The 71,001-nt window shown below is 49.7% G+C and overlaps 1 protein-coding gene across 3 annotated transcripts; it reads right to left on the bottom strand.

Moving 5' to 3' along the window:
- Window positions 1-40,614: 40,614 nt before the first annotated feature.
- Window positions 40,615-58,133, bottom strand: Lhx2 (LIM homeobox 2). 3 transcript variants are annotated; one of them, XM_052181121.1, is made up of 6 exons: window positions 58,023-58,133; window positions 57,840-57,866; window positions 56,444-56,646; window positions 55,103-55,510; window positions 49,742-49,940; window positions 40,615-40,902 (listed from the first exon to the last, which is right to left on the bottom strand). In XM_052181121.1, exons 1-6 carry the CDS (start codon window positions 58,113-58,115, stop codon window positions 40,615-40,617), a joined length of 1,218 nt encoding a protein of 405 aa, XP_052037081.1. In that variant the 5' UTR covers window positions 58,116-58,133. The 3 variants fall into 3 exon arrangements, with proteins under 3 accessions (XP_052037081.1, XP_052037082.1, XP_052037079.1); XM_052181122.1 differs by lacking the exon at window positions 57,840-57,866 and having other exon boundaries at window positions 57,996-58,118; XM_052181119.1 differs by lacking the exon at window positions 57,840-57,866 and having other exon boundaries at window positions 49,742-49,947; window positions 55,107-55,510; window positions 57,996-58,115.
- Window positions 58,134-71,001: the final 12,868 nt, after the last annotated feature.

The raw sequence follows: 71,001 nt of genomic DNA, 5'->3' as shown, positions 1-71,001 counted from the left end.
CCACCGCTGCTGAGGCTGAACGTGGCAGCAGCTGGGGTGTGTGTACTGAGGTCCCCCATGCTCTCCCCTTCTTTCGCAGCCGCTCACACCTGTATCGTCTGAATTCGCGTGCAGAGAGCCTGCTATTCCTTCTGTGCTGCAGCTTAATAAGAAGCCTCCGCTTTCTGTAGTTTCTTTGACATCCACTCTCCACGGGGGTATAAGCAATGGGGTCTGGCTGCTGTGGGGTGGTGGGCGCTGCAGTGTGGGAGATGTGCAGGAAGCTATTGACACAAGGACTTACCAGGCCTCCTGGGATGCAGCCTGGTAATGAACACTGAAACTGCCTGCTGGGCCCTGGCCAACCAGGACTCACTTTTGGATTAAAAATACAGAGGCTGCCTGTCTTCTACCCTGAGGAAGAAGTGATGCACAGCCCCTGGCTCTGGGACTGGGGAATGATGGCAGTGAGTCAGGAGGGAAGATCCACGGTCGTAGAAGGACTACACAGTAGACATTTTAAGCTTCAGAGGCAAAGCGATCCATGGGTCTGGTATTCAAACAAAGCCACATGCACAAGCCAGGTGGAGCTTGGTCATTTCACAAAATTGGGTCACACGCTGCCCATTGTGACCATGTGTGAATGTGAGTGAGTTTCAGACCCTCCCCTCTTCAGGCACCTGGGAAAGGGAAGCAGTCAAGCCACATGTGTGTCTTCTCTGGGGTCCCCACTCATCACACTCCACAACAACGACTCCCAGGTAAGGAACAGGACTTGTCTAGACGGTTCTGTTCCCCGTCATCCTCCTCCTCTTGTCTCACCTCCGCTGCCTGCCTTCTTCAGGATCGGTCCCCATACTTGTTGTCTGACTCTGCAGTGGCTTCTCCTGCTCTCCAATCTTCTCGGCATTACCATGGGAACCACCTTTCCTAAATCCTACCACACCATGCTTCCAGAACCCTCCACGGCTCTGCGGAGCCTGGAAATCCACACTCCTTGGTTAAGTGTAGCTGATGCTACTTTGTTGCTGACACCTCTCATTCCTGGAGCTCCTGTTTTCCTTCTGGGGAACTTCTTCCTCCTCCCAGGACAGACACATGATATGTGCACACTCAAGCATTCCATCCACAGGATTACATCATGCCCCCACCATACACCACTGTGTATTGGTCCAGAGATGGTTAGATGCTTAAGCTGGGTTAGTCAGAGGCTATGCTGGTTAACTTTTGCCAACTTGATACAAACTAAAGTCACCTGGGAAGAGGAAGCCTCCATTAGATGGGCTGTGAGTGTGTCTGCGGGGCATTTGATTGATTAATGATTAATATAGGAGGGTGCAGCCCACTGTGGGTGGTGTCACACTTGGGCAGGTGGTCCTGAGTTGTATTAGTCAGCAAACTGAGCAAGCCATGGAGAGCAAGCCAGTTCTAGCTACGCTCCTATCACCATGACCAAAAGCAGAATGTTGGAAAGAGCTTATTTCATCCTATGGTTACAAGCCAACATCAAGGGAAGCAAGGGCAGGAACTCAAGCTAAAACCCAGAGGTGGGGATTAAAGCAGAGACAAGGGAGGGAAGAACGCAGCTTACTGGCTTGCTCTGTAAGAGGTCTTCATAGTCAGTCTGGTCATCCTGATTTAGGGGAAGGAAGAAACAGGTGACAGATAGACAAATGTGGCAGACCTGAAGCCCAAAGAAAAGTGTAGGGTGCAGGACACAGAACACCTACTGGGATAGCTGAGGGGTGAGCCCTATTCCATCACATAAGCACCCACGTTTCACCACCACCATCAGCCAGCCAACCTTTGATACCCTGACACCTGTCATTTCCCAGACTGGCAGTCAGTGGCTTTGCCCTCAGTAGTCAGAACATTAACCCTTTAATAACTGGAGGATAGAGAGGCACGGATGTCCCAGAGGCAGACCAAGCTGTCCTAGCATCAGAGGCAGCGGTGAGTGGAGTCAGCTACTATTTGCCAATTGAACGGAAGTGTCTTAGTAGCCCGTGAAGCCACCTGAAGTAAGCCCAGTTGACGGCAGGGCCACCTGTGCATCCAGAACCTGTTTCCCCTAAACCACATGCATACGAGTCTGTTGTGTTGCCCTAACACAAGGCCACAGGCTAGCTAGCTCCACATTTGAAACTTTACATCCTCTGTTCCGGAGGCTGAGGCATTTGTGGTCAAGGTATTAGTCATCTGAGTCCCCGGGGAGGGCTCCTTTCCTGGGGTGTAGACAGATGCCTTTTGGCTATTTTTATATGCCCTCGAATCATGCTAAAAAGGGAAGCAGAGAACAGGGTGGTAGTGGTGGTGCACACCTTTGATCCCAGTGCTGGGGGAGGCAGGCAGAGGCAGGCAAATCTGTGAGTTCAAGACCAGCCTAGTCTACTGAGCAAGTTCCAGGACAGCCAGAGCTATACAAAACCAAAACAAAACAAAACAAGACAAGACACTACAAAAAAAAAAAAAAAAAAAAAAAAAAAAAAAAACCTGTCTCCAAACAAAACAAGAGAGGGAATCCTTCTCTTCTACCCTATGACTTGTTTTTTCCCAATGGTTCGTTCTCCATATAGGATCAAACAGGGCATAAGAGCTTCAATACATGAACTGGGGAGGACATAATATCAATGTAGCATCAACACTTATTAAACTAACAGTGCCAGCTTTGTGCCAGGCACCGGGGAGGGGTCAGTGATGTCAGCGGCAGAGCCACTCCCTGACCCCTTCACGCAGCCTTAATGGCTGACCACCATTCTCTTGGCACACTGTCCTCTCCTCTGTCTTCTCCGACAGGTTGAAGTCACTACATCAGCCTTTGAACTGCCCCTGGCAGAGCCTCCCACACCTCCAGTCTGTGGACACACCGCCACCCTCCTCGTCCCACATATTTCTATCTCATTCTGCTCACAGTCGCCTTATTCAGGTCTTTCAGAACCTACCCAGACCCACTATAGATCTGTCTGTCTGTCTGCCCCCCTTTCACCCAGCCACACATAGGTCAGAGGCTTGACAAGCTGGGATGGCGGCAGGGTTAGCTCCATGTTTCCAAGCACCAGGGGCCTTCGGTGCTCCACACATCAGGGGCATTACCCACCCTCTTCACTGGTTATGGGAGAGTAGTGGGATACGTGGTGAAATGTGTGATGGTCCATGGGGCAGTCAACTGCACCTCCCCAATCGCAGAATGCTTCTCCGTCTCCCGCATCCACTCCCGACTCAACCCCGCTCAAGCTTCTGTCTTCACTCGGAATCTCCGGTCACGCTGATGTGTCTGCCAGCTCTACTGCCTCTGGACCTTTGCACAGGCCATTCCCTCTGCCTGCAGCACTCTCTCCTGCACCCCTCCTTTGACTAAAGCTTAGCCTGTTCCAGGAAGGCTGCCCTAAATCCCCAAAGTCTGGTGCTTTTGTTCCCTGCACCCCTCTGTAGCTTCCATAGGTCCCTGTACTTCTCGATGGTATTTATCATTGTCACCATCTGCTTAATTGTCTGTGCCTCTCATAAGAGCTGCCCAGACAGCAGCTGCCACCAACGGGTGTGACATGGTGCCCCCAGGAACTCTCCCAGTACCCAGATGCTGGGCTCTAGTGTGGTCCATACACCAGCAACAGCATCACCCAAGGGCTTGTTAGAGATTCGGGTGCTTAGCAACCCTGCTCTTCCACCTACTTCGTGTGATATTCTTTAACAAATCCCAGGGGACCGCTCTGCACATAAAAGTCTGGGAGCCGCTTATCTAGGTCAGTGGTTCTCAGACTCGATTTCACATTGAAGTCACCTGGGAGATTTCAAAATCTCCCCATTTCTGGATCCTGGGCGAACAGAGCCTGGGGTGCTTAAAATGACTGAACTGTTGAAAATACTCCGCCCAAATAACGTGAATCAGGCTTTATAAAACAGAACAAAACAAGAAAGCAAGCAAAAACCCTAGCCTTAGTAATTGTGTATTGAAAGGATGAGGCAGCTTTATTAAACATTTTACAATGTGAATGAGAGCTGTTCCCATTACTCAGATGAGGCAAGGTGAGGCTTGAGGTTGGGTTAAGAATCTCTGAACATAAACAGCAGAGCTCAAATCACTTTCCTGGACAGGGGCAGAGTCCTTAGGAATCAAGCCAGGCTCTACCCTGGCTCCCCCTCCTTCAACAGAGAGAAGCCCTTGCAGACACAAGGGAAAACAAGTCCCTTGGGGCCCTCAGAGGCAAAAACACACAGAAATAAAACTTGAACCCCAGCGCCCGCTGTGAAGATTAGGCATATATTTATAAAAACCCTCTGAGCCACGGTTCCTCAGTTTCACGTTTCATTTACGGAGAACGCAAATAGCTTGGGCAGGAGTCTCTGGAATCCAGACAGCCTCAGGTTCCGCAGCATCTGTGCCACAGGCAGCGCAGGAGGCACCGGGATAATTTTAGCAGAATGTGTTATAAACAAGATCTGCAGAACAGCGCGGCGGGCTGAGTTTTGAAAACTTAGGATTCTAAATGTATAAATTGTTTGGAACACTTAACATCTAGTCATTAAGCAGTCACCCTCTTGCCCTCCGCTTCCAGCGCCATGCTTGCCACCCACCCGCCCGCCCGCCCGTCAGCTTCCAGCGGACACTCCCTCCCCAACTATGAAAGAGGGACCGACCACTAGGCTGTGATACACACACGTGCACACACTCACCTTGCACGCTCACAGGCATCCATGCTTGCACACAAGCACACACATGACACATGTGCCATTACAGGCAACCTATGTGTATACACGCCATGCTCACAGGTACCTCTATGTGCAGACAAGTGTGAACACGCACTCTTGCTAACAGGTATATACACACATACAACAGATGTCCATGTGCACACAGTGTGTTCACAGGCACCCTTGTGACTCATGCACTCACACACACGCTCACGGACATCTATGAGCATACACACATATTCTCACACATTTGTAAAAAGGAGCCTACATGCTCAGAGGCACCCCACACTCACATACTCACGCACTCACACTTACTCACACATTTCTTCACACTCACACATTATTCCTCAGAAGACAGAGCCACACAGAGGCAAAACACCCCCTCACTGATGTCCTGTAAAGAATGTTTCTCAGGAGCTGAGGAATTTTTCTTTTCCAACTGAATTTTTTTAAAACCAGTCTTACACCTCAGATCCCACTTTTTTGCTTAGGACTGAGGAAAAGAAGTCGGGTGGGGCGGCAGGCCCTGGAGCCACAACACAAGCTAGCAGGGTAAAAACAGTGCCCACCCTCTTGACAGGAGATAAAACCGAGGCTGAGGGAGGTGATGGTTCCACGGCAGCGCCCAGGCGACCAGGAATCATGGTGGCCTTACAAGGCTTCCATGGCTATGCTCGAGTCCTTCTTCCTGTCAGTTATCATCTTTGATTCTTGTTTCTGAAGATGGAATCTGAATGCAGCCCAGGTTGCCTGAATGCAGCTCACTATGTGACTGAGACTGAATTCGAACTCACGACAGTTCTCCTGCCTCAGCCCCCTGAGTTCTGGATCACAGGCTCAAGCTCCCACCCCGGCTAAATAATCCCTTTTGAATGGTGTGCGTGCCCATGTGTGTGTGTGTGTGTGTGTGTGTGTGTGTTCCAGTACAGGCACTGAGGCTAGAGGACATTTTGCCTGAGTTATTCTTTCCTTTCAGCGTGTGGGTCCCAGATCAGACTCAGTCATCACTGAGCTGTCTTTAGTGCACATTTACTATATTTTCAGTTTTTTTAAAATGTCTCATCCCTCCTCCAGTCAAACTACCAGATCCGCAGAAATTTCCCTCCCACCTCCTTTCTCTCTGTAGACAGACTGTTCACTAGCCTGTAATCCCGGGACTTTAAAGGCACTTCAGCCTTGGACTGGATCTGGCTGGATCTGACGCTCCAGGTCCAGTTTTACTCTTTCTTGGTTGACTTATTTTGCTAGCATGGATCTTAATTTACCATCCGTGTGTGTGTGTGTGTGTGTGTGTGTGCGCGCGCGCGCGTGTGCTTGTGTGTGTGCATGTGTGTGTGTGTGTGTGTGTGTATGTATACATGCGTGTGTGCATGTATGAGAGCACGCGTGCCCAGGGTGTGGGGGGGCCATGTATTACTTACATGTAATACTCATCATTGTGAGCAAAACACCTGGCGGGCACAACTGCGAGTCCTAGTTTCGGAGATTGTTGTTTTGTCACAGTATGGCAGGCATGGTTGAGCCACACCCGTCATGTTGGCTGGAACAGCAGAGGCTCTTTATACCTGGAGACAGAAGACAGAGAGGAGGCTGGGAATAACCTCTAAGATGTAGGCCCACCCCTTATGACCTCTTTCTGCTGTGCAGACCCTGCTAAAGGTCCACAGCATCCCCATACAGCATTCAAAATAAGGGCCTGTAGGGAACATTGCAGAAGCTAACCATCATCGGGCAGTTGGAAATCAGGTTCCACAAACTGTTGAATCTTTAAAAATACCCTCCGTTGGGTGTGATAGGGCACACCTTTAACCCCAGCACTGGGGACGCAGAAGCAGGCAGATCTCTGTGAGCTTGAGACCAGCCTGGTCTCCAGAGTGAGTTCCAGGACAGGCGAGGCTACACAGAGAAGCCCTATCTCAAAAACATAAAAAACAAAAACAAAACCCCCAAACAATACTCTCTTCTTTGCATTTGAATGATGGTAAAGGCAAGAGAATTCAAGCTGGAAATCGCTTTTCTTCTGTGTGTTAATTTTCTTTTAGAAGCTGGTGTTGTGGGCGGGAAGGCTGAGGTAGCTGATTCTGGCTGTGTTCGTAGACTGAGCTTTCTCTCTGAGCAGCATTCAGATCTCTTTACCTGGATGTTTCAGGGCGTGTCTGACTGTGGATGTGCCAGGTCCTTACAAAGCCTCTCTGTAAGCATCCAGCAAGACTTCTCTGCTGCTGATGTTGTTTTGTTTCTGCCTGTCCCCTCCTTCCCTTTAACCCCTCGTCTGTTCCAGGACTTGGGATGGTGCATAAAGATCTCAACCTTCAGTAGTTCTTTTTTATCTAGCTCTGTGTTCCAGAAGATATGTTCCAGGCTTTGCGGCAAATGTTTTTACAATGCTGGGTATCATTTTTTCTTCCGTTCCTCTGTGTGTGTGTGTGTGTGTGTGTGTGATATTGCTTGCTGTGTTTGTGTTTGCATGTTTGGGGCACACAAATATGTGCATGTGATAGACTGAGGTCAATGTTGAGATTTTTCCTTGCTCTCTCCTCTACCTTATTCTGAGTCGGGGTTTTTCATTCAAACACACATCTTCCCAGTTTAGCGCATTTAATAGCTACTTTACCCAGAGCCCTTGTCTTTCACGTCTGGGATTCAGGCAGGCCATCACATCTTCTCATCGTTCGTGGAGGTGCTGAAGATCCGAACTCAGGTCTGCTTGCTCCCGCTGTAAGTGCTTTAGCCACGGAGCCATCTCTGCAGCCTCCAATGCTAATTTTAACCCTTCAGTGTTATCTCTGTTCCGCTAATTACTTATCTCTGTGGAAAGCTATCTTTATTCTTTGCTGCCCTCGTATTAGCTCTGTCCTCTCCCAGGTCAGTTTCCACTTGGCTTCATTGTCAGCTCTTGTCTCTGATCCTCCTCAGATGCTTGCTGCTCCAGAAGCATCATCAAGTGTTACTAAAGACGCTTGGCCTGATGGTGGAAGTGGCCTTGCGGCTGGGGAGCCTGTATTCACATTCTATGTTGAAGATCTTCCAAAGGCCAGGAGAAGACGCCTTCGGGACAGTTTACCAGAAGGCATGGCCTCAGCTCTCCCTGACAACTCTTGCTGTGGTAAGAGACAGGTTGGGTTTTTTTTCCCCTTTGGCATGGACAGTGCCACAGCTTGCTTCCCACATTAGGTAAGGCTGGAGGGACAAGTGTCAGTGATCACGTACAGCCTCTCCTGGTCTCCAGCTCTTCTTCCAGGGCAGAATCCCTCAGAGGCCCGCCCTCCATCTTCTCTGCAGGAGTGTGCTCCAGGCTGGGCCTGTTCTACCCACTGGGCCATCCAGCGCACTCTCACCTCTTTAGCATTCTCTGAAATCCTCATTACAAGAGGAATAGAAATCTCCACTTTCCACTTTTGCTATTGTCAACTGTGGACTCATTCCTTTCTTTTCTTTTCTTTTCTTTTCTTTTCTTTTTTTTTAAACACCTTTACTTTTATTTTGGTGATGTATTGAGATCCATAGGGACAGAAGCTGAGCCCGTGGCCCATCTAAACTGAATGCCTGGGTTTCAACAGGAGTGATGGCTACATCCTATAGGTTCTAAATGACAATAGCTTTATATGAACAGTCATTTGGCATAAGGTAATTCAGTGTCATATAGCTTACATTAGACAACCTTAGCCACCTGTGTGTATGTGTGTATGTGCATGTGTGTGTGTGCATGTGTGCATGTGTGTGTGCATGTGTGTGTGTGCATGTGTATGCGCGCGCGTGTGTGTGTGCATGTGTGTGTGTGTGTGCGCGTGCGCGCTCATACTGTGTGCACATCTGCAGACATGTGCACGGTGGAGTCCAGGGGTGCACAGTACTTGCTCTCCAGCTTATTGTTTGAGCGAGCCTCTTTCATTGGACCTTTGGGACTGATTTGACTAAGCTAGATGGCAGTGAACCCCAGGAATCCTCCCATCCTCTCTTCCTCAGGGCTGAGACTACAGATGTGGACATCCAAACCCAGCTTTTTTACATGGGTCCCAGTAATCCAAACTCAGGTCTCGATGTTTCGCATGGCAAGTGCTTTACCAAGTAAACCAATTCACGCTCCAACAGTTTTACGTATCTTTAAGGAAGATCCCGACTACAGTCTTGTTGGAAACTGTGTTTAGAAGATGACTTTCTTTGCTGGCTGTGGTCATGTCTCCTTTGAACAAGGTGGAATGAGCGCCGTTGCTTCTTCTTCATGTCAGAACGACCTGAATGATTCTCAGAGAGGTTGAGTTTCTTGCTCAAGGATGCACAGTTGGGACCTGGCATCTTCCAGGGAAATTTTAAGTACTAAGCAGGGCTAAGGTTATGATGAAATCCAAACAGGCTTAGGAGACACAGTGCTCTGAATAGACGCTTCTTAGGAGAGGGAACACAGATGGTCAACAGTTTACGAAAACCTGCTTGCCATCACAGAAGTGTAAGTCAAACCACAATGAGATGCCACCCCAGTTAGAACAGCCATTATTAAAAAATGCTGCCAAGTTGCAGTGGCACATGCCACCACACTCAGGAGGCAGGGTAGGGCAGATCTCCATGAGTTTGAGGCCAGCCTGGTCTATATAGCAAGTTTCCACCTAGCCAGAGCTAGCAAAGGCTATGTAATGGGACACTGTCTCAGAGAAAAAATAATAACTTTGGTGGGGATCTGAGGGGGAGAACAGTTTGTACACCTCTGAGGACATTGGTACGGATATACTATGGACGATACTACAAAAATGTCTCAAAGACCAAAAATAGAACTACCATGTGACCCGGCCACCCAGCTACTGACTTTAGTGCCAGCAGATCGGAGACACGCCAGCACACCTGTGTTCAGTATTGCTCTGTTCACAATGGCAAAGATCCAGAATCCGTCTAGATGCCATCAATGGATAGGTGACTAAAGAAAACATGCATATGTTATGAAATATCATTAGGTATTACAAAAAAATGATGTTCCTGCCGGGCAGTGGTGGCGCACGCCTGTAATCCCAGCACTCTGGGAGGCAGAGGCAGCTGGATTTCTGAGTTTGAGGCCAGCCTGGTCTACAGAGTGAGTTCCAAGACAGCCAGGGCTATACAGAGAAACCCTGTCTCGAAAAACAAACAAACAAACAAACAAATGATGTTCCATTGTGTGCAGCAAATATAAAACTAGAGGACATTCTGTTGCATGAAGAAAGTCAGTAAGTCAGACACAGAAGGCAAATGAAGTGTGCTCTCCCTCAGACGTGGAGGCAGAAAAAGCACCATCGGGAGTGGTGGTCCCTGGTGCTGGGAAGACCAGGGAGGTAGAGATTGGTCAGACAACAGGTCACAAAGCACAGGCAGGAAGCTTAGGTTCTAGCCCCTGTGGCACAGTGGGGCAATCACAGTCCACAATGACCTGCTGCTGACTTCATAAAGAAGTAGAAGCAAGGAGTTCTGACGAGTCATGCTGGAGACAGACGCGTCCAAGTCCCTGATGTGATGATGACACAGCCATTGTTGGATTATCACACTTTCCCCATAACCAGAACACTTAAAAAATCATTACTAGTAGCAATTGAAATGTAAAACTTTAAGGAAATGTGACCGAAGAAAGTATTTGCCATCTTATACTTCATAAAGGGTATGTTTCCAAAATGTATTTTTAAAAAACGCAACACTCAAAAATGGAAAGTCAAAGATTGGGTAAACAATTTGAATAGACATATTTTCATGGAAGACTCATATGCCAGGTGTGGTAGAACACACCTGTCACCCAGCGCTGGAGACGCTGAAGCGTGAGGACCAGCAACTTGAGACCAGCCTACGCCGCAGAGCAAGTTTCAGGCCAGCCTGAGCAAGTCCTTGGTTTTGTTTGTTTGTTTGCTTTTGTTTTGTTTTTAAAAGCAAACAATAACAAAAAACAATGCAAAAGTGGGACTTGAGCCTGCATGCTTGTCATGCTATTACTTAGAAGGTAGAGGTGGGAAGATCAGGAATTCCAGGTCATCCTCATCTACATAGTCAGTTTAGGCCAGCCTGGGATACAAAACAAAAAACAAAACAAAACTGATTTAAGAAAAAAACCAGAAAGGGCCAATGGATAATAATTCAAAAGGATTTTTTTCCCTCAAAAGAAAGAGAAAAATTGGACAGAAATTAAAACAAGGCAATGAAACTTTCCTTCATGCCGCCCCTTTATTGTGGTACAGTGGGATGGGAGGAGCCAGCCTGGTGAGAAGAGTGACCTCACCGGAGAGGACAGTGGTCTAAGGAAGAGAGCAGAGCGAGGAACAAGTTGTGAGTTGTCCCAGCAGCTGCTGGGTCTTTAAGGTCTTTAGAGCGGCAGAAGTCTTAAGGAGACCCTGGGCCTCCTCCAGGCTGAGGAGGACACCATGGGCTCTGGAGAAGCCCCACCCCTTGCCCACTCCCACCCACCGCAACCTCCCAAGAGCAGGCCCTACTTATAATCATAGCTAAGTTTCATGAAAGGCAGCGCGGGGAAAAATTATCATAAAAAACCTTAAAGAGACACAAAAATAGGATAGCGTAATGAGCCCCTGTGCCCTAGTTTTCGCCGTGGTGGTGGTTTTGTCAGCTTTGCTTCCTTTGTGCACCCCCACATCGTGTGCTTACAGTGCAGCACTTAACCTCACAGCAAGCCTGTGCAGTATACCACTCTTCCATTTAGCTCCAGTTTTTAGAGGAGAAAACCGAGACATTCAGTCATTTGCCTGAGGAAGTCCAGCATTGTTAGCCGTCAAACACGGGTCTGCCTGGTTCCCGGTCCCGTGCTTTCTGTACCATCCTCAGCAAAAGAAGAGTTGGGAAAGATCAGGGCCCACACCTGGAAGCGCCAGACCCTGCCCCCCCTCACTGCCCCCACCCCCCCACCCCCGCAGCAGTGAGAGGCGGGGCGAGGCAGCCATCTTGGAATGTGTATTGATCCAGGGAGACCGGATATAGTGAAGCCTGGAGGGCTACCACCTCAGACTTGACCTTGAGGGAGCCTTCTTTCATCACGTGGGCATGAGACTGTACCTCAGGGGGTCAATGGAGAGCTTCAGTGACTTAAGTGAGGAAGGGGCCTGGCACCCAGTGGTGCTCCAGAAATGGCAGCCACGAATTCTTTGTTTAAGCTCAGGAGTGTCACGTTGACTTTTGGGGGATACATTGTGGAATCTGGGGGCAAATCCAGGCTGAGGAGCTGGGCAGAGGAGAGACAGCAAAACCCAATGGCCTGGCTATAGTAGAGCTACCTAGAAGCCCAGAGCTGGACAGAGGATGGTAGAATGTTTGCCTAGCACACCAAGACGCTGGCTTCAGGTCCCAGAACTTGAGAGAGACAGAGAGACAGAGAGAGAGAGACAGACAGAGAGAGAGAGACAGAGAGATAAAGAGACAGAGAGATAGAGACAGAGAGAGACACAGAGAGACAGAGACAGACAGAGACCCATACACATGCAGAGAGAGACAGAGACAGACAGAGAGACAGAGACAGACAGAGAGATACAGAGAGACAGACAGAGAGACACAGAGACAGAGAGAGGGACACAGAGACAGACCAAGAGACAGAGAAACAGAGACAGACAGAGACCCATACACATGCAGAGAGACAGAGACAGACACACAGACAGAGACACAGAAAGAAGACTTTCTCCTCCTTCTCTGTAGTGTCTCAGTAGCTATAGAATCCCAGGGAGAGACTGGGTGTTTCCGTGGGGCTCCACAGCAGGATGGAACAGTGCCTGCCACAAACCCAGCACGGGCTGGCCTTAGGACCTGCTCTGACAAACAAGAGACAGCAGAGGAGACAGGCAGCTCAGGCATAAGTCATCTTCAGCTTCTAGTGCTTCGTCCCCACAGTGTTCAGTGCTATAGCTGGACCTGTGCTACGGAGACCTGAGGACTGTGCTCATGCGCAGCCAGGCCCAGCCCACAGCATACTCACAGACATCCTCATGCAGGCCCACGGGCCTCGATGCGCAGCAGAGGCCACACCTGGCTAGCCCACGGGAGCCACTAGGTATCTAAGACTTCTTGTTTGAGTGACATGGAAACTAACCACATACCTAGATAGTGGCAGGGTGTCACCTCTACCATTCAATCTTCAAGTAAGCCAAGACTGAAGGGGTAGTTCAATAGGCATCTCTGGGGGGGGGGGTAGGGAGAGAGACAGAGAGAGACAGAGAGAGACAGAGAGAGAGAAGGGGGTAGGGAGAGAGGGAGAGAGAGATTGACAGAAACTGATACCTTCGGACTTTCAGGACTAGAGTTTCTCTCCATCCTGTGCAGAACCCCCAGCTGAATGTGGTTGTAACATGGTTCTAAATGCTTGATGTGAGTGACCTCAATAATCTGTGTGTGTCACCTGGTTGTGTATGTGTCTGGGAGTTTATGGCATACTATTATGGAGCCTATGGAGATCTATGTTTGGTGGGGGTGTGTGTGTGTGAAGTACTTGGCTCATGTACATGTCAGCATGTGTTTATGTGAGAAGTATGTATTGTGTGTCAGGGATATGTGTGTGAGGTATAGGCCTGTTCTGGTCTGTACCAGGGGTATGGTATATGTGGAGGTCTAGGGTGTTGAGTATATGTTGCCATACACCGTATGTATGAAGTATATGGTTCACATTGCGTGTTTGTGTAAGGGTGTATTGTGTGAGATCTGTGACTCATGTGTGTGTATCTGTGTATGTGTGAGGTATGGGGGGCAGGCTATGTATGTGGAGGTCTGAAGGTGTTGAGTGTGGGGGAGATGTGTTGTGTGTTGTGTTACTGTGTGTGGTGTGTGTATGTGGCTTGGAATGATATGTGTTTGTGCAAGGGATATGGTGAATGTGGAGGTCCTCGAGTGTTGAATGCGGGGGTTGGGTGGTGGTTTGAACTGTGTGTATATGTGCGCTATGCATGTGTGGGGTGTGGGGCTCACGCTGGTGTGTGTGACGGGTGTTGTACACGTGGAAGTCTCCAAGTAATGAATGTAAGGGGGTGGAGCGTGCATGGTTCACGTTGGTGTGTGAGGTGTTTATGGCTTGAAGCACGTACGGCGTGTGCAACAGGAGAGGAGCCCCACTGACTGACGGTCTCGGGCGAGTGTTCGTTCCTTGCATCCCAGAATCTTGCTGACACTGATCTGGGCCTGGGAACGTCTTTCCTGAATAAACATGATGTCATTTCCATTCCATTCAGCCTGCGCCGGGACAGCTGCTGTCAGCATCACTGAGGGAAATGCCACCTCGGCCCTGACAGCTGCCACTTGGCACACTTTGTAGAAAGCTTCTCTGGGAAGAAAAAAAAAAGCCTCAGCCAGTCATGCAGATGCTATTTAAAGTATGTTGCAGCCTGATGAGCCTCGTGGAAGAAGCTAAGTAAGCTGGGGACGTGGAACCGGGGCTGGGCAGGGAGGCTAGGGGAACAATGCGCATGCTCCGTGGGTCAGGCTAAGAGCCGTCCCTGCCTCCCATTTTACAGGTGAGCAGTCTAGAGTCTAGAGAGGGCAGGGGCTTGCCCGGGACCAGAGAGGAGGTTGCTGACAGAGCACATGGGCAGAGTGTGATAAACAAGACCTTTAAGTCTACCAGAACTGGCTACCAATGGAGAAACTTAGACCCAAAAGAGAGAAAAGATTGGCTCAAGGCCACGCAGAAGATCGCCTTGAAGCTGGGATGAGAGCTGTTCCGTCGTCTTAGACACGTGGCCATCCCCTGTCTTGTATAAAACAGGAGCTAAGCAAGTGCACATGGTGTGATGGTTCATCTTCATGGCCAGCATACTGGATTTGGAATCGCTTAGGAGACACACTTCTGTGTATGTCTCTGAGGGGTTTTTCTAAGGGTTTGACTGAGGAGGGAAGACCCGTGCGGGTGGCTCCATTCTTTGGACCAGAGTCCTGGACTGAATAGAAAGGAAGCCAACGAAGAATACAGCTCAGTATCTGCATGCAACTCTGGACTCCCAGTGTGACCAGCCCCCTCATGCCTACCGGCCACGATAGACAGTACCCTCAACCGTGCAACAAAGCAAACCCTTCTTCTGGGAAGGTGCTGTTGCCCAGTAGTTTGTCTCAGCAGTGAGAATGGTTACTGACCCAGATGGCTCTTTAGGGTGGCTGACCCCCCACCATGACACCAGAGTGCATCCCTGCCATCAAACTCAGTGCGGCACTCAGTGCGGTTAATGAGATAAAGAGCACCTCCTTCTAAAACGGGCTACCTGTGAGATAGCTTCGAACCGCGGGCTAGTATAGGTGTCTGGCTGTGTGAGTGTTTCAAGTGAACCCAGCTAACTTGTCAAGTCTCTTTGGCAAAGTACCTCAGAAAGTAGTGTGGGGGAGGGAGGATTTATCTCGGCTCAGTTACAGTCCTCCAGTTACCCTGCTCCACTGATTCATGAGGAAAGCGCATAGCTGTGCACGCCCCTGCTTCCTCCCCTAGGGCACTGGCCTGTGTCTCAAAGGGAGTGTGACTACAACATTGGGGAGGGGCCTGTGTGTCTTATAAATTTCAGCTGATTTACAACTTCTTGAATCTGACTAGCCTGCCGCCTCCCTTGGAATGGGGGTGGGGATAGGGGTGGGGGTGGGGGTGAGGGTGGAATGTTTCAATTCAGAGAAAATTTCTACCAGATGAACATCATGGCAGAAGGTCCCGAGTGGGGGAAGGCTGCTTGCATCCTGGACACCAGGTACAGAGAGACATAAAGAGAAGGCCCATGAGCACAATATGTCCTTCAAAGGCAGGGCACCAATGACCCTACTCCCACCAGTGCCTCCCAACCTCAATCATCTGTTCAGTGTAGATCCGTCTGTCCATGGGATTAGATGATCCGGTCACCTGTTGGTAAAGCTGTTTCCACCTTAGTGTTTAACTAAACCTCCCAAGTTAGCTGCATTCCTTCCTTACACTTGCTTTTCGTTGAAGGTCCATTCTCTGCCTGTCAAACTCCTATTCATCCTTCAAGACCCCACTTCAGTATCAGCTCGTCAGTAGAATGTAGCAGATAATTTAGGGCTCTGGACATTCCTTGGTCATGCACTTTACCAAAGGAAGTTAAAGTGGATGGTCTTATCTGCCTGTAAATTCATAAAGGGCCCGAATAGTGTCTGCCCCCAGTGCCAAGCTCTCTGCCCCCAGCCAAGCTCCAAGCTGAAAGAAAAACAGCTCTGACGTGTTGATTGAATGCAGGCCCTGTGTGTGGACTCAGTAGTGGGTTCTAGTTCCAGGGGAGCCAAACAGAGGAACATTCCTGGTATGGTTCTGAGTTTTGGGTCTAATTAAGAAGGCCAGCCTCTTTGGATTTACAGACTTCAGCCCTGTTATCCTGTAAGCTTCTCTTGACTCTGTGGACCTTGGCCTGCTTGCATATGTCAGATACCAAAAGCACACATCATGGGTCCCAGGTTGTCAGGCTTGGATTAGTCCCTTTACCTGCCGAGGCATTTGCCAGCTCTTTGTACACTTTTCTTAACAGGCTGGGTGACCCAGGGGACATGGACACAGAGTTCTTCTGCTACAAGAGACAACACAAAGGCTGTCTCCAACAAAAATGTACATATGTGTACACACACACACACACACCACACACACACACACACACACACACGCAAGCTGGGGCTGGTGTCTTTCTCAGCAGTAGTAGACTTGTCTGGCATATATAAGGCCCTGGACTTCATTTCCAGCACCAAAATTTTGGATGGTCTGGTCTGGAATCTCCATCTAACCTGCCTCTTCAAGAGTTTCCTGCTTGTCATGTTGTGATGGAGGATCAAGAAATAATACAATTATCTTGTTTAAAACGATGAGAATGCTCCCCCTTCTTCCAGCTGTGTATTTGCATGAGACCAGATGTTCTGCACAGAGTTCAATCAACACAGTTTATCACAACAGACTAAAGACCAAAGCCAGTAGGTGACTCTAGCTTTCTTCCAGGAAGAAAGCTTCCACAAGCTTCAAAAATGCAATGAAAACATGTTTCTCTTTAAGCTTTTCTTTTGGAAAAACATTGCTTTTTTAAAATAAGGATCATGTTGGGCTTTTAAAATATTTATTTAATTTCATGGTTATGTGTGTGCCTATGGTTTATGTGTGCACCATGTGTGTGCAGGAGCCCTCAGAAGTAAAAGCAGGGTGCCGAATCCCCCAGACCTGGAGTCTCAGGTGGTTGTGAGTTGCCATGTGGGCGCTGGGAACCGAACCTGGGTCTTCTGCAAGGGCAGCCAGTGCTCTTAACCGTTGAGCTATCTCTCCAGCCCCAAGTCCTTGTTTTTAAATTTACTTTCCTTTATCTACTATTACTAGAAGGTGCTGGCCATGACACAGCACATGTGTGAAGGTCAGAAAACAACTACATGGCGTTAGCGTCTCCTTTCACCTCTCGAAGGACAGGTCAGGCTTATGTGGCAAGCGCTCATTCCAGACCAAGATTATGTTTTTATGTGAACAGCTAATGGGTTCTTTGTCTTTTTAAAAAATAACTCAGTAAATGCTTTAAGTTTTAACTTTCACTTTCAGTTTTATAGTAAATATCACTTAGCTAATAATGACTCCACTAAGCTTCCTCGTAGCTGTGTGAGGCTGGCAAACTGTCTGACCAAGACCCCACGGGGCTCAGGGAAGGGCAACTGGTCCCCAAGGTCCACCTGAAACAAGCAAAGCAGATCCGAGATAGGCTGGTCTGAGTGTAGAATCTGCCTCTTCCCATCATTCTCTGAGGAACCTGTGTATGTCTGAGCCACCACTTCTTAGGATGACAGCTGCAGGCTGTCCTATAATAACTACTCCATCTGTATTTTGTGATATGAAGTCAGTTGGCTTCTGGGTCTTATATGGAGCTGGGAGCACGTCCTGTATCCCTGGAGTGGACACTGTCTCTAATGTTAGAACTACAGGTTGCTGCGTAACTATTTAAACAAAAGAATTCATTTACGCTTGGTGATTGATTCTTTGGGGAGATGATAACGAGAAGAGAGACAGAGAATAGACAGGTCCGGGGGGGGGGGGGAGAGGAAGCTGGTGAAGGCACCCGCTCAGGGGTGACCCTGCAGGCAACTGAGGCAAGACTTCATTTGTAGTCTGTGGTGGGGCTGCTTGGAGCATGCTTCAGAGAAGCTGATGAACGAGGAGATACCAAGTTTACCCATTCTTACCTTCCAAGGCTTGATGTTTCTGGGAATCCACAGCTTCCTACCCTCCACATGGGACCGAGCGTGCTTTGAGATACCACCATAGGGGAAGAAACACAGGAAGTTCCTTCCTGGGAGGAACTTTTCTGAAGGTGACCTCAGGAGAGGGAGGTGAGTTGGGAGCTCAAAGCTCACGCTGCAGCCCTCAGCCACACCTTCCATAGATGACAAACCCTTGATGGCACTCACCTCAGAGCCAAGATTCTGTCCTGGGCACTGGAGCCTCAGAAGCAAGAGAAAGCGGTGTTGCAGGGACCTCATAACAAAAGGGGACTTCATAACTATTACCTCAGCCATATGGCAGGCAGCCCTCGAGTCTGATGACAGGTGACAAGCACTGCCTCTGGACTCAGCACACTGTGGCTAGGCTGGGCTGTCCTAGGCTCCTCTGGGACTGCTTGGATCTGGCTCAGGTTTTAGGTCACGTCCACATCTGCTCTACATGACTCTCATTTTGAGAGTGTTGGGTACCCAGGGCTGTTGCAGTGAAGGACGGTAGATGCTCAACTGATCCAGGTAAAACAACCTCTGCTTTCTTCATGGAGAAGTTATCATTGGCCAAAATGAGCCCCCTCTAGTGGCAATGGATGCCCTGTGGCATCCGGGAGTGAAGGATCTGGCGCTATTATAGAGAAAATGAAGAGCCAGAGCCCACGATCCTACCTTCTAGAAACTAGGAACAAGATCAACTCTTGGCCCAGGGAATGTGACTGGTTCTCAAAAGTGGAGGTGGGGCAACTGGATGCGGTGGCACATGCTTTTAATCCTAGCATAAAAAGAGACAGAAGCCAGCCTGGTCTACATACTAAATCCCAGGCCAGCCTGGTCTACATAGTAAGAACCTGTCTTATAAAACACATGAAAAGTAGGGATGGGAAAATCCTGCTTTCTGCCCATCGCCCCCATCACGGAGATGAGAGACCATCTGTGACACCATTACAAAGACAATCACAATCATGGGCCTCCTGACTGAGCGTGAATCCTGATGGCCACTCTCTGAGCCTCCACCGTCCCCACTGGACGGGCAGACATGGAATAGCGTCACTCTGCCTGTCTCCTGCCATCCATCACTCTGTAGCCTTGGGCCAGTCCTTTAACGTCTCCATGCATCTCACATGTATGGATCTAACTTATCAACCTTGATGTGGCTGCCTCCTGGGCCAGCTGGCTCCTTAGTGTGGTGCCTGGCCTGCGGTAAGCGCTCCATGTATGGTGATGTGTGCGCGCACAGCTGTGTGAGGTTGGCACTTTTATTAACCATGCACATTTCATCTTTCCAAAAAAAGCCTCACTGAAGTATATTTTACACATTGTAAAATTCACACACTTTGAGTATAGAAGTTAGTGAATTTTAGTAATTTTTCCCAGTAGCATCACCTTAGTTTTAGAAGACCTCAACATCCTTAAGATTTCTCAGACCTATTTATCATTGATCCCTTTTTTCACCTTCTTCAGCCCCAGGTGACCACTAATATGTTGTCTCAATATCTACGTCTTTTCTGGAAACTTCTTACAAATGCAATGAAATATCAACCAGCACCTTTTACTTAGCATGACACTGTTACAGCTAAGCCATCAAGCCATGGGGATCTTAGGTCCTCTTCATGGGTAAGTAATATTCCACTGTGTGGATATACCATCATATTTTGTCTATCCATTCATAGTGATGAGTATTTCCAGGTTTAGGAATTACAAACAATGCTGTTGATAATCACCATAGGAACATTTGTGTAAAAAAAATGCTTTCTTTTATCTTGGGTGAGGATGCTAAGGAGTGGCTGAATCATACGGTAGTTTTTTGTTAAACTTTTCTTTTTGGTTTTGGGTTTTTTTTTTTTTTTTTTTTTTGGATTTTGTTTTTTCGAGACAGAGTTTCTCTGTGTAGCCCTGGCTGTCCTGGAACTCACTCTGTAGACCAGGCTGGCCTCGAACTAAGAAATCCGCCTGCCTCTGCCTCCCAGAGTGCTGGGATTACAGGTGTGCGCCACCACCGCCCAGCTATTGTTAAACTTTTCTAAAAAAAAATATTTTGTCTATTATTGTTGTTGCTAGTAGTAGTAATAGTAATGTGTGTAGTATGACACACACACACACACAGAGAGAGAGAGAGAGAGGATCATGTATGCCTGAGAGACCATGGTTGCGTGCATGCCACATACTTGTGGAGGTCAAAGGACAACTCTAGGGGTTTGGTGCTCTCCTTTTATTTCAGGTTCCAGGATTTGAACTCAGGTCATGAGACTTGTAGAGCAAGTGCATTTACTTGCTGGGTCATACTCTCAGCCCTGTGTTGGACTTTTGGAGAAACTGCTTTCCAGAGTGGCTTGCACTAGTTTGCAGTCTTCCGAAGAGTCTGAGGTTCCTGTCTTCCCTTGTGCCAACACCCAAAGTGCTTCTCCAAAGTGCTGTCTCATCTCAGGTTTGTTTGTGCTAGAGACTGATGACTAGATGACAAGCCTTTCACATGTCTATCAAGAGTCTCTTACTTTAAGAGATGAGGAAAGAGCCAAAAGCACGCTATCTTGAAGGTTGCAAGAAGGGAAAACACCTCAGGGATGAACTTTGGGGTGCCTAGATGGAGGGAACCAATTAGGCGCAGTTAGTCATGTATAGCTGTGGGTGTGAGGCACACTTAACCCATGTACTGGCTGGTATTGTGTGTCAACTTGACATAGGCTGGAGTTATCACAGAGAAAGAAGCTTCAGTTGGGAAAGTGCCTCCATGAGATCCAGCTGTGGGGCATTTTCTCAATTAGTGATCAAGGGGGGGGAGGCCCTTGTAGGTGGAGCCATCCCTAAACTGGTAGTTTTGGGTTCTATAAGAGAGCAGTCTGAGCAAGCCAGGGGAAGCAAGCCAGTAAGGAACATCCCTCCATGGCCTCTGCATCAGCTCCTGCTTCTTGAGCTGCTTGAGTTCCAGTCCTGACTTCCTTTAGTGATGAACAGCAGCATGGAAGTATAAGCTGAATAAACCCTTTCCTCCCCAACTTGCTTCTTGATCATGATGTTTTGTTCAGGAATAGAAACCCTGACTAAGACAACCCACCACTATCTGAACCCAGTCTAGGCTGTAAGACCCACCTCTCGGGCCTCTGCAGGAACCAGAGGCTCCTCCCATAGTCTCCAGAAGGCCCCCTGACCCTGGTTAGAACGGCCCCATCCCTGCAGTTATGTGCCATATGCTATGTAGTTAGTAATCAAGAGTGCTGGATTAGTTAGACACCATACAAATCAGTCACTGGGACCCAAGGGCACAGAGGAGGGAGATTTGTCTCTACTTATAAGAACCCCCTATAGCACAGGGACTCAACCCTTGTAGGCCAGAGCTATGACAGTATATAGAGGACTTGGGTGTGTGTTCATGGTAGAACTCTTAGTTGGGATGGCTACTGCTCTAAGTTCAATCCCCAACATTTCAAAAACAACCAACCAAACAGCAAGTAGTTGGTGGGTACAAAGGTCTTGGGGTGCAAGGCAGCATGGAAGACCCTTATGTATCGAGGAGAGACCTAAGTGGTTTCTGATGGTCTCAGCAGCCTTGTGACCTAAATCCAGCAGGAGATATTGACATTGTCCTGCTGGACTCACAGCTGTCCTCTAGTCACAAGCCCAAACACTCTGACCCTGCCCACAAATACCTATGGTTAGAGCTTCTAGAACCTTCCCCACTCAGCCCAACCTTTCTTCCCACCGACTGAGCTGCGCTACCACAATCAGTGAAGTCTGTACCCAAACAGTGCTGGCTGTGTTGTACGAATTGTTGTAATTACATCATTTAGCTAGATAAAACACAAAGAAATGAACCCTGTATAACAAAAGGAATGTGTGGAGAAGAACTAAATCGAGTGCTTTGGAAAATATGCAATAAGGACGGATTGCTAAAAATAAATCTGTTCGCTTGGGTTCGGGAGAGATTTGGGGAGGGAGGGAAGGATAACTTTTCAGGATTCCAAATTCCAATTGTTGCAACATATCCTTGCATGAAGCTCACAGGAGGAAGGATTGCCACACTGTGTGGTGCAGTCCACACACACAGACAGAGCCAGACCCCAGCCAAAACCCTTTATCCTACAGTGGTGGCTTTGGCCTGTGCACTGGCGGATCATTAAAATAAGCATTCTGGGCCCCTGTGAGTCTGGGGTTTTTTTTGTTGTTGTTGTTATTTGTTTGTTTCATCATTTGTGGGGTTTTTTTGTTTGTTTGTTTTGTTTTGTTTCGAGACAGGGTTTCTCTGTGTAGCCTTGGCTGTCCTGGGACTCACTTTGTAGACCAGGCTGGCCTCGAACTCAGAAATCTGCCTCCCTCTGCCTCTGGATTAAAGGTGTGTGCCAGCACCACCCGGCTTTTAACATTTTTTTTTTGTTGTTTTTTGTTTTTTGTATTTTTTTTTTTTTTTTTTGTCATTTGTTTTTAAAGACTAGGCTGGCCCTGAATTCAGAGATCTGCCTGCCTCTGCCAGTGCTGGAGTTAAAGGCATGCCATGCCAGTGCCTGGCTCCTTTCCCTGAGCCCTTCCTTACTACTCCTGATTCCCTAGACAAGTGCCCAGACCTGTCAGGCAGCTGATGAGCTCCGTCGGGCTACAATGGCCAACATGAATGATGATAATCTGTGGGTTGAATACATGATAGTGAGTCTGGGCGGGGAGAACGTGTGTGAGGTGGTGTCCAGAAGCCTCCCTGGTCTCTCTGTGGCATTGCCACAGAGCTCTGTGCTCTGAGGAAGAGGCTGAACATGGCCATGAGACCCGTCTCAGGCTAACCCTGCTCACCTTTCAACTTCTAAAGGCCCTGGTCCCAGGCTCTGCTCTGCTTTTCCTTTGTTTTTGTTGCTGTTTTGGAGGCGGAGTCTCCCTAAGAAACGCTGGTAGAACTCCCTGTGTAGTCCAGGCTGGCCTTGAACTCACAGAGATCTGCCTGCCTCTGGTCCCTGAACACTGGGATTAAAGGTGCTTACCTCCACACCTAGTTGGTCTGCTTTTTCAAATCTAGAAACAATGTAGGTATTTTCTGTGTGTGTGTTTAATTTTGGGATCAATAATGTGATTTTATACTTATCATCTTTCATCTCAAAGTTCTTTCCTAAGGAGGTGCTAACAACGAATACTAAATTGAAAGGCTTCAACTCCAGCACTGAGTTCTTTCACAGTTCAGGAGTTTAGAGGTCACCTGCCAAGGTCAGTGATGAGCAGGGTTGGGCTCCCTCTGAGGCTCAAGGCAGAATCCTTCCTGGCCTCGTCTACCATCCAGCAGCTATCAGGACCGTGTCCCTTGACTCTCTCTGTCTTTGGTGCAATGTGGCATCTCCACTGTCAGTGTCTGTGTCCAGTCAGACTGCTTCTTATAAGGACAGCAGTCGTGATGACCAACTCCTCTCCTCATGGCCTCTCACCTGAAAGGAGGCAATTTCCAAATACAGCCACATCTACAGATACCTATAGTTAGAACTTCAACATATTGAGTAGTGTGTGTGTGTGTGTGTGTGTGTTGTGCACTGTCAGGCACACCCTCTCAGAGGCCAGAGTATGTTGTCAAGCATCGTTTTCTATTACTCTTACTGCCTCAAGACAAGTCTCTCACTAACAGGAAACTTGCCCTTTCAGCCAGGCTGAGCTCTTAGGGTCTGCCACCTTCACACTCTGATGCTGGGGTTCTATAGTTTTGTGCAGCCATGCCTGGCTTTTCTGTTGGTACTGAGGATTTGAACTCAGGTTCTCCTCATACTTTCCAAGCAGGCACTCTTACCAACCCCAGCACACAACTTTTTTTTTTTTTTTTGGTTTTTTGGATTTGGTTTTTTCAAGACAGGGTTTCTCTGTGTAGCCCTGGTTGTTCTGGAACTCACTCTGTAGACCAGACTGGCCTCGAACTCAGAAATCCACCTGTCTCTGCCTCCCAGAGTGCTGGGATTACAGGCGTGCGCCACCACCGCCCAGCTTAACATTTTTTAAAATTCAAACTTAAGAGCCAGGTGTCAGGCAGTGAGATGGCTCAGTGTGATGGCTGCACAATCTTGATGACCTGAGTTCCAGCCCCAGAACCTGTGTAAAGCTGAGAGGTGAACCAATTCCTGACCTCTGATCTCCACACATTAATCAAGGCACGTGTGTACCACTCCCCACCACACACACTGAATTTTAAAAGAAAATAAGAGTTTGTTTGGTGGCACACACCTGTAATCCAAATATTTGAGAGGTGGAGACAGGAGGATTAGAAGTTCAAGACCAGCCTCGGCTACCTAGTGAATCAGAGGCCAACTGGGCTACATAAGTCTCTGTCTCAAACTAAAAACAAAACAAACAAAAACACTAAGTGTGGTGGTGCATGCCTATGATTCTAGCACTCAGAGGGCAGAAGGAGTTGTTGGGTCTCCATCATCTCCAAGTCACCCTAGACACTTGTGTGAAGCTCAGAAGACACCCTGTGAAGTTAGTTCTTGTCATGGTGTATGGTGTAACACAGGGACTGATTTTAGTTCCTGTAGAGAAAGCTTGTCAAAATGTTGTTTTTCAATAGTCCATCCCCCCACAAAGGCTTTTTTTTTTAAGGCAAAAAATTATTGGTTTCCAAGTTACTCTCAAATTTCTGAATTCAGGAGATTCTTCTGCCTCAGTCTTCTAAGTACTGGAATGTCCCCTAAAGATACATAATGCTGCATCATCTCCCATGGGCACCCTGGGTAACCTGGTCTACATTCTAGTGGTTCATATGAACACTAACGGTGTGACCAGGCTAGGCTCTGCATATGAGCCAGTCTAATTCCCAGGCCAGATCCCATCCCTGTTCTATCTTAAATTGTTCCTAACCGTCTTACATCGTTATTAATTTTTAGATTTTTAAAATCAGATTAGCAGATTTAATGAGCAACCTCATTGGAAGCAAATTGTATTGATTTTATGAGTATGTGGCTGAGGATGGTCTTGAATTTGTGATCCTTCTGCCTCGCCTCCCACAGCTCTGTGATTTCAGCTTTACCACCATGCCTGGTTTTATCCAGTGTTAAGGATTGAACCCAGGACCTTATGCATGGAGCTATCAACTGAGCTGTATCCCCAGTCCTGCCCTTATTGATTTCACACACACACACACACACACACACACACACACACACACGAGTGTGTATGTGTCTGTGTGTTTTGTGATGTATATGTGCATATCTGTAAGTATCTGTGCTTGTGTGTCTATGTGTATGTGTGATTGTATATGTTTGCATGGTGTGTAAGTGTATGTGGTATATGTGTGTGTGTTTTTATGTCAATGTATATCTATGTGTGTATGTGAGTGTGCAAGTGTGTATCTATGTGATGTATATGTGTTTGTGTGTCTCCGTGTGTGTGGTGTATGTTTGTGTGTATATCTGGGATATATGTGTATATGTTTTTATATCTATGTGTGTATGTGAGTGTGTATATGTGTGTGTTTATCACTTGTATTTACATTTTCTCCACTGCGTGAGCACACAGCTTTGGTCAGTTGACTACTAAGCGCTGACGGTTTTCTCATCCCATCTTATTTTAGTAGGGTGACATTTTCCGATCAGTCACTGCTGGAAAACAAGCGTGCTGTGGATTTTCTATGTTGTAGCCCCACTTCCAGAGGATTTCCTCACTCCCCAGTCACCAAGAGGAGCTTTGAATGTGGCCTTTGCGGGGTCTAAGGAAAAGATGCAATGAACGCTAGATACATAGAATATAAGCTAGGCAGCTGGCAGGCCAGTCTGCTTTCAAATACACTGCCTGTGTCATGTCTAGCGGGGGAAGTTACTCAACCTCTCTAAGATCGTGCTCATGCCCAGCCTGCCCTGCGCTGCTGCAAGAGTCTCTCAGGAGGAGATGACTCAGTCAAGCCCACTATGGAGTCTTTGATGCCATGTGAGTGCTCCCCTGATGCTGCCTCTTATACTGAAACTGGGCGTGGTGTGGCCTCAAGGTAGAAGCAGGAGGTTTAGATGGTCAGGATCATCCTGGGCTATATAGTGAGCTCAAGGCCATCTAGAGATACAAGTGACTTTATCTCCATACAAAATAAAACACAGGACATGAACAAACCCAAACTATCATTTCTCTGTTGTTGTTAACAAGTCACATGGCTCCCAGCCAGCAAACTGTGAATGTTGTCTGTTCATTTGAACCCACGGTAGGGGCATCTGCCTGTGCCTGTGACACTGCCCTCTGTTCCTGTGACCTGAACATTCTAAGGATTCCCTGGTCCCTAAGATAGACCACACCAAACATACTTTCCAAACTGCTCATACAGCTTCTTGCCCCTGGTGGGGAAACAAAGGGACAGGTAGAAACCTAATAATGTTTATCTGATGAGTCACTCCCTTACACTCAAGTCACCTGTGTACACAGGGCCCAGTTCAGAGCCTAGAGTCCGCAGTGGCTGGTTGATTAAGAGGAGGGTGGGAAGGCAGGGGATGAAATCAGGGCTTCTGACCTACATGGGAAGGGGACCAGAAATGCCCTGGAGAACGCTCTTTAGGGCTCATGTGTTGTCATATGCATATTTAGTCACGTTGATTTTTACAAATGTGTAGCAAAAGTAGCAAGCACCTGCTCTTTCTAAACATATACATGACCCAGCAATTCAAAGTTGAATATAGGCCCAAGGTATGGATGGATGAAACCACCATAAGACCTGATACACATGCTCACTGAAGCCTTGCTCAAAGGGATCTTTTGCTCTGAATGACAAAGGCCCCTATAGGTTCATATATTTAAGTTTTGTTTGTCAGTTGGCTGACAGTTTAGGAAGGATTAGGAGTTGCAGGCTTCCCTGTTGAAGGAGGTATGTCACTAGGATAGGTTTTAGAAGCCCATGTCACTCTCCAGAATTGCTGCCTGTGTATCAGGATTATAAATTCTTAGCTACTGCTCCAGCACCATGTCTGCCTGCCTGGTACCATGCCCCTTGTCATGGTGATCATGAATTAACCCTCTGAAACTGAAAGCAAGCCAACATCTAGATACTTTCTTTTATAAGTTGTCTTGGTCATGGTGTCTCTTCACAGCAATAGAAAAGTAACTAGCACAGGTCCCGAACTGGAAGCAACTTCAAAACCCACAGGAAAAGACTAGATAAAGGACTTGTAGTAGACTTCTATACGGAAGTAGTATTTAGCAATGAAAGATCTACCACAGCAGCAAGAGCAAGTGTGCAAGGGACCACATCATTCCTAGTTCCTTAGGTGTATTCACTGTGCAATCCCACAAATACAGAGTGCAAGAACGGGTGTGCTGGTGCCACCTGTAATCTCTGTTTGGGAAGTATAGAGGCAGGTTTATGAATCTGCAATCTCAGGCATGTGCACGTGTGTGTGTGTGTGTGTGTGTGTGTGTCCACTTATTTGCACCACTAAAAAGAAAAAAATGATATATATGGTTGGGGGGGGGGGAGAAGCCAGATAGCCACCCACAGAGAAATAGCCAAATCCCAGCCTCACACCTTACCCCAAAACAAACTCTGGAATAAAGACAATGAGAACTTGCTTTCAAAGCCATTCCTATGGCGAAGTCTTCTTCCTTTATTTGGTTTTTCCAGACAGGTTTACTCTGTGTGGCCACTGGTTAACCATGGAACTCGCTCTGTAGACCAGGTTGGCCTCGAACTCTAGTGATCCTCCTGCCTCTGCCTCCTGAATGCTAGGATTAAAAGCTTACGCCACATCGGCATTTTTGTTGTTTTTTGTTTTTGTTTTTTTCTGAAGTCCCTTGAAAAATGAGTTTCAAACAAAACTCTGAATCTGTAATTGAAAAGATGGATACATTTAACCACATAAAGTTATTTTTATTTCCACAAGAGAAAATGACATAAACAAAGTCAAAAGGCACATACATTACAGACATATCATATGGTATCGACAAAAGGCTGCTACCTCTGTTATTTCAAGAGCTCCTACGTATTAGGAAGAAGGGGGGAATGACAACCTAATTAAAAAGATAGGCAGAGGAGATAGACAAACAGTTCCCAGGAAAGGAAACATAAATGATTCTTAGTCAGATGAAAACACGGTCAACCTCCCTTGTAGCAGGAGAGAAGAGATTACAGCTCTGCGATACCATTTTCTATCTAACAGATTGACAAAGATCAGAAAGTTTGATAACACGCTGTGTTGGCACGGGTGTGGGAAACAAGCATTTCCATTCATTGTAAGTGGGAGGGAACACTGGGGCACCCTCCCTGAGGAGAGATTTGGCAATATCTGAGTATATTAAAAATCTGCATACCCTTTAACCCACAATTTTCATCTCTAGGAATCCACCATGCAAATATCCTCACACATGTGCAGTCCGGTGTCTAACACGACTCATCTGCCACAGCTCTGCTCATGCCGATAGGTTGGAAGCGGCCTGGTTCCTCACCCACAGGGAGCTAGTGAAGTCACGTTCAAGTTCAAGTGTCTGTTCAGTGGAATCATAGACACTGGTTTAAAAGAATGGAGTAGTTTTTAATTTCGTATATGGAAAAATCGCTATGGCAAAGCCCAGAGTTGTGCACACTGAACAAAAGCCCTTGTGTGAAATGGCTTCTGGACCGGCTTTCACAGGCAGAGGATGTCTGTGGAAAGATAAGCATCTCCTCCGCATCTCCTCCTTAAGGAGCTGGTAGGGTGTCTGAGTAGACTATATGTATAGGGTAGGCATGGGGGAAGGAGGGGAATATAACTTTAAAAATGCAAAGTGTGAGTGGGGGCATGGGCGTGTGGAGAGTTGAGGGGTGGGGGTGGGGGCGGGGGTGGGAAGGATTGAGTTGTCTCAGCAGATAAAGGCCCTTGCCACCTTAGCCCCACCTGATGGGGGTAGGAATAGACTCTGGAAGGTTGTCCTCTGACCACCCTATGCACCTAGAGGGCAGAGGGTCTCTCTCTCTCTCTCTCTCTCTCTCTCTCTCTCTCACACACACACACACATAATTCTAAAAGTTAAGAAAACAGAGTAAACTGTTTTTCAGCTGAGATGTGAGTCTAAATTCCAGCTCCCCTGGGTCTCTTGGAGAAGTTACTTCAACATCACCATCTGTAAAATGGGAAGAATAATATGCCCTTGATTCAAAGATACTTTGGAGGAGGGGATGGAAAGGCACATAGGTTTAAAAACTGGGGACCCTAGGGAGGGCTTGTGGGGAGTTCATGGGTCTATGATGACTTTTCTATGATTCTGAAATTTTTTCTAAATAAAACATGGCTTTGGTTTTTGCTTTGCTTATGGGTTTCTTTTCTGTCGCTGCTCTAATCTTCACGATCAGATGCCAGTCTCCCCCCCACCCCCACGCCCCGCTGAGAAGGAGCGCGGAACAGGTGAGCTGGTGGCTGGCCATCTGGCCATCTCTCTAGGACACTCTCTTCACTGCGGGCAGGTGAAGGGGTTTTCCTTGCAGGACAGGACACTGGAATCGCAAGGTGAAGGTGGGGTCCCTCAGGTGGGTGTGTGTGGGGGGGCAGACCTCGCGTTCTCTCTCTCCTGAGTGCTGGTGGCCTGTGCCCGGGCACGCAGGATACCCATGCACTGGCTGAGACCCGATCAGATAGGGCGCCTCCCCCGCTCTGGCAGCTCTGGGAGGCGGCGGGGAGTTTACGTAAGCCGCTTGTTGATGGAAAAACAGCGCACTGGCTCAGTGGCGGGCGGTTCCTGGCTTGCTCTGAGGAAGCCCCAGGGGGTACCCAGCAGGCCACAGCATCCCCACCCCCTCCCTGGTTCTGCCCGTCCGGAGTAGGGGCTACGTCCAGGCTGCAAGAGCGGCTCTCGGGGTTCATCTAAATCCAGGCCACCCTGCAGGTGTCCTCCGATATTTCACCCTGGACCTACCTGCCGGACCCAGTTAGCTTGCTGCAAGCCCAGCCCTGCTTGGGGGAGCGGGGGTGCGAGTTGTGGGAACCGGAGTGAGCCAAGAGGAAAGTGGGGGGCCGTCATAGCTACACCTGGAGCCTCCTTTCCTGGTTCTAGAAGCCAAGGAGAGCTGGGTCAGGCCTGCAATTTTTGCAGAGGCACTCCTCAGTTTCCCTCCTGGCTTTGACAGAAGGCATGTGGATGACCAGAGTTCCGGTCCTGCTCAGCTGGCTGCGTAGTCCTGTGGGCTCCGACCCAAAGTTCTTTATCTGGAAAACCAGGTTGACGGTTACTTGTATTAAACAAGTTTTTAGAATTACATGAGACATTCTGGGGATTAAAAGAGATGACTACAAAGCCCTTAAATCACGCCCAACTGTCTCTAGCACACTAGCACACTAGCACGTGCGCCTGTAGATATAGATTGTGTGTGTGTGTGTGGGGGGGGTGGTCACACCTGCCCCTCCCTTCCACTCCGACACAGACTTCTGCTTCCCAGGTGGCTCCTCTCAAATCCTCGGCTCTAGCTCGGCCGTCCAGTGTCCTTCACTCCCAAGTCCACATTAGTTCACTTTGGTATGGAGCCACTGAGTCCCAATAGGATCCTGTCCTGAGTACCCAGAAGTGAGGAGTTTTCTGATACTGTACTCTAGGGGGCGCTAGCCAGGAAGGGAGGGAGAACAGCGTGCGGGTAATGTTAAATACCCCTCTTAAGGATCTGGACAGAATCAAACAAGTGATTCATGGGGAAACCCTTTCTTGGCTCAGAGGGCTGTCCCAACCAGTTAGGAACTGCCCGGTCAATGCTACAAACAGGAACCATTTGGGACCAAACTTCGTATCAGGCTAGCGTCAACACTCAGCTTGGACAGTCCTTTATAAAAGTCTGTTTCAAATAGATCTGTTTCTTCATCATCGAGTGAAGATAACAAGACCTACCATCCGGTGGCCACAGAGCACCAAGGAGATCCCCAAACAGGAGCTACTGCTATGTATATTTTTTTATTTTAAAGATTTTTTAAAATTTGATATGCGTGGTTCTTTTTGCCTGCATATGTAAACCACACGTGTGCAGTGCCCAGGAGCCCAGGAGAGGGCCTTAGATCTTCTGGACCTGGAGTTACAGAAAGTTATTAGTCTCCATGTGGGTACTGGGAAATGAACCTTAAACTCTAGAAGAATAATAGCCTGGGCTTTTAACTGCTGAGCCGTCTCTCCAGCCCTACTACCCACACCTCCATTTTGAGACAGGGTCTTGCCATGTAACCAAGGCTGGCCTGGAATTCACGAGGTAAACCAGGCTGACCTCAGAGTACTGCCTGCCTTTGCCTCCTACGTGCTGGGATTAGAGCCATGAGCACCACACCTGGCTTGAATATTTTTTTTTATATAATAAATCGTTGTTTTAGAGCAGAGGAAACTGAGGCAAAGCAATGTTATGCGACTTGCCCAATTGGGTCTCCTAGCCTTCACGAACTTGTACAAAGCGCCCAGCAAGGGCTCCGAGTCAGGCCTCAGCAAACAGTAGCCGTGAACACGCTCCTATTAGTACATTCTGTTGGTATCATCCTGATCTCAATTACTCATCTATCCTTCCACAGAACAGGACAAGCTGAAGCACCCTGGGTCTGGGCGAGCGCCAGCTGAGAGCTGGCGCCGGAGCCCCAGATCCAGGCGAAGCTTTTCTTCCTCATCCCACCCATTGAGAGTCACCCGAGGGCTGGTGTGGGCAAGTGGGTCAGGTACCCAGGCTGGCCCCTTGGGGAGCAGGATCGTCACATGCTCTGCGCCCGGCTTGCTGATGGGCATTCCTTCACCTCCCTGAGAGGAGGGCCAGGAGGGGAGGCAGGGCAGACACTGGGCCTTTGTGTACTTCTCTCCCCACAGCCCAGCCCTGAAACCTGTCCCCACCCCTTCTCCAGACTGGGCAGAGGGTGCCCAGGGCCCTCCCGGGAGAGGAAAGAATTCAGGCTAAGGCCTGGAGGCTGAGCAGGGCTCTGCTCCGTGACCTCTGCTCAAGGGTCCTTAAACTGAGCCCTTTAAACTCTGATTACTCATCTCTCAAAGGAAACTTGAAGTGCTAGACATGGAGGGTGGCCCTGGCCGAGGCTGGGGGGCGGGCAAAGAGGTTGACCCTCCGTCAGGATGGAGGACCAGCTAGCTATCTGCTGTGTGGAAGGGGATAAGGGTGGTCACCCCTCCTTAACGTCAACACGCTCACCCCACCCACTATGCCGTGAACAGGTAGTACCCTGTGGCCCCTACAGACCTGAGTACTCAGGCACAGTCAACACAGACTTGATGGATGATAAGCCCGGATTCAGGGACACACTAGACCCAAACACACACACACACCCATGCTGTCATGTGCTTTGTCACAAACATGCTCCTACATATGGGAACACACACCTGACACACACACATCATATGTATATGCATATGCATCTCTGCAAATGTAAGCAGCCCTGCACACTAAGCAACACACACACACACACACACACACACACACACCGCTCAGCCCGGAAACCACTAATAGCAGAGTGAGTCCCACAGGCCAAGGATAATAACTTGAAACTCTCCATCCCTCCCATTCTTGCGGTGTCCCTCACGCTGGAGTCCAGAAAAGCTCTGCCCCAAAGCTTGAAGAAGGGGTCTAAAAGTTAGGCAGACGTGTGGACATGTGTGCCAGCCAGTCCAGAGGCCTCGAACTTCGGCACTCTCTCATCTCTCCACCTATTGCAGAAGTTGGTACACTCAGGGACTTAACCATGATCACTCTGGCTTTGCCGACGACAGTACCCTCAACCTGGAAAGGGTCTCCCGTTTCTGATGTCTCTGGGGTATTTCACCCTGAGACCTTCCTTAGGGTATCAAGGAGAGGAGAAACTGGAGAGTCGGGGGCAATGCCTAGGTGCACCGCCAGGGGGCGCTCTCCGCCCGGCTGCGACGCTCCCAGGCAGGACCCCAGGTCCCACCTCCGATGCCTGAGGCTCTTGTCTCCCTAGGGAGCTGGCCTGTCTGATAGCAGTCGCCCCCGCAGGATGTCTGCGCTCCTCACTCCACCGGATCCCACCTCGGCTCCGGCTTCCGCCCCCTCCCCAGTCCCTAGGGCCTTGCCTCCTGGGACAGCTCCAAGACTGGCAGCCACCCTCTCTGCCGGAACCATCCCAAAGCCCCACCCTAGCCCTCCACCCCACCCCCACCCTCACCCCCAGGCTCTGTCTGAGAACCACCAAGGCCATGCCCCTGCGGGACTGCCTCCTACACCTCTCTCTCCGTGGAGCAAAGACACATAAAGGCGTACTAGCTGACAGATGGCAAACAAAACAGCCTCTGCTCCAAAGCAAGAACCTGTCCAGGCTACAGGCTCTCGGCAAAATGCTGCTGCTGCTGCGAGTTACACTCTACAGAGGCAACAAACTATGAAGCAGGTGTTATTACCTGGGTTAAACACCAAACTATTAGAGATTCTAGAAGCTCCGAGGGGTGGGTGTTTGTCCAGAATCTGCAGTAGTTTCTGACTCCAGCGCTGTAAGGACTGCTCTCTGACCCTGGGTGCCAGAGCTCTTTAGGACATGTCTGTTAAGGATCTGCCGTGTGCCAGGCATTGTGCTGGGGGCAAAGAAGAGGGATGTGGAGTTTTGAACCTTTCAGCAGCTGGAAGGAGAGTGGCCTTGTCCTCACATGTCTTTTCAATAAGATGCTCCTGGCTGCACTATGCTGACTACAGGGCTGGTGGACATTGGTTGACCTGAAGTGGAGGAGATGGACAGTCAAGTCAGAAACCAGTCACTGTGTTTAGAGGCAGACAGATATGCTAAACAGGGAAGTCTCCTGTGGTGTGTGTGTGTGTGTGTGCATATTTGGGCTGGAGTTTGGAAGGGGAGATAAAGAACAGGACCCCAGGGCAGAGCCCACCCAGTGTGCAGCAGTCTGGCACACCTGGCTGGCTTCGTGCCCAGAGACTGGTGCAGGTCCCAAGTCCTGCATCAGAGAGATGGGCAGGGACTGACTGTCAAGGAACCACACATGCCAGCCTATGACCACCTCACTCAGGAGGGGTAGGAGACACAGAAGAGATACCAAGCCAGGTACCTTCCACGCCTCCCACATCGGCCTGGGAGTCTCTGGGGTGGGGGTGGGGGACTCAAGGATTAGGATGGAATGGACCTGTCCTTGATGTACTTAAAGGTACTGAAACTTCAAGTCCCAAGCCTGTGGACCCTGTTTCCACCTGCCTGCCCTCTCCAAGCTTTCTCCCACTGGATGGGGGTGGGTGGGTGGGTGAGAGATCCTATTACCTCATCGGCCCAGGCGATTACCTATTAAGAAGAGGCCTATTACCTCTTCTTAGCTAAATAATTTCCTCCTACCTCTACTGTGCTGGATAGTTTTAGGTCAACTTGACACAAAGTATAGTAATCAGCGAGGAGGGAGCCTCATTTGAGAAAATGCCTCCACAAGATGAGGCTGTAGGCAGGCCTATAAGGGCATCTTCTTAATGAATGACTGATAAAAGGAGAGCCCAGCCCACGGCAGGTGGAGCCACCCCTGGGCTGGTGGTCCTGGGCTCTATAAGAAAGCAGACTGAGCAAGCCATAGGGAACAAGCCAGTAAGCAGCACCCCTCCATGACCTCTGCGTCAGCTCCTGCCTCCAGGTTCCTGCCCTGTTTGAGTTCCTGTCCTGACTTCCTTCAGTGATGGGTATGATGTATAAACCAAATAAACCCATTCCTCCCCACTTGCTTTTCTTTTATCATGTGTTTCATCACAGCAATAGTAACCCTAACTAGGACATCTACCTGACTCTGAAAGACCCCTTTGAATCCCCACCTCCACCAACCCCTCCTGCCCTGACTCAGTATTTACACTTTCTTGGTACTCTTGAAATAATGACCCAAGCATGACGCCTTGTTTCCTGCCTCACCTCCCACCATCCTGGCCTCCATATGAAAACTCCAGCCCTGCAGTGCCTTGAACCCTCTGGACCTCAGGGCCTTTGCACATGCAGTTGGTTCTTTCTTCTACTTGCAGAGTCAGTTCCTACTCTTTTATCCAATGTGTGAGTGGGCCTTTCCTCCAAGATGTTATCCCTTGTCTGGCCTGCGTGTTGCCGTGGTTACTCGTGGGCGTCAGCATAGACATTGGTCAATAGATGCTTTGGGGGTCCTTTCACCCAGGTTTGCTTTGCAGATGTGAAAAGACTCCTTCCTCGGGGTCTGTGAGCTATCCTCGGCTAGGCTCCTCCACAGGAAGTGACGAAGAGCCAGTTAGGACACTTATTCGTTGTTTTCTTGTTTCCAGGACTGGCTTCGAACTCACTATGGAGAGTGACCTTTGGCTCCAGACCCTCTTGGCTCTTCCTCATGAATTCTGTGCTTACGGGCATCCACCCACATCTGGGGATTGAACCCAGGGCTTGGTACATGCTAGACCAACTGAGTTGCATTCCCACTTTGGCCATCAGGGAAAGCTGCAAGAGTGGAAGTAGCTGGACCCCTTCTGTGCAGCCATGTCCATGCTGGTGCCTCTGCACCCTCCTCCAGCCCCCAAGCCCCCTTAACACTGCAGTCTGCTCCCTGATCTTGCAACTCAAAATGTCCTCCACTCCCCCTGGGAAGGCAGCCTCTTACAGCTCTCCACTTTCTCAAAACCCCATCTCCTACTCCTCTGGTACATCCTCCACGTCTGCAAGATGCCAGAGGGGGCTTGAACCGCCCATGTACCCCAGCCACGGTAGCTGATATGGTGGAGGATATATTCCTCTGAGCTGTGAGTATTCCACGGAGCCTACGCTGGGTGGCTGGGTGGCTGGGTGGCTGGGTGTCTGGGTGGCTGGGTGGCTGGGTGGCTGGGTGTCTGGGTGGCTGGGTGGCTGGGTGGCTGGGTGGCTGGGTGGCTGGGTGGCTGGCTAGTGGTGCTCAGCTGGTCAGGTCATCACTGGCTATTGCTTCATTTGTGTCCCAGAGAACCCAGGAGCCCAAAGGAGACACTAAGTCAGATCATCTCTATGTCTGGGTCCCCAGTCACGGAGCCAAGGGGAGAACGAAGACAGAGTGAGATGGAAGAAAAGCTCTGAAGGCCTGCTTGCCTCTAGGGTTCTGGTGGCCTGGTAGCACAGGGAGGCCCTTGGTGAGCCCTCAGCTGATACAGGAGCCTAGAGAAGCTCAGTTATACCTGCAGGCCACATCAGGGACTCCAGCAAGAAACTGGGAGGGGCAGGACCTATTGATGGGACCCAGCATTTTAGCCTAGAAGGGGTAGGCTTTGAAGCTGGACCACTCCCCAGGGTACTGCCCTAGCTTCCTGCGTTCTCCTTCGCTTGCCCTCCATCCCCACTGTCACTAAAGCTTCCCAGCATGCTTCAGGGTGGTACTGTCCATGAGTGAGCAACGCACCACTTAATGTCTTTATCATCCATCTGCTTCCACTCTGAGCTGGACTCCCATCTCCACTGTGACCTCTCTAGGACCTAGAGGACCATTGACAGAGAGGGTTCATATCCCCTCACAGAGAACTTCTTTAGAAATATTGCGACTACAGAGTAGCTAAGTGCCTTCCTTATTCATGGTACTCAAGGCTAAGACTGCAGAAGACTCCTGATGGAGAGGCCCGTGCTGAGCCTCTGTGTAGATCTCAGGACAAGGGGGACCCCATCTTCACCAAGTGTGTGATCAGCAGTGGAGCACCTCCTGCTTTTCCTGGCTCTTCCTTGCTCTGACCTGGGTTTCACTTCCTGATTCTCCGGGCAGCTCTTCAGCAGCCCTAGGGGACTCACGTCTCCCTTTTCATTCCTCAGAATGGCCTCCTTCAGCCTCTGAGCCTGTGTCAGGATCTCCTTCCATTCCCAAGTCTGCCCTTTTCTGTCCCAATCTTTTTGTCTCCCTGTCTTTTTCTGTCGCTCCAGCTCGGTCTCTTCAGGGTGGTGTCATTTCCCTGCCCACTGCCCACGTGTGGTGTCTCTTTCCCTCCTTCTGCTCGGCATCTCTGGCTCTATGTCTGTCTGTCATTGTCTTTCTGTCCTAGTATCCCTGCTGGTCACCCTCTGCCCCCCTTTGATTCTGGATCTCAAGAGAGGAGCTCCTCCCACACCTCACTCCAGGGTCTCCCAGCTCTGGCCCAGTAGCAGACCTGTCTTCTAACCCTGCTCCTGTAGCAGGGCGGGGACCCCGGGGCACCGTTCCCGGGCCCTCTCCATCTGGGCGGCAGTGCTGACAGATGAGATAGTAATCACGCTCGCTCGGCTCTGCCCAGGCCTGAGCAAGGGGCACAACAGGGTTCTGCGGGGGTGTCTGGGTACTGCTCCCATTCACGTGTGTGCACGTCTGAGGCTGGGTGCATGTCCCCCCATGTGGGGTGGTCTGATGTCTGGCTGAGTCTACACAGGAGCGTCTGGGCCTGTTTGTGTCTGTCTACAGGCATCTGGCCTGAGTCTTCATGAGGTGCTGTCTGGGTAGAAACATCTTAGCTGGTGGGTCTGTCCCTCTAGGGTCCCCTGACAATGTGCTTGGGTATGTATGTGTTCCTGGGGTTGATCGGAGTCCTTGTGTTTGTGTGGCCATCTATTAGCCAGGCCCTCTGTTGGCATCCTCATGTGGTCCTCGTAGAGAATGCATAGGTGAGAAAAGGTGATGCCCCCTGCTGCCCTCCCCTCTTGCTTGCTTGTGTAACCATGGATGCAGTGTCTGCTTAAGTCTGAAGCTTGGAGTCTGGGACTGGTTATGGGACCCCAAGCAAGTGAACTAATCTTGCTGAGTCTCCTTTGTTGATCAAAACCACATAATGTTAATCTCAGGGGTCTGGAGAGATGGCTGTTCTTCCAGGGCTCAGTTCCCAGCACCTGCGGGGCAGCTCTCGGCTCTCTTAACTGCAGCCCCAGGGGATCCTATGCCTCTTCTGACCTTTGTGGACATCAAACATGCACATGTAGCACAAACATATATGCAGGCAAACTACACATGCACATACTATAGATAGATAGGTATTTTTAATAATTTTTTTAAAAAAAACTTAAGTGTAAGCTGTGGGAATGGGTACTACCAGGGTGCTTCCCTAGCAGGTCAGGGGAGGAACCAACAGAGACTCAGGGTACAACAACATCCCATGTTCTGGCATAGGTGGCAGCGTCATGGGTGTGTTCCGCGTGGAAATCGTTAACCAACTTCTTTTATTCAGGTACGTATCTGTTATATTTCTAGAATTTTCCCCAAACTTTACCAGGTTCCTATTTCTGGATCTTAAATGATGGTAACGATGGTGATATGTGTGCACTTGGTTTTTAAAAGATATGTTAAAGGCAGGCGAGAGATGGCTCAGCGGTTAAGAGCACTGACTGCTCTTCCAGAGGTCCTGAGTTCAAATCCCAGCAACCACATAGTGGCTCACAACCATCTGTAATGGGATCTGATGCCCTCTTCCACTGTGTCTGAAGACAGCTATAGTGCACTCATATACATAAAATAAATAAATAATTAAAAAATATGTTCAGCCTGGTGGAGGTGGTGCATGCCTGTAATCCCAGCACTCTGGGAGTCAGAGGCGGGTGGATTTCTGAGTTCGAGGCCAGCCTGGTCTACAGAGTAAGTTCCAGAACAGCCAGGGCTACACAGAGAAACCCTGTCTTGTAAAAAAAACAAAAAAAACAAAAAAAACAAAAACAAAAACAAAAACAAAAACAAAAACAAATCCAACCCCCCCAAATAATAATAATTGTGTGTGTGTGTGTGTGTGTGTGTGTGTGTGTTCAAATAGTTCAGGCCAGGCTTCTAGTGCTCAGTCCAGGCCTGCCTCACTGCCTCCTCCCTGTGCTCCTTTTTACAACAGCCAAAGGAGGAAAGAGAGAGACCCAAGACCTGCTCAGTCTTCCTCAACCACAATGTCCCTCTGGGTCTTCCAATCCGTGGGCCACTGAGGACATGTCAGGGGTGACTGCTGGCATCCAGAGAGTCAGCAAGAGGAACGATCCTCAGGGGCACTCATCTGGCCCACCTGCAGGTATTCTGAGGTCTCTGGCAAGCAGTGCCTAGATACACAGTGTCTCCTCCTCTGCCATCAGCTACATTCAGTGAAAGGCACTGGGAACTCACACACACACACACACACACACACACACACAGCACCTTGAATATCCTTTCCTTGTCCCCACCCCACTGCCATCTGAGAGTTCTAACTGTATCTTACAGCAAAAGAAACCAAGGTAGGAAAAGGCAGACTAGCCTCCCTCGGTTTACATGACTCAGTGGTTCAGATTCAGGCTTGCTTGGTCTGGTTCCAGAGCTCCGTCCTTTTGGGTGTCTCTTCTCTGGATTCTTAGTAGAGAAACTAAACTCACTTGCTTTTTTCCTTCCTGAAGAAATTTTGTAAAGATGTTATTTTTTTTAATCTTTATTAGATTCAGTTTGAGTTTTGTGTGCATCTGAATTACGTATGTGCCTGGCGCTGGTCCAAGGTCAGAAGCGAGCATCAGATCCTCTGGAACTAGAGTTATGTATGGATGGTTGTGATCCACCATGTGGGTGCTGGGAATCAAATCCAGGTCCTCCAAACCAGGGATCCATCTCTCAATGCCCTTCACTGTTTTAAAGACATGCGTGCGCGCACGCACGTGTGTGTGTGTGTGTGTGTGTGTGTGTGTGTGTGTGTGTAAATGTTCACATGAGTGCAGGTTCCCAGGAAGGGCAGAAGCATTGGATTTCTCGGAACTGGAGTTACAGGTGTTTGCAAACTGTGTGGAGTGGATGCTGGGAATTGAACTCAGGTCCTCCTCAAGGACAGCAAGTGCTTTTAACCACTGAACCATCACCTCTCCATCTCTTAGAGAAATTTAAAAAAAACTGTGTGTGTGTGTGTGTGTGTGTGTGAGAGAGAGAGAGAGAGAGAGAGAGAGAGAGAGAGAGAGAGAGATTAGGAAAACTGGGGCTTAGGTTGCTCTTGAATGAGAGCAAGAAGCAGCATAGATTTCTTTCCAGGGAAAAGCTGCACATTTTCAAGAGGCCTCTCAGCACAGAGTGTATCCTCGGCCCTGCCAGAGGCAGAAGAGATGGGTGTGAGGACCTCTGACCTCCACATATCCAACATGCACCCCAGAATGGACAATGGATGCATGACTCGATGAACAAAAGGCAGTTAACACACACACACACACCTCAGCGTGTCACACATGTCTCTTTCTGCTGTCAATTCTTTAAGCACAAGACCTGGACGTCTTTGGATTGCCATCAACCACCCCTAACTCTGACAGAGAGAAATGACCTCAAGAATATTTGGTAGGTGGGTGAATACCCTGGAACTGGTCTCTGAGCTTCAGAAAACACTCATCCTCATCCACTAGAGAGTACTAGCACAGAGTCTTTTCGATAAGTGATTTTATTACTGGTTAGGTTTTACAAATTCTGATATCCGAACAGACTTCCACCTTAAAATTCTAAAACAAGAAAGCGACCGTTGGAGGGGATTTGATTTTTTTTCCTTATTTTTCTGTTTTCTTTTTAGGACTATTCAAAGTAACAAACTTTTTTTGTTTTTTTTGTTTTTTCCTTTTTTACATTTTGCTCTGGTCATAAATATACAGAGAGAAAAAGAGGGAGAGGAAAAAAAACGAACAATTCATCCAAAGTATGAAGATAAAACAGTATTCCTAAGGCACGTGGCAGTCTTTGAAAATACGGAAGCTCTCAGCCAACTTAAATTATTTGTTGTTTTCCTTGCTCAGTCCACAAAACTGTACAGGGACACAAATGTTGTGTTGCAGATATATCTCCCAAGTAATTCCTCAGCACACACCGCTGCGTTAGCCCGACGCACAATTCTTTTTTTCCCTCTGTTTCCAGGCGAGATCCTAAAACGTGGTTAGTTAGTTGCTCAAACCTCTATTTTTAAAATACACTTGGAATTCAACTAAAGATAATTTCTTTTTTAAAGAAATCGTGGGGGCTCGGGGAGAAGGGGGTGGCGAGTCATTAGAAAAGGTTGGTAAGAGTCGTTTGTGAAGGGCTGTGGGGCTCGTGGCCCTCCAGGTTGCCAGGCACAGAAGTTAAGACTGACGTCACAGTCGGCAGGGTGGGGCTAGTCAAGTCTGTGAGGGTTGTAGGAGTGCTGGAGGGGCTGAGCGAGGCGTTGGACAGCTCCGAGGCGGGCCCTGACGGTGTCCCTGTCTGCAGCGTGGCATCGGACGTCTTGTCCACGCCCGTGTTTTCCTGCCGTAGAAGATTGCGCCTGAACTTGGCCCGGGCATTCTGAAACCAGACCTGTGTGGAACAACAGGGGAGGACTGGTTACAGGAAGGAGGGGAAATCTGCAGCTCAACCTGGCCTGGCCCGTGGTCTAGAAAACCCATGTCACATTTTCTCTTTACAAAAATAAAATAAAATTTTATTTCCTCTGGTGGCTATGACCTGGTCGCCTTCCTGCCAGGACACGTCAGATCTGAGCTCCTTGCTGTGGTGCCGAGACTGAGACCTGGAAATGTCACTACATTGTGGCCAATGTAGAGACTTGAATGTAAGAGACTTGAAGATTTAGCAAGCAAGAAAGAAAAGGGAAGAAAATATTAATGATTGAGATCATAGCGAGAAAAAATATTTCGGAATGTTGGATTAAATGATAAATATTAAAATTCTTTTATTAGTTCCCGTGTGCTTTTTTTTCCATTATAACCACTAAAACTGTTGACATATGTGGCTCTTGTCACATCTGTCATTGAAAACAAAAACTGGACAAATTTGGGCCACAGGCAATTGAAAGCGTGGGGCAGACAGTATGCCCCATAAGTTCTTCTGAGTACGATTTTTCTTCATCTTTTTAATGTTTGATGGTCAGTGTCTACAAACACTAGAATGTCATGAAGAACATGTGAATGAATGAAGCGGTTATGAATAAGGAGTGGTCAGGACCCCCACTTTTTGTGCTAAGCTGAAGAAGCACTGAAGTGCAGAGTACGAGAGAGACAGTCTGAAGGATTACTTTCACTTTTTCTGGGGTACATCACACACACACACAGATACATCACATAACTACACACACACACACACACACCTGTTCATATCAGTAAAGATGTGCACAGAACTCAGCCACATTCCCCCGAGCCCTCTCTCCACAGCAGAGACTGTGGTACTGTAGGAGGCCATGCAGTGCTAAAGGAAAGCCAGGGCACTACTGGGGACTGGGTAGTTATTCCTCCCAAAGGAAAAAAGTCCAAAAGGCAGGGCCCCTCCACTTCCTTCTGAGTAAGAGAGCCCCTGGCCAGACGCTTCCCCATAAAACAGAGTGCCTTGGGGATTCTGAAGACTCCAGGCTGTCCAGCTGCTTGTTTCCAGATGTGTCTACATCTGCCTGTCTTCCTGGTGTCTCTGGCAGGGGTGGGATGGGCCAGCTCTTCACTTCACCCTCCCCTCAGGACCACCCCAGCTGCAAGAAGCCTGTGGCCTCAAGCCCCCCTTCAGATGTCCTGACACAATTTGGGCTCAATTAGCAGTTTAGTCTGGCAGGAAGGAAAGAGATGTTCCCCATGAAGTAGGGAACAAAGCTCACTCCCTAGAACACTGATCCCCTCAAGGAGAAAGCACATTTCTCCAGCTCTCTGCCTAAAGGAGGCTTATCAATCCTTTGCTGGGCTAGCAGATGGCTGTGAAGCTTCAAAGAGGCCCTCAGCACTGCCCATCCAGGACAGTCAGGTCCTCCCCGGCTGGCTCTAGAGTCTGCAGTAGGGGGCTGTGTTCATCTGGCCTGGGGGATAGCTGGGGAATGGATGCAGTCCGGCCTAAGGAGGAGGAGGATATGACTTCCTCTCACGAAGGTCACCAGAGCCTTCCTGCTGCTCCCCAGCCTCTGTCCTGGCCAGCACATGTGGGCGGGAGCCAGAGTGGAGGAGCCCTTTGGGTCCTGGGAGTGGGTTCACTGTGCATCCACAGGGACCCCGGGACCTCAAGAAGGCTCGAAGCCCCAAGCTGCTGCCTGTCAGCTATTTCCCAGGCGTTGCCCCAACAGCTCATGTGTAAACAATGACACCATCTTCACAGCTGCGGTTCTCGGCTTCACAGGATCCCAGGCACCCGGAATCTGCTCAGTGGAAATCTAAAGTCAACCCTAAAGCTGGCTATCGGTGCAGCCCCTCTGTGTGAGGTTTTACCAAAATCATAAGCACTTCAAAAAATCCTCTCCCTAAAGAATATCGGGGGGAGTGGGGGTAGGCAGGGACCCTGTGTAACCCTAGGCATATGACAGAGAAGGTAAAAATTAAATGTTGGTAATATGCATAATGCTGCAGCTGGGGGGGTCACACTCTAGAAATGGTGACATGCTAACATGTGACCTGTTGTGTCAGGTACCTTGCCACCCTGTACCATCCCTGGTTAATGCCCGTGGTGAGCCAGTCACATGCTCACTATTATTAGCTCCATTTTATAGATTTAAATTTTACATAGCCATGGTCATACAGAGGCTGAGCTGATTGAAAGCAGGGTTGTTTTAGGAATGCCCATGCCTGCCATACGGCCCCGAGTAGGTCAGCAAGGAAACGGGTGAACAAATGGATAAGCAAGTGATCGAAGCAGCTTGGGCAGTAGAAAGAGCGCTGAGCACATCTCCCAGGCCTGCCTCTGCCCCTGACCAGCCAAGTGAACTCTGGCTAGTCCCGTTCCTCGGAGCCTGTTTCCTGTTTGTACAAAAAGAAGGCTGGAGCACACGGCTCTGTGGCTTCTTGGGGCTCACGTGGGCTGGGATCCCAGGGCAGCAGTGAGAAGCATATAAATGATCGGCCCTACCTACCCGTCCTCCTAAAGCCAGAGCGCTGGCTGGTCAGCTGCCTCAGGCTTCACTCCACACAGAGTTCCGGGGTTGTGCTTTGGGGACAGCAAGGACAAGTTCAGATATAGAATCATCAGGACACAACTGATACCGGCCGGGCCTTGCAGAGTCAGTGCCTCAGCCTGGCACAGAATGGATCCTGGTAAGTCCCGGGAGAGTGAAGATACACCATCATGGTGTGGCCCTTGCCTAGGCTCCAACAGTCTGAGGAACTGTTTTCTTAGGCTGGCAAACCTCTTTCCCTTGACTGCGTCCATTGAGAAGGCTGAGAGAGACAGGCATGATGGCACAAGCCTGCAATCCCAGCACTCGGAAGACAAAAGCAGGAGATAGCAAGATCATGCACGCGGTCTAGGCCAGCCTGGCTGACGAGACGAGGACCACTGGAACCCCCATCAAATCTCTGGGAACACTAAAGAAGCCATTCAAAAGGTGACCCCTCACACCCAAAGATGCTGACTGTGACAATTCTTAGCACATCAATAGTATGTCCTGTGTCAGTCAGATACGCTGTGGCAGCATGACCAAGCAGCACAACCAAGTCCTGGAGGACACGTCTTGCAACAAAGGTAAGGGATGAAAAATTACAGCACCCAGGGAAAGAGGATCACCGTGAGTTTGAGGCCAGTCAGGGGAGCTAGAGTAAGTGCCATGCCAGCCTGAGGTACAGAAAGAGAAACGACGCTCCTCCCCAAAATCTGGAGACCTAGCTCAGTCTACAGAGTACTTGACTAGCATGTATTGAGCCCCAGCACAGCATAAACCCGATAGGATATCATGTCTCTACAGGCGGAGCAAGGAAGAGCAGGCCTTCAAGGTCATCCCAGGCTACCTATCAAGGTCATCCCAGGCTACCTATCATACTCAAGGTCAATCTGAACTACACCATGTCCCAAAAAACAAAAATCTGCTTTAGAAGTAAATACCGACAACTCAGTTCCAGTCTCTGGTGTTACAATTCATGAAGAAGGTATTAATGGTGGTCGTTGTCACTCCGTGTTAAGCCAGGCACTGGCTGAGCAAACCTCTAAGCACTTGGTCCGTGTTAGCTCATGGTCCCTGTAATAATCCTGTGATGTAGGCCTGCATATTAGTGCCAGAGCCAGAGATAGGCAGAACTGACATGTGAAGCCTTTAAGCCCCTTCCTTGTCCCTGACTACTTAGCCTCAAAATTATGAATCACTGGACCTGTGTTTTCACAGTGACATTTCTCCCTATCTGTCTTATAGATCTGAGTGCTGGTTCTATTATTTTGTGATCTTAAAAAAAAAAGGTTGATTCAGAGTTTGGAGAGATATGTCATCGGTTAGGAGCACAGACTGCTCCAGTTCCAGATATGGTATCCTCACATACACAAACATGCATGCAGGCAAAACATCAGCACATTTAAAAATTAAATAACTTGGGCTGGAGAGATGGCTCAGTGGTTAAGAGCAGGACTGCTCTTCTAAAGGTCCTGAGTTCAAATCCCAGCAACCACATGGTGGCTCACAACCATCTGTAATGAGATCGGATGCTCACTTCTGGAGTATCTGAAGACATATAGTGTACTTATATATAATAATAAATAAATCCTTTTAAAAAATAAATAAATAACTTTTAAAAAATTTCTTTAAAGAACTAAAAATAATAATGAGCACTGAGTAGAACTCAAGAGCTCCTAGCTTCAGCCCCAGGTCTGTTGCTGAATTGCTGTGACATGTTGGGAAGTTTCTCCACCTCTCTGGTCTGATGCTCCCTCTCCTGCACAGCCCAGTGGAAGAACAGTTGCATGTGCAAGGTCCTGGCTTGGAATCCTGTGACCATAAGAAACGAAACAAAAGATTCAAGGCCCATCATCTGTGAAACTCCCTCCCAGTGTGTTTACGTCTAGCCAAAAGTTGTCTAAAATGAGGCAGGACAATGGCCATCTTGTAAGTGGGAGCCAGAGACTCGGGGACATGAAGTCATTTACCTGCCCTTCAGGGAAGTCTTCGCTACAGCCTGTACCAGCTCAGATCACCACTGCACGTTCTTATTGCACCCCTCTGAATTCTCTCCTGGGCTAGTGACAGCTAACTAGTGACAGGGGTAAATGTTTTTGAGCCATTGGCACTTAAGATGTTCTTTTAAAGTCACACCATGAATCCATACAGACTTCACCAACCCAGGATCAATCAGCTGACCACCCCTCAGGAAGCCCAGGGCATCTGCATATCCTCCGAGAACAAGAGGCGTTGCCATGGAGAGGAAGTCCACGCACTGGCAAGCCATGTCATAACAAACCTCTGTCGAGAAAGCCACTGTGGCTCCTCTTGGTCACCTTCTCCAACACTGGACTATGAGTGTTGTGGCTGCCAGGTGCTGGTGGTGACAAATGGAATTTTTGATGTGATGAAAGCTTTGCTCTGTATTCCCGGAACCCTCCTGCTCTGTCTTCTGCATTCTGCAGCTGGGTCCAAGTCACAATCCCGTGCCTTGAAAGATCCCTGGCCTCAACCACAGTCTGGGCTTAACTCCTGGCTTCATTACTAACTGTAATCCAAAGCTCACTGAACCCCAGTTTCCCCAAGTATAAAATAAGAAGGGGAAAAAAACTAAAAACGTTGAAAACCCTACAAAAGACACAACGCTACGTGACATTAACATATGCGCATGGAGCCAATCATATCATTTCATTTTCTCCTCCAGATACCCAGAAAGGTACGTGCTAGGGTTATCATTATTGTTATTGCTGTTATTTGAGATGGGGCTCACACAGTCGAGGCTGGTTTTGAGCTCACTTGAATTGATCCTTCTGTCTCTATCTACTGAATACTAGAGTAACAGACCAGTTCTACCACATACAGCTTACTAGGGATCACACCTGGGGCTTCCTTTATGCTGTTAGCATCCTACCAACTGTGCCACAGCTGAGGCCATTGAGGCTTGGAGCGGTTAACACCAAGGACCATTCAGAGTGGGGGTGTAAGAACTGAACTAGGACCTCACTGCAGTGGCCTCCAGATTCCGGCAGGGATGCCACACCCCTGGCTTCTGATGTTGGTGGGGCTCACACTGTATATGAGAAACGCGGTGTAAGGCCACCATTCTCCCTCATACACGCCATACACATTGCCCACCTCTGGGAACGCAACTCAATTTCAATCCCCTTTGTCCTGCAAACCTTCTGAAGGGTTGAGGTGAACCATGACCATGGGGGAACCATGTTAAGGAACACAGAAGAATCTAGTACCACTAAGCTGGTGAACTGATTCTGGAATCATTTTATCTGATTTTATTTTGTAACATAGTTTTGTTTGTTCCTGGTGCTAGCGATCTACCCAGGGCTGTGTATATGCCAGTTATTCCCCCAGGCCAGGCTCTTACTATGTAACCTACCCAGTCTGGCCTTAAACTTGAGGTCTTCCTGTCTCAGCTTCCCAACTGCTGGGATTACAGGTATGGGCTAGCCTGCCCTTTTGAGAAACTGCTTAATAGATGCCTACTATGTGCGAGCAGGCATCAGAGCTGGCAGCTTTCTCCCACGTGTGAGTTAGTGTCCTTCAAATTTCACAGGTAAGCATCAGGATCGGAAAGGAGCACCAAACCTCAGGGCAGGTACCTCAGGGGATTTGAACCAGTCCATCACCTTCCAAAGGCACATGGACAGTTGTCTCACCCCAAATCACTCCCAGCCTAGGTCCCCAAGATGTCTCATTGACAGTCAGGGCAATGAGGATCAAGTCCCACCCTGACCATGGCTGGCTCTGTCACCCAGAGCAAATCACTTTATCTTGCTAAGTCTTAAGAACCTTCTCAGCTGCCAGGTAGTAGTGTACACATCTTTGGTTCCAGTGCCTGGGAGGCAGAGACAGGGGAATCACTGAGAGTTCGAGACTAGCTTGGTCTACACAGCAAATCCCAGGGCAACCAGGGCTACCCAGAGAAACCCTGTCTTGAAAAAAACGAAAACAATTATAAATCTTCTCAGCTGTAAAACAGGCAGGAAAAGATTACAGTGAGGAAGCTACTCGGCTAAGAACATGCTTTGCAGTGATGACCAGTTAGGCTCTTAGAAAAGAAAAATGATTTGTGTAGAGGAGATAGAGAGAGGTGTGGAAGGAAGAGAGGCCCTACCCCAAGCTACAGGCTCCAAGGGATGCTCATACTCTTGAGAACTCCAGCCTGGGCTGTGTCCGAGGAGAGGGTACTCTGCCCATTGGCTGGACAGCGGCCAGCAGAGTGTGGCTCTGGGCAGACAGAAATCATCTGGGCTTTCATGTGCTCATCTGCACTGTGGGGAGTCCTAACCCGAGGTGGAGTGCCTGGCCCATTCCAACACTATCCCAAACTAATACCCCAAGGAGAAACTGATTGCTATGGAATCGTCTCTAACCAACAGATGAGCTCCTTCCAGGCCAGGACCAATTCATCTAAGTGCCCGAAAGCCTGGTTCCAAGAGCTAGGCAGATAAAAGAACAAGAGAGAGCTGAGCTAGAAATCCCACATGTTTCTAAGCCAGGAAGCCCTACCTCAGACTCTTCTGCATCATGACTATTAAGACCTGACTGTGAGTTTAATCTCACCAGCTGGGAGAGAGATGTGCCCTAATTGGTGACCTTTTTACAAATGAGAAAGCTGTGGCTCAGAGAAGGTAACTGATCTGTCCAAGACACACGGCAGATGAAATAAACCACAGGGTCATTTGTGAGCCCAGGTTTTTCTGAACTCCAGATCTTCCCCGCTTCTCAGCATCCCACAAGGCATCTAGAAACAGAGTGAAGCCAACTAACTAGAGAAAAGTATTAAGTCCTTAGTCCAGGCTATCCCGAACTGAAGGAGAGAGCTCTGAGGTGGGAGGTGCACAGCAGAAGGTCTCCAAGGAGGGTTGGGGACCCCAAGAAACAAAAAGCCTGAAAGAACTGACCAGAATAACTTGAACACTGACCACAGCGGTATGACTCCCAAGTCCAGGCCAGAAGAACCAAAGGCTACCAAGCACAGACCAAATAGAGAGAGGCAGACTCAGAGAGACTCAGAGAGGCTCAGCAGCATTGGACCTCCCTTAGCTCCCTCGGTCCTTCACCAGTGGCTGAAGGGATGCCCAGAGACTCCCAGCCCCACAGACTCTCTCAGGATCTGTAGATCTCTGAGGTCTGCACCATCACTCCAGCCAAAGTCAGTCACAGCCCACCACCACCACTACCCTCATTAAGTTTTGTTTTGCCTTTATGACGGTCACTGAAACTTTCTTAAGAGAGACTGTGCAAACTCTTCTGATTTGCCACTCCTCAGCTTTCAGCTTTCAATATCCAGGACCTATCCTCACTGTGACACAAGTCAGGCTGTATCATAGTCGCTGATATTTTCTCTTGTTTTGGGTTTTGGTCAAATTTCTACTGGAGGGGGGAGGTTGTGCCTTGTATGGTGGAGAAACTGAGGTCTAACAACCAGGACTGTTTATCCCAGTTAATCACATAAGGAACTAACTTGTTATTTTTAAACTAGCATCCACCGTGAGCATAAAGCATCAGGTGATCAGCTGGGTGATTCTTGGTGCATTTCACAAGTTGTAAACTGAAGCCCAGGAGGTTTGTCCAGTGCCGTGAGTGAATATCAGAAAAGCAAAAAGTTCAAAATCTGTTGTCCAAACATGGTGCCTGCCACAAGTGTGGGCCTGAGACCAGAGTTTTCGACATCTCTGGGGGCGTAGAAACCCCATGAAAGTTCCAGATTCTGACCAGCACACCACACCATCTCCAACCCTTGTTTCCTATAACGTCCGGGAGGCAGACAACAAAAAACGAACGAACAAACGAACGAATGAATGAAGGAACAAATGAATGAAGGAACAACAACTGAGGAGATAAGTCAGAGCTGCCAGAAGAAATTCCAAGAAAGGGAAGAATGACATGGGGGCAAGTGGACAGAGAGGAACAACTTAAGGCACTAAAAGTCCCTTGGGTGGGGACAAAGCAGGAGGGCTCTGGATTCGTCTGAAACACTTGAGCCTCTTAAAACCTGAGTAAGGTGGAGAGACATTTGAGTAATAGATGATAACTAAGAATGGTTCACCACCAGGAAAAAAAAAAGAGTCAAGCATGGAGACAGAGGACCACACAAAGAAAAAAAAATTGAGGATGAAAACTGGAAATAGGTGATAGCAGGCAAAAAGGCTGACCATTCTAAGACAAAATACAAGGGATAAAAGGAAGGCAAAGACAGACAGGCAGAAGGTTCTTCCAAAAGTCCTGGTCTGTGTGAGATTCTGCCTCTCAAAACTTGGCAGCTACAGAGGCCCCCACCCTGGCCCAGCTGACCTGGAGGACTCTCTTGGTGAGGCCAGTCTTTTGCGCGAGCTGCTTCAAGTCCTTGGCATCGGGATTGTGGTTAATGGCAAAGTAAGACTTCATTGTCCGAAGCTGGTGGTGCTTGAAGGAGGTGCGCATGCGCTTCGTCTTTTGGCTGCTGGGGTAGGGCTGGTCGCGATCCAGGTGTTCCGCGTCGTTCTCGTTACAGCTCAGCGCTGGGAAAGGGACGCAGAAGCAGCAGGTGAATTTTCTGACTCTGCCTGGTCGCCAAGCCCACACCGCCCACTGACAAACACATCTAGTCCCGGAACCCTGTTTGTGTGCACGCACAGTGCTGAAATGGGAATAATATCCCCAATTTTAGATATGGAGAAAATGAAGCTCACTGAAAATTTCCTAGGATTTCCTAGGTCCTGCCTAGGAAATAGTGGATTCAACCTTGGAAAAACAAAACACCCAGAAGCCATCATGTCGCAAGAATAATTTGAAGAGCAGCAGCAGAGACTTTTTGGATTCCAGAGACTGTACTGAAAGGCTTTCTCCTTACACTTTATTTATTTTGTGTGTGGGTGGGGAAAGGGGTTCTGGGGATTGAACTCAGGTCTGCAAACTTGGCAGTGAGTCCCTTGACCCACTGAACTAGCTTGCCAGCCCCTAAAAAGCTTTCTTTGCAAGCACACAGCTGCTGGACAGTTAAAGCAACTCTTTTTACAGATGTTGAGACACAAAGGGAAGGCAGCAAGCCAGGCTCTGACAGCGGTGTGGGCCTGCCATCCACAGTCGGTCCGGCACTCTTTTGTTCCCAAGTTACTCGCCCAGGAAAACCCGGCGGTCTCCATCTCCCCTTAGCAGCCTGTGGCGCTAGCACCCAGAAGTTACTGACAGCCTCGATTTCATTCTGCTTTCATCAACGCTCCCTCCCAGAAGGACCCAGTGGGCTCCAGGGCCCCCAGCGCCAGGTCTACAGCTGGGAATTGCATTTTGTAGTTTTTGTGTCTTCAGCACTGTCCTGTGAGCTGCTCCCCGGGTTTGCAGAAGAAGCAAATGGAGTTCAGGGAAGCTATCCATCCTCGGAGAGTGCGAGCGAGCGAGCGGTCGGTGGACTGGGAGGGGAAGAAGTTGGAGGAAGATTGCAACTTATCTTTGACGCCCACCTTAGGCTCTGGTGTTTATATGCATGTGTCCCACCACTAAGGTTCCCATTTTAGAGGTGAAGAAACTAAAGGAAAGGAAGCCACTCTCACACACTGGTAAAGGCCGAGCCCTGAGTCACCCTCTGGATGCCCCCCTCCCGTTTCCTGCTGCAACGCCTCTGGGGGAGGTGAGAAAGCCTGGCTCTTTAGGGAGCCTATCCCCATCCCAAGGGATTTTACTAGGATCTGTGGAGGATTCATGGTTGGGAAAGGGTTAGAAACTTTGGGTGTCAATAACTGCTCAGCTGAAGAGGACAAGCAGGGTCCCTCAGTAACGCCTCATTTCATCCCAAGTCACCCCATCTTTATAGCACTGGAAAGGGGTCTTTCAACATAGTCCATGACTAGAATAGAGGTGGCAAAATTAGCAAATAAATGTAAACAGTGCCCAGTAAGATTTGAATTTACGATAAACAACAGATAATATTTTTAACCCATCAACCATCTTATGTCTCTAAGATTGCATGGGATCCAAAGGAAACTAAAAATTTATCTAAGATTTATTTGCTGCTTAGGACACTTCTAAAATGTTGCTCAAAATTCAGAATTAAGTGGCTATCCCAACAACACTACTTAGAAAGCCCTCTCTGGGGATCCCCCCTTACCCTTACCCAAAATGCCACTGCCTCGACGAATCCTACTTCAAAGCCTGAGCTGTAAATCAGGAACGATTATATCACGGTTTGTATCCACGTGTACCAAAGCATCCAGATACCCCGTCCTTCAACCAGCATTCCCATCCAGAATATCCAGCGTGAAGAATTTAAAGGAGGATCAGAATATGACTCCTGTTAGCCAGCAGCACTAAACCGCACCGGGGACAGACCCTCCTCTTTCTCCCAGCCCCCAGTCCTGCCGGGTTGGGGCAGGCCTCCCCCAGGGGGAATCTCTGGGCTCATCCCTCTGCCCAGCCCCCACCTGGGCCTCACTGCTGTTAATGAGCTCCGTGGGGACCCTGGCGCCCTGTAGGCCCAAGGGAGGTGCCCTGGGATCGGCCTACTATGGGGGAAGGTGGTATCGAGGGGGGGGGGTGGAAGAGACGACCGAGGTAGAAAGCTAGAAAATGGGGGTGGGGAGGAGACGGACAGAGCCAAGGAAAGAAATAGGGAACTAGAAGCTGTGGTAACCAGGAGAACAGGAGAGCGGGGTGGGGGTAAGGGGGGGTGCAGAAAGCGAGAACTAAATGGAGATAAGAATAAGGGGGATATGTGGTGGGGAGTCCGCGTGACAGAACTAATCCCGGGCTCAAGGAGACAAGGACCCTATGAAGAAGACTTTTCCAACCGGCTATTGGCTAGGAAGTGGAGCCCAATGGGGAAAAGCCTGGAAGCCCTAGGTGGCCGGGCCAAGGCCCCGCCGGCGCCGACGGGAAGGCCGGACTTGGAGCTGGAGCAGGACCTGGAGGAGCCAGGACAGTGGAAGAGGCATCGATACCCAGACCCCCCTCACTCGCGCCCCTAAACCCCGGGGCCGTGTGGGGATTCCCCAAGATCAGTTCTGGGGAGGAGCGAGGGGCTGAGAGAAGGGGGGGAAGACCAGGGCTTTCTCCCCCCCCCTTTTTTCCTCTCAATTAGGCCGATTCAATGGAGCTAAAGAGCTCGTAAAATCATGAATAATTTACTCGTGATCTGTTATTAACCCATCGGGTTTCGAGCTCTTGTCGCTGGGACTGAACCTGTAATCAAATCTGACTTCGCCTCATTTTACTAAAGACGAGACTGTAGGTTCAATTGTCTAAATAATGGATTGGAATCAAATCAGTAATTACGCTGCCAGGCACACACACACACACACACACACACAAAGCTGGGGCTCAGGGAGGCCGAGCCGGCCAGCCGTTCTACTCGAGACTCCCCCGGCTGTGGCTCGCAAACATCGCCGCAAAGTGCACGTCCGGGGCCCCTCGTCGGTTCCGGCCACCGATCGTGAGCCCCAAGCCGACCTGCAGCCCCGCTCCGGTTTCTCCAGTTTCGGGGAGATTTGCGTCCTGCCTCTGGGGCGAGGGCTGCGCGCCAAGACCTGAGGGTCCGTGGGAGGCGGGCGGCCACAGCTCCCGCCCCGGAAGAACTTTCCAACCCTACGACCTGAGGCCTGGGTCACCATTCCAGAAGCCCCGGGCCCAGGGACAACACCCCCCCCCACTACGCCCCTTCCCACCGAGCGTCCAGCTCTACCTCAGTCGGTAGGACAGCCCCCCTTCCCCTGGATCCGGTTTTGCAAAGTGTTCCTGTGTCTGGCCCTTGGGCACAGGGCGCTTCCACAGCAAACTGGTGTCCTGGCAATCCGAAGCTCGCGTTCTCTTTCCACGAGCATTGCCCGCACACAGAGCCCACAGCCTCACTCTCACTCTCTGGGTCCCACGTTCCAACCCCAGCCACCCCAAGGCCCACACTGCGGCCATTTCTCTCCTGCCGCCCGGGAGGTGAGGGAGGAGGCAAAAGAAAGATCTAGGGAAGTCTGGTTAGGCCGGGCAAGCAACTTGGTCCCGGGAGCCCCGAAAAACTGAGCCGCACAGCTACTGCCTGTGGGCCCGAGCGCCGCTCCTCCCAGGACCGAGGGTCCAGGCAGGGTAAGGCCGAGACCCACGCGCGCATTAGGAGCAGACAAACCGAGAAACACAGAGGCCGAAAGAATAGAACAGAAAGAATGGGAATGAGTGTGGGGGCCAAAGAGAAAACCGAGGTAGCAGAGGGGCCTCTGCGGAAATCAGCTACCAGCCACATCTTCCCGCTGCCTCCTGGGAAGGACAAGGCTAATCAACAAAACGCAAAAATAAATCCTGAAACCTCTCACTGTCTTTTTGCTCACTCACAAACAGGGTGCCAACCTGGTGAGTCCAAGAAAACATTAAGCAACTCCCCACATACCAGATACCCCGGAGCAGACCCTCCCCCACCACACACACACCTCTTTCTTAGGGAAGCTGATCCACCTGATAAATAGAGGCCACTTGGTTTGGGGAGAAACGGGCTTGGACCGAATCTACTCTTTTTTAAGGCTAGTGGGTTATGAGGAGGTGAGCTCTAAGGAACGCTATCTTTAGTAGTACTTTACACAAATTTTAAATCACTGAACCAACCACCACTTTATCACTTATCCAACCAGGGCTTGCATTTCCCCCCTCCCTAATAAGTCCCAGGATCCTCTATCCCGTAATTTCGTTGGACCGAAAAAGGACCTACTCCACTAGCTCGCATTTCCCTCTGTAAGGAGTTCAGACTATTTAAATTCCCAAAGACCCTAACGTCTTCCCCCGCCCACAGCGGGTCTACAGACTTGGTTTGTTTTGTTTTTCCAAACCCCCGCCCCCATCTTATAATTTAGACTAAGGGGAAAAGGAGAAAGAAAAAAAAAAAACTGAGCATCGGATTTGTTGTTACAAACTTAAGGGGGGTGATGGCTGCAAATAAACTAGTTCGAAAGCCAGGCGAATCCTAAACCTTTCTTGGCCTTGCAGAATTCGGCGGCTATTGCTGGGCCTCAGAACCTCCACAACTGTTCAGAGCCAGGATAGTGCGGAATCCGCCGGAAAGCCCCCGGACGACAAAGAAATGCGAATTGAGCCCCTCACAGTCCGCTGTGAGGACCCGCCAGCTCCAGTGTCTTTGGTGAAAGCTGCTTGCTAGGAGGGGAAGGAAAATCCCCGAGACCTGGAGGTGCCGGGTGCCCGAAGATCCGGCTGGACAGAAGGACCCATAGCCCTTGCTAGTAACAGCTCCAAGCCTGCCGCCCTGGGGACAATCCGTATAACCGGGCTGCAAGCCAAACCCAATGGTGCTCTCGGCCACTGCCAGCCTTTTCTCTTGGGACCCTCACTGCCTAGAGCTGTTGGCCTCCCTACCCTCGGCCACGCCGGAGCCTGCTTGGTGTCGGCGCCTCCTTTCTTCCCCCTCCCCCCACCCCGCACTTTCTGCACAGCAAAGCGGGTGAGGCAAACCGAAGGCGACTCTAAAATACAATTTCTCAGCGACAAGGTCCTGCACCTGGATCACCGATGAACTAATGCATTCTCACCTAACGCTTCAACCGAAGGGGCGCCGACTGGAAGCCAGAGTGCTAAAGTCCTTTTTATCAGGCACACTGGTGCGTAGGTACAAGGGCCAGAGTACCCACTGTACACCAAGCACACTGAAATCTTTCCCCCGCAACGCCGCCAAGGCTTCAGACGGTCTTGCACTCACCGGCGTTGTAGGCTGCGAGATCTGCCCCGGGTCCTGGACTCTTGCGCTTTCTCGGCCTCCCCTTCTGCACAGTGCCCACGCCGTTGTAGTAGGGAAGACCCAGCGGGTTAGCCCCGGCTGAGCCCAATCCTGCACTCTTAGCTGCTGCGGCTGCGGCTGCCGCCGCTGCCACGTCGGCATGGTTAAAGTGTGCCGGGTATTCGCCCTGCAGCAGTGCCTCGAAGTGCAAGCGGCAATAGACCAGGCTGTCCTTCATGCCGAAGTGGTCGCCGGTCGTCAGCATCTTGTTACACGTGGTGCATGTGAAGCAGTTGAGGTGATAAACCAAGTCCCGAGCGCGCATCACCATCTCTGAGGCCGAGATGCCCAGGTGGCAGCGGGCGCAACGCTGCACGGAGAACCGCCTGTGGGGACCATGGAGGGAGGGGCTGTGGGGACAAATGGTTGGGTATCCCCCCATATCCCTATACTCCTCCTCCAGGCGCTGTTGCTGTCACTGGGGGTGGGGTCCCCTCGTCAAGATGGACAGCCTGGACTCCAGTTAGTGAAGAGGGAACTAGATTTTAACCCAGGCCTGGCCCTGCCTGAAATAGTTTCCCTTAGCCATCCATCTTCACGCCCACAGGAGAATATACTTCATTCAGAATTTGAGCAAGTCTTAAGAAAGACTTTACTTAGAATGGGGATAAACTCTCTCACTCACCCCTTCCTCAACCTTTGCCCCTTCCCTCCAGACCAGCACCTGGGAATCCTACACACCGCTATAATTTGGAAGAAACAGAGATGGGGAAAGAGAGAAATAGAGACAGAGACACAGAGAGAGTCCATAAATAGACCCTAACTCTAAAGCTGGGGAAGAGAAAGAAGACTTTGGCCCTTGCTCTTTAACCCTCGCCAACTTTTTCTGCCTCACCCCCACCCCCCCCCCAAAGACCCAGAGCTGCTGGGCTATCCCAGCTCTCGTCCAGTGTGCTCTCCTGATAGCAGCCAGGCTGCCAGAGTGTCAGGGTGTCTTATTTCTGTCTCCTCTGGTTGAATCAAGAAACTTCAAGAGGGAAAGGAGTATGAAGACCCCACCCCCCCACACACACCCAAGCTGACTTTTTAAGCACCCTAAACTCAGAAAGGAGGGTCACATTGGCTTTTCTGCTTCTATACTTCACGATTCTTTCCAAGGGTTCCCCGAGTTGCTAATTTAGAAAGTTGTCACCAAATCTTGGTGGGTGCTGGCTTGGAGAAGAAGGGTCTTGGGTGGGGCAAACTGTACTGGGAGCAAAGGAAATGGAAGGGGTGGGTCCCTGAAGGCCTGCGGGGGGGGGGGTCTGGGCAGGATCTACCTGTAGTAGTCTTCTTTGCAGTAGATGCTGCCATCCTTGCTGAAGCAGGTAAGTTCCGACTCCAGGTTGAGCTTGCACTCACAGCACTTGAGGCAGCGCATGTGCCATTGCTTGTCTACAGCCAGCAGGTAGTAGCGGTCAGAGATCTTGCCCCCACAGCCGGCACACAACGCTGCCCGGTCACTGCTGATGGACGGCATGGTCTACAAAAGGAGATAGACAGAACACCGCCGTAAGGGGCAGCCTACAACTGTGCTCGCACCAAGAAAACTCGCCCTGAGCTCCTTTGCTGGCCCTGGCTAGCCTGGAATCCGCCTAGAGGACGGTCTAGCTGGGCGGCCCATTTTCTCCATCTAACAGACCCAAGCTGCTTAGCTCAGCTCCAGGCAACCACCGGGCCAAGCCCAGCAGCACCACTTTGCAGTTCTCAGGCCTTAGGTCTCCCTATTCCTGCCCTCATGCCCTTGCCCCAGGAATGTGCCCGTTCCCCCAAGCTCTCCAAGGGAATTCCTCAAAGTGTTTATCAAAAGTGCTGGGCCCCAGAAAAGAAGTAAGGAGTAAAGTAAGGTGAGTATTGAAAGTCTCCCTCCACACGTACTCCTCCTCTTCAGAGAGGCAGCAGGGTTCCCTGCCCCAAGCCTCAGTAGCCTCTTGATCCTTAGACCAAAGGTTCAGCCCAGGGCAGGCCCACAACTTCTGGTTCCCGCTTGGGTCTTACGAGAAGGTTAAGTGGGATATAGAACGGTCTTCCAGGAGGGTGCAAGACAGGCCCATCTGATTTTTTTCCTAATAAAACTGAGCAGCGGAGGTTTATCCAGAAAGAAGGGCTCGGGGGAAACCCGGAGGTCACCGAGCTGTGGCTCTAGAAGGGAGAAACTCTGGCCAGGCTTCCCACCTCCTCGGTCTCTAAAGGTCACTGCAGCCGCTGCTTAGGCTGCGTTTGCTGGTCTGGCCCCGGGGGAGGCTATTTGGGGCCCGGACGGCAGAGCTAGGTACAGAGAACCTAATAGAGTCTCCTTCCGCAGGAGCCAGACCGGAGACTGAACTCCAAACCATTGCTTGGCCAAAGCTAGCCAGTTAGGAACACGGGTCACGATCAACGCAAAGTGCTGGCCCAGATGTCGCAGGGCCCTGAAACTGAGCTAAGGAGAGTATCCCAGACTGCCAGAGGGCTGAAAGCGACTCAAACCAGCTAGAGCTTCCACCAGTTCTCCCTTTTCCCAAGGCGTCGGCGCCAGCGCCAGCAGCCGAGTAGTGGAGAGTCAGGACTGTGAACCGGAGCGCCCGGAGCGGGGAGAAGAGAGTGGCCTCGCGCTTCCACTTCTAGAACAACGTTCTCCTCCACCCTCGCGGTCCAGATCTGGGTTTCAACCTTGACTCCCTCCTTCGCTCTAGCAGCCGAGTTTCCCTTGAGTCTGGCACCCTGTCTGAGGACCCCCAGCCTTGGTCCCGTGCGTCTCGGAGGACTCTACCTAAAGTTCGGGGAACAGAGGCGCTGGCTGGCCCCGCCAGGTCCCAGCTCTCAGCCCCAACTCCAAAGCTGCGCGCCTACCGTCTCCGTGTCGCCGCGGTCGATGGCGGAGCTGATGGCCGGAGCCTCGCTCTTGGCCCTGCGGTCCATCTCGTCGATGACCCCGTGCACCTCGGGGCCCGACAGACTGTGGAACAGCATCGCGGCGGGACCGGGGACGCGGCTGCCCCGAGGAAGGGCTTGCCCCCCGCCTCAGCTGCCTGGCGTTCCTGGCTTAACCGGCCCAGTGCATCGCCACCGCGGCCCCGGCCCCGCCCGAGCTCGGCTGCGCCCCCAGGCCGGGCTCCGGGCCCCGGGGGCCCGCGGGCCAGGACGCCTCCCGCCGAGGCGTGGGGGCAGCTACATCGCGGGGCGCCTGGGCGGCGGCGCCGAAGCCAGGGTCACAAGGGCAGGGGGTGAGGTGAGGGCGGGAGACCAGGGCAGAGGTCGGCGCCCGCTGTGGGCGCTTTCACGCCGCAGGCATCGCTCGCTGGGCTCTGGCGCCCAGGGCGCAAATCAGGGGCGCAAACTCTGCCCCAGGCGGCAGTGGCTGCAGTCCGGGTTCACCCAGGAACAGCTAGGTGCCCGCGGCGGCCCAGATGCCTGCACGTCTCTTCCCCCCAGGGTGTGTTCCCAACCAAAGGCGAACTGGAGTAGGGGTCTCCGCGAAGCCTGCGAGCTGAGCCGAGCCACCGGGAGAATTGAAGAGGAGGAGGAGGAAGAGGAGGAGGAGGCGGCGGAGGAGGAGGTGGAGGAGGAGAAAAAGGAGGAGGAGCAGAGTGGGAGGAGGAGCCGCCGGCCGCGGGCCCAGCCGCGCGCAACACTACCCAAGCGCGCGCCGAGCTCAGCCTCGGCTCCGCAGTCCGCGCCAGCGCAAGCCTCCGCGCCTTTTCTACAGCCGCGCCTGACATCACGTCCTGCCGCCGTGCCATTGGCCGCCCGGCGCCCCAGGCCTTGGCAGCGCGTGCTCCGGGAAGGCGGGAGACCCAGAGGGAGGGGAGAGGCGAGAGGAGGAGAGGAGCGGGGAGAGGAGGTGGTGGGAGCTGGTGGGCGAGGCTGGAGGAGGAGGCGCGAGGGAGGGAGAAGGGAGAGCGCGGGGTTTGGAGTTTCTAAGCTGCGAACAGTTTCCTGTGTTTCTTCAGGAAGAAAAATTAAACCTTTCCTGGAGTCTCTCTCCTAAGAAAGCGCTACCAAAGGATGCTTGAGGGGATCTCCATTCTCCCCCTTGGCCTCTGGGACCTGGGGGCGAGAAGACAGACTGGGAGTACAGTTTCAAGAACCTTCGGCTGCTTCCCGCCCAGCTGGGCTTCGGTCTGGGGCGCTCCTCTCCGCGCTGCGGGCAGCGGCGCAGCCCTCCCGGGGACCAGGGGCAACTGCCACCGGAGCAATGCCTCCCACGGGGCCGGCCAGCCTATCCTCTCTCCAAGAGAGCTATGGACTGTACAGCCAGGCGTTGCCCCTGGATTTCTCCAAAGCTCTGCAGTCGGGGGAGGGGGGGGGGCAAGGAGTCCATAGCTCTCCCATGTACATGCAGTGTGAGCCCCAGAGAGTGACTCAACCTCCTTTACAATGTTTGACTTTCTCAATGGGAAACAAGAAGGTCCCCCTCCTTTTGGATGTTTGGGTGTGATGAAAGAACGAAATGAATGGAAAATGTATAGAACATAGTAGGCACTCAACGAATTTCTTAATCCCTCCCTCTTTTTCTTTTCCTATTCAGACCTTCTCACTCCGGGATATACTTGGCAGTTCTTAAGAACCCGAAGCCGATTCTCTTCTTTGGGACACTCCATCCCGCTAGCACTCCCTCACTCCCACTCTGGATCCACCCAGCCACCTGGTTGCACAAGAACTAACAATAACAAGGCCTGCCCAGCAAATCCCAACCGCCAGCCCTGAGTCTCAGGCTGAATCCGGGCAATGGCTAGGTGTCTGGCGGAATGGGGGCGGGGGGGGGAGATTCTGGAAGTAAAAAAAAAAAAGTTATTTGGGGTGAAAAAGAAAAAGGACAAGTCAGTTACTGAAACTCCTTTTCTGGGTTCATCTTGCAAGTTGCTTTCTTTCCACGTGATAGTGGGTGGCAATGTAGTCTGAAATGTCAGTCTGCTTGCCTGGCACAATCAAGGGGAAGCCAGGACCTCTGAAGTTTACCTCACCGCACACATAATTGAGGCAGCATGAGGTCACACTTTTGACATAGTGTGCATAAGTTGTGCACCAAGCGTGTGTTGCCCTCAGCTCGTGTCCATGTGTGAAAATGCTCGCGCTCGTTTCTTTTTTTTTTTTTTTTTTTTTTTTTTTTGGCAAAAATACAGCCAGCGTGAATTTTATCTTTGTTGACAAAATCCATAACCAGCACAACAGTACAGGGGGTATACAGGTGGCCATCATACCCTCGGGGGCATCTGAACACCCAGAACTAACACTCGTGTGCTAAGGTGAGCCTACTTGATCTTCTGTGAGCTCCTATCAGGTGTATTTGCAAAAACTCCTCAAGTGTGTGCACACACTGCATGTGTAAAGATGGTCTAACTTTCAGGAAAGACCATCAATCTAAAGGCAGGCATGTGCAATCACACAGACAGTCCTTCAGTGCCCACATAGTCACTGGCCCATGATCAACTCTAGGAATATATTAGCACGTTATACTGGGGTATCTGGGACAATTTTTTTCTCAAAGAAAGTAGGAAATGAAAATTGAATCTGGGGGTCAGCAGTGTTGATTAGGGGGCAGGAAACTTTGTAGGGAGCCTGGGGTGATGTCCTTGGTGCTGGCTGGACTCAATGGGCTGCCTTCAGAGCTGGGGAGGGGATAGGTGGGGATTCTTGTTAAAAGCTGCCCAGAGGACAGAGAATTATACCCATAAAGAGATGTACACCATTTGGAAGCCACCTCTCTGACCGGCAGTCCCTATCCATCCTTGGCCTCAACTCTCCGGTTGTAGGGAGTCCCCACACGGGGCACGTTTCTATTTATTCCTCGCATCTGGCTAGGACGCAATAGTGTCTACTGGAGGCTCAAGCTCATCTCCCGCTGCGGAGAGGCATCTGGGCACCCCGGCCCTGGGTTCAGAGGCCGCTAAGTTTGTTAATCGTTGGTGGACGTCGTGCAACCGCTTTGCCCTGTCCTGGGAGACTAGGCAAGCGAGGAACACACGTGAGTGACATTTACACAGTGCGAGGAGCCGCAGCCGAGAGAAAGGCAAGGGATGGGGTGGGGGGTGGGGTGGTGATCAGGCTAGGACAGGTAACTGAAACATTCACAAAAGCCCTCGACGGTTTCCCCCTGTCAGGGGTAAAGCGCCCTCAGTTCCCGGTACCCCGTGTTTTGTGGAAGGTGACAGGTGAACAGGATTCAGGTCTGGCCACTGTCGCCACTGCCTACCTCCCTACCATCTGCTTCCCCGCAGACTAGCAGACCCGCCGCATAATGAGGTAGCAGCCTCCAGCCGGCCACCGTGACTAACTCAGAACAAAAGCGCTCCTCCACGCCTTCTCCAACAAAAGGGCCACCAGCCCTGGCGCTCCCCGAAGGCTGCGGGGCTCCCGGCTGCCGGCTGCGGAGATGCGGCGCGCAAACTTCCCGGGGCTCCCGGGGCAGGCGGCGCCACCCGGCCGGGGCCGCGGAGGGAGGAAGCGCCCAGCCCAGGGAGAAAGTGAGGCCAGGCTGGAGGAGGGGAGAGGGGGAGGAGGGCGCCGGCCGCAGCGGAACCAGGGTGATTGATCTGCGCGCTGTTCCCGGCGCTCTGTCCCGTTATTAGAGCGGCCAAAGCAGGGCCACGCAAATACCCTCGGAATCGCCAACTAATTGACGCTGCAGGCAACTATTTCATTGTGCGCGCTGGTTTTATGTCTTCATAGCCGGTGATTGACAAGGTGTAATTAGTCATCTCACTCGGTGATAAACATGGGCACCCTCCTCCCGCGGCATCAGGCCGAGTGTACCAGCAGAGGAAGCGATAGTTGACGCTGATATACCATTAAATCAAAATGAAGACGTTCAGAAGTGTGTGTTTGCTGTGACGCTCTCGTGGTTTATTTCTCAAATACGGCACCAACAGATTTACTTGATTTGCAAGTTAACTACAACATTAACTGGTTTTATTTATTTTGCCTCTTTCCTTCCTCTTCCTAGGCAGGGATGTTACTCTTGGAGTATGTGAAGACAGTTTGCTTTTTGACAAGCGAGCAAGCGGGCGCCCAGATTTCTACAGCCTTTGGAGTCTCCCCGGAGGGAAAGACAGATAGAACAAACCTCGGACTGGGGAGCCATCCTGGAAGGGCTCTGCACAGGGGAACCTCTCCACCCTTTGGCCCCAGACTCTCCTGCCTGGGGCTCCGGGCTTGGTACAGCTAAAGGATTGCCTCAAGCTCTGAGGATAAATCTGGGGTTTAGGGTTCCGGAAACCTCTCAAATAACAACTGTGGGGGAGAAAGAGTCTCTGCCAACATTTCTTCCCGGCCTCACAACGGAAAGGACTGTTTTCTTAAAGCTGTTGGCTTCAGTCACAGAGCCACTATTGCCCCTGTCCCCTGTGTAAAGCATGACTTCTCTGTATTTGCTTGTACCGTTCAGCAAATTACACTCCTTGTTTATTAAAGTGGGTTTTGCTTAGATAAATATATAAATATTCTCATTCTCTCTCTCTCTCTCTCTCTCTCTCTCTCTCCTGTTACTGTTACTGATGCTGATACTGTTACTGATTTCAGAAACCTGGGTGCTTACATTTTAAGTGGGAAGAGGCCTGATCTGTTTTGAGAGCATCAACTAAACAAAGCCGCCAGCATCTGAAAATCTCCAGGTTACCCCACGTGCCCCCAGGACACCCCCACTGGGGAGTGGTTCCTGCACTTCTGCCTTCTTTCCATCCTGTTTCTTTCTTATAGAGCAGAAAAATGAAATGCCCCCCCCCCCATCGGGCAAAGGAATGTGGAGAGGAGGCAACACCAGGAGAAGGTGGGGTGAGGGTCATGGAGATGGTGGCATCTTCCACCCTCCACCCCCTGGGCTTGCAGGCCTTGTTTGGGCAAGGAAAGCCTGCTTTATGTTGATAAAGAGAGGTTGTCTGCAACAGCAACTGTGCTCAGGCATGGCTCTCTCACTATGAAATCTGTTCATTGTTTTGGTTATACCATACAGGGATCTGCTGATCACCAGTACTGACGACGTAAGTCAGTGGGACCTTCATTATTTCCAAGAGGAGCCCAACGTCAGTGACCCTAGGACAGAGAAATAGCTTGCCCATGGCAGGCAGACAGGAGCCCAATTCCTCCTCCTCTTCTCCCCGCAGCGATCTGAACAATTCGGAGGGAAAAAAAAACACCTCCCTGGGCGTCAGCTGAGAAGGTTGGGGAACTAACCAGGGCTCACGCTCTCTCTCTCTCTCTAGGGCCCTGTTAAATGCACTGAACTTAAAATGAAACACGAAGTGTGAATTTCAGGTTTGAACATGATGCATCGGGAAATGTGAGGGTTGGCAGCCCTTTCCTCCCTCCTGCCTTTCGGTAGCAGGTATTAATATTGTATTAAATGTTATGAGAAAGTAAGGACTGTGGAGAGGAATGTGCTCAGATGCAATTTTGTCAAGGTTTTTATCTGTGATTATGGTTCCAGATGTAGAAATTCCCGGAGGAGAGGAATGAGGGGCTGCTGGCATGTGACATGTGTTTTAAGGTGTTTGGCAGTGTTTCTCAAAGTGGTGACAAAATGTTCAATTTTATTACGGGGAATTGGTAAAGGAAATACGAATTCTAGGTCAGAGATTATTCACCTTCAACAAAAACCATTTGCCATTATTGATTAGGGTGTGGAAAGTTTGTATCTGGGCCCTCCTCAAATCACATTGTCAACAATATAAATCTGTCAGATCAAATTATTCTTAAAGAACAATTGCAACAAAATACACAATAGATAATTGCATTCTCCTCCTTCCTCCAGCTAATTTCCACAAAAAGGTATACACTGCCCTGGAATGGAAAGGAAAGTTAATATTACAACAAGAGACCTTGCATTTCATGTGCTACAAGGATACCTTGTATCTAGAGGGTCAGTTCTTTGTAACTTAGTCCAGAATAACAGTCAGTCCTAAAAAGGACATTTTGTCAACCCCTGCTTTCAGTCTTTCAGATTAAAGAGAACAATAAATTTTCCCACATAGGGAAACTTAGTTGCTTAAATGAGAATCAGGAAGATTCTGTAGGAGGAAGCAGGGATGGTGGCGAAGGGAGAGGGTGTAGGAAAACCACCAGGTGGCTGACATCTCTTCTAATTGCACTTGATACTGGAACATTTTCCCACCAGTCTTTCTTTATTCAAAGGCATCTCTACTGTCCCTCTCAGAATGCAGGACACCTTAAACTCCAGTTTGAACACAAGTTTCTCTAATAAATCGTTTATGAGCTTCAGATACACCAGCATTTGTAGATTGGGGTGCCCTGCTATGGCTACTAGCCTGAAGGTGGGTTTGGTAACTACTTCCATAGAACAAAAAAAGGTTTTGCCTCAAGATTCTGGGTTTTTTTTTTTTTTTTCTCCCAGGCTCCCCTACCAAAGGCCAAAAGATTGTATCCACTCCTGCTTCTTACAAGTCACCCCACACCTAGCACACCCATTCAATCCCATCCTTTCTGTCATCTTAACCAAGGGACACTGCTTTGTGCTCTCCAGCCTTGGCATGATTCCACCATCACAGATCATACTATGCTTCAACTCAAAATGCTCTTTCCTTGGGAGTCCAGAAACTTCCTCTCTTTATTGTGGGTTCAGGTACTTTTCCAACATTCCAACCAGAATAGTGAGTCTGGAGAGGAAATAGTCAACACGACTATCATCTTATCCAGAGCTCTTAGCAAAAGACCTTTAAGGATCCCCCATTCCAACTTTTCCCTGGATCTGATTAGCAAATCTTTATTGCTGTCCAGGGAAGTTGCCATTGTCTCTTTAGGTGAGAAATGAGTCATTTCCCACAGATGCTTCAGCTAAAGCCCAGCCTCTAGGCACCCCCTCCCCCAACATTTTTTTTTTTGTATTCTTCCATTAATTAAAACAACTAATGTCCCATTGATTATCTTTGCATGAATGGAAATCATTAGAGCCCTTGCAGGTATATGGGAAATTCTGTTTGCTTAAGTATTCACACTTTGATTTCCTATAAACTCATTTTTTCAAGCATAAAGAGATTCAAACAAAACAAAACAGAATCTCTGACACTTTGCAATGAAATATGAAAACTAGTCTTCAATGAGCTTCTGGGAATCTCTGGCAGGAAGAGGTGTTCAGATGGCCTTGTACTATCACTGAAGTTAACCCTCCAATAAAGGGGTCCTAGACAGTTAAGTCAGACATTGATAGGTTGAGCTTGTTTGGAGTCATACAAACTCTTCCAAATTGACTTTCAAACTACTGTGTCAGCCCTCAAAAGTGAATAAGAAAAAAAGGAAGAGGAGGAAGAGGGGGAAGAGGAAGAGGAGGAGAAAGAGGAGGAGGAGGAGGAGGAGGAAAGGCAGTGGACAACTGGGTCTGTTTGAAACTTCCCAATCAGTTGACCGGTTCAGCTTGCATCCGTTTTTGGGGGCGGCCATCATTAGAGTGATCTATTTTGCATTTACTTCTCTGTGCAAGCAGTACATTACCCACTCTTTCCTTGCTTATTAAACAGTGCCACCTGCACCAGACTCAACAAAGCCCTTCCATCAGGCAGGCCCAGAAAGGGTCCCAGACCATATATTACCATTAACTGAAGCTTGGCTGAATAGTTGATGACAAGGAAAAGCAGTTTCTGGGACCTGTTTTTGAACAATCTTTTCAACAAAAATTTATGAATTCCTCAAATTGTCATCTTTTATAAACCCATTTTATTTTCTCTATATAGTAACTTAAACATCAATTAGCAAGTTGTTTAATTAGTATACTATCCTTTGCAGGTCACCTAGGTGCCTCCAGCACAGATGTTCATAGGTACTAGCCAATGCAGTCAATATTTTGTCACTCAGAGCCTCTGAAGCTGACCATCTTGATAGCTCTAATGGCATAAAAAGGATCTGAAGAGCCCAATACAAGGCTAAGAAGCAAAGGACAGTTTTCAGGAGGCTAGCCATGGACAGTCTGAATCCAGACAGAGGGACGGGCAGAAGAAAATGAGGCAGAAGCAGGCAGGGGAGAGGCAGAAAATGAATCTACAGAGACATTAGTGGCTTAAGAAAGGCACAGGAAGTTTCTAGCAAACACGGGACCATCTCTGACATTCAGCTATGTTCTAACAAACTGGGCTTTCCAAAGCTGATGATTTACACTTCTTTAAGAGCCTCAAACCTCTCTGTGGCTTGTTCTTTTAAAAGCTTCCTGCTTTGTTCCAAATACTGCTTATCGTTGGCATTGTCAACAGCTCTGCATCTGGGAGAGATTAATTAAGTGATAGGTCAGACACAATGAGGTGAAAGGGCATATCCACCCAATCAGAGCTGATTCATCCATTTCAGGATGGATCAACTTTTTTTTTTTTTTGAGAGAGAGAGAGAGAGCAATATTTGGTTCCATCTCAAGAGGGAATTTGTCTGTAGGGATGTCTGAGCTCCTCTGGTGAGGTGTACATAGCTGAAAAGAATATTTTACAAATAGAAAGAAAATCTAAAAAATCCACATTCTGTCTTTTTAAGGTATGGAAATAAATCTCAACTATAAATCCTGTCTGTATGCTTAAGTTTCACAATCTCTGTGAGAGATAATTTTCCTGAATGTGAGTCTCTTACAAAATAGCTAATTGGATGGTTATAAATAAGATTGCTATATAACAATAAAAATTTAAAGTTCATTTTCACTCCCTTGTCCTCCCCCCCCCCCCCCCGAGTGTCTGATGAAATGATACTCCTTCATCTCAAGTCCACTTTTTAATTTCTAGAAGGAAAAATGAGAGAAAGACAGGAAAAGGAGCCAGAGAGGAGGGGATGAAAGGAGGAGGGGGGAGGGGTGTTCCTAGGTAGCATGGACTAAATTTTCCAAACCAATTAGAGATTATCTTTAAACCTCTATCCTCCACCCCCTCCACACCTTTCTAAATAGATCTTTAAATTAATGAGAAATTAGTTAATTGGGGAAAGCCATGTGGCCAGTTAGCTTGGTTCCTAAGTAAAAAGGGTGGAGGACTTTAGCTCCTACCCCAAGAAATGGTTCCCTCTCCATCTCTTCAGCTGTGCATCAGCATGGGTCAAAACTGGTTGCAAAATTGTGGTGTGTGTGTGTGTGTGTGTGTGTGTGTGTGTGTATCAGACAGATGAATGGACAGACAGACAGATGTAAACTCTGAGCCTGTGAACAAGGCTTGGTCAAATAAAGTGGGTGCTCTGGGAAGACTACAAATAAGATATTTGGAATATTTTTACTTCATTTTTGAACATGTCTGCTAGTGAAATTCCCATTTTCTAAGGTCTTTCTTTTCAGATGGATGTTAAGCAATGGTTGCAAGCGATGTTTTCAGTTGACTAGCCATTCATTTCTCTTTGCCAAAGAAACCAAATGCTAGTATCTTAGTTATCCAATTCTTTAAATCATCTGGGATCTATCTATATTTCTAAAACTGAGCAGAAATACTTAACAGCCTGATCAATAGCCATTGACCGTCAGCACACCTCACTACCCTAACATGCACAGCTTGATCATGTATATTTGATCATTGAAAAATTCAAAGCATCTTTCGCAGTATATCAAGCTTCCCATAAAATAGTCTGTCTGAGGTCTTAAAAGAATGTGAGTTCTCTCTCCTGCATTCATCTATCTATCCATTTATACACACACACACACACACACACAGAGAGAGAGAGAGAGAGAGAGAGAGAGAGAGAGAGACAGAGAGACAGAGAGACAGAGAGACAGAGAGACAGAGAGACAGTGAGGGAAGGAGAGAGAGAGGCACACACACATCACACACTGTACACACACACACACACCTCCTTACTGGAGAATTTATTGCTCATATATTTGATGAAGAACAAGGTAATTAACTGCCAGGCTGTACATCTGGGCAGCACTTCCTATCCATTGCAATAATAAAACACTTTTTTCACATTTTAGCAGAAGAAAGGCTTACTTCTGTCCACAGATTCAGAGGACCCCAGAGTCTCTGTCTGCGAAGCCTCCTTGTTATAAATCCTGCCTTCCTCTTAAGTGATGGCACACACAATTGCACCAAGGGGCACTAAGTTTATCTGGTCCCTTCTCAAAGCTTTAGCATTAGTATGTGGAAGTTTGAAATATATACATCTTGGTTCCAAAATACCCAATCTGCTTGGCAGCAAAATGGGGCAAGGGTCCAAGGACTTGTCCTGCAAAGGTCCACAGGTACAAAGTGCATTTTAGAATCCCATGGGCTGGTTCCCTGGGCATGTGCCACTATGATCCAGTTACCCCAGAAGGAACTAGTTATATAGAATTTTCTCATATTCAGGGATTAAAAAGACAAAAAACCAAACTGATTCTAAGTTTCTCCATAAGGAAACCCACAGATCCATTCAAATCACTGTAGAGATCTGACCCACTCCAAGTTCCCAGTGCAAGTCCTTAGAACCTTAACCCCAGAGACCATCCCTACCCCCAGCCAGGAAAAAAAATTACCTGCAGAACCTCCCATCTCCGAAGTCCCCTGTTCTGTATTGCAAATTGTGCCCAGCACAAATTATTCGGGGGCCATTCCTTCTAAAAGCAGCAGCATCTGGGCCAACGCTCCCTCCTTTAAAGGAGGGGGACTTCATATGATAATACGTGTAATATGATATGGAATGACAGAATGCATGACAGTTGCCCATAATACAGAGAAGTCAGTCAAAGGACAGAGGGGACATTTGGATAATTACCATCCATTGGCTAGTCAATCACTCGAACAGAGAGAAACTGCACAAAACCCACAATGGAGTTGGGAAACAAAAGAGACCCGAGCCAGACTCAGGATTAACCGGTCTAAAGCGATCTAAATGCTTTTGTGTCTGAAGAACTGAGGCTCCCGGGTTGCCCCCCCCCCCATCCCAGGGAACTAATTGCGGGGATCAGAGTTAAGGCTCTCTCCCTCCTTTCCTATTTCTCTTTGTAGACTGCTCACCACACAGTGAAAAACAAATGATTTCTCTCTGTGTGTTCATTAAAGTACTTTAAAGTTAAGGTGCAAGAGGGAAGCGAGATGTGGCCCCCTGTCCAGAGGTTGAGAGTCTTCTACCATGGAAGATGCTAAAATAGTCTCTCTTGGCCTTAATTCTTTGTTTGAGGGTAAGGTCTTTCCTTCTTGCCCCTTGGAAACAAATACTCATGCACCTGACTGGGACTGGGCAGCTGTCTTCATTGTGGCAGAGATGGACTTGTGGTACCCAGCTTTGAGTGAAAAGTATCTCTACGTCGCCTCCACACCAGAAAAACACCAGATCCCCTGCCCAAAGTTAAAGAACTGCAATCTAATTAAGTGGGGGAAAGGGCAACAGAAAAGCGCGTCTAGCCTTCAATGGGAGGGTGCTACGGTCTGAGATGGTGGTAAAGTGTGGTTTGAAAATCTTTGTAAGTTGAGGAGTGAGAAAGAGGGAACAACCTCTTCTAAATTGGGAGAAAGAGAAAATAGGCTTGTTTGGGAAGACAGATAGAGACCTATTTCTTGTTTAGGAAAAGGAGATGAAATGGGGTGATTCCTCTAAAGAGACATCAGAAAATGGTGACTTCAGAGACTGAGAGAGAATAGTGAGAGAGGGAGAGAATTCCTTAAAGGAGATGACCACTAGAGCTCCGTATCCAAAAGCCACGACAGACCCTCCACTCTCAGGACTGGAAGACTGGTAACTATCATCCAGTTCTTTCTAAGGTCTCAATCCACAATTCATCTCGTATCCCTGACGGGCCCTTGCAAGTTCCGGGCTGGGTGGCAGGCGCAGTTTCAGTGACGACCTGCGGATGCCCGCGGTGGCCAAGCCCCGTGCCCTACTCGCAGCCCTCCCAGTCCCACCGCCTCTTACCTTGGTGAGCCCTCTGTAGCGGGTGTGGCCGGCTCTGCGGGAGGCCCCGGGCCAGGGCCGGGGCTCAGGGGGCAGCGGTGCGGGACTGGGGGGCAGCAGCAGGGTGAATGCTGGAGGGGCTGGCACGGTGCCCTGAGGGGGGGACGGGGCGGAGGGCAGCCCTGGGGCCTGGCGATGCCCGCAGGGGGCCGGGGAGGGGCGCCGGGGCGAGGGTCGGGGGACCAGGGGCTCCCTCCTGGGGCCAGTAGGGCGCTCCAGCCTGAGGGGCCGGCCCGGGAGCCCGGGCAGCGCAGCGATCGGAGTGGCTGCAGGCTCGCCTGGGCTGACAAATCAATCAGGGTCCGCGGAGTCCCGGGAGTTGCCACCCTGACTGCGGCGCGCGGTCCCGGAGAGCCGCGAGCTGCCAGCTGACGGCCGCCTCCAGTGGGCTAGGGCCGGCCGCGGTCATTAGGCTGCGGGCGCGGGCGGGGGTGGCTGGGCCAGCGGGAGCGCCGGGAGGAGGCGACCGCGCCGCAGCGTCCTGGCCTGGGCGCCCCACCCGCCGCCGTCCCGCGCCCGCTGGGCTCCTCGCCGCCCCCCCCCCCGCCCCCGCTCCCGCCCCGTCACTGGCTTCGCCCGCTCCGCTCTGCGTTTGGTTCGGCCCGCCTCCCTCTGTCTCCCTCCATCCCCGGTGTCTGTTGATCTTCTTGTCTGCTGTCCTCCAGATCCCTCCCTGTGTCTCCAGCTCTTCCTCGCTGCGCCTCTCTTTCCCAAGGTGGGGCTGCCTCTCTTACCCCTCGCTCCTCGCTCATTCTCACCATTTTCTCCCTCCCTCTCATTTCTACGCCACCACCCACCCCCGTGGGCCCCCTGCCACTCACTACCCCTTTTTCCCTCTGCTCGGAAAGATTGGTTGTTCTTTCCTGTTCCTGTTTGGAGCAGAGGTCCCCAGAATCCAACTCAAGTCGTTTCCCTGCCCTGGGACTTCGGACAAGTCAGTCACACACACCCAATCCCGTTGCAGTTTCATTATCCTTATTTAATACACGCTAATAAAGAAGGAAGGTTGTGAGGCAGGGTATGGAAG

The sequence above is a fragment of the Apodemus sylvaticus genome, chromosome 5, assembly GCF_947179515.1.
Source record: "Apodemus sylvaticus chromosome 5, mApoSyl1.1, whole genome shotgun sequence".
Taxonomy (NCBI): domain Eukaryota; kingdom Metazoa; phylum Chordata; class Mammalia; order Rodentia; family Muridae; genus Apodemus; species Apodemus sylvaticus.
The sequence above is the reverse complement of the archived record's forward strand: the minus strand, read 5'-3'. Positions and strand labels throughout refer to the sequence as shown.

What these genes read in the sequence shown, in the direction of transcription:
- Lhx2 (XM_052181119.1), bottom strand. Translation starts at nt 58,115, where the DNA reads ATGCTGTTCCACAGTCTGTCGGGCCCCGAGGTGCACGGGGTCATCGAC. An exon ending in ACCGCGGCGACACGGAGACG is followed by an intron (nt 56,647 to 57,995) that starts GTAGGCGCGCAG and finishes CTCCTTTTGTAG; the next exon opens with ACCATGCCGTCCATCAGCAG. An exon ending in TCTCGCAGCCTACAACGCCG is followed by an intron (nt 49,948 to 55,106) that starts GTGAGTGCAAGA and finishes TCCCTTTCCCAG; the next exon opens with CGCTGAGCTGTAACGAGAAC.